Source organism: Phragmites australis, chromosome 12 (genome assembly GCF_958298935.1).
Source record: "Phragmites australis chromosome 12, lpPhrAust1.1, whole genome shotgun sequence".
In the NCBI taxonomy this organism is placed as follows: Eukaryota; Viridiplantae; Streptophyta; class Magnoliopsida; order Poales; family Poaceae; genus Phragmites; species Phragmites australis.
Window position 1 is genome coordinate 9,066,472 of NC_084932.1, and position 72,089 is coordinate 9,138,560.

Here is a 72,089-nt window from a genome sequence, read left to right on the forward strand (position 1 = left end):
AGATTATACACTCTACAATGGATAGTGTGGGGTGAAGAAAAATCTCTGAGTTCTCTTTTGAGGGGCTAGTACCAGATTGTTTTTCTTTGGGTCTGTATCATCAGTGCCTGTTTGGTTTCATAAAATTTGTGTCGATTATATGTACTTATATGTCTGGAGATGGTGTGGTAGATTAAACTGACATGCTTTGCCATCGACCTTTGTTGATCCATGGATGTGCCTGATATCAATTGCTATACGTTTTTTAGGTTACAGCATTGACATGCTTTGCCATAGATTTTTGTCGATCCAGTGCTGTGCTTGATATGAATTGCTATTTTTCATATATTACAAAATTAATGTTTGGCCATAGATTTACTTCTGTCAATTCAGTGATGTGGCTGGTATGAATTGCTAAACGTTTCCACGCTCACAAGGAAGACATGCGCTACCACGCAACGATGATACCAAGAAAAACTCGTCTTGCAGAATGTAGTGGCCAGTGGATAAAAATGTTGCTCCGGTGGTTACATGTTAACATACATAGAAAGGACGCACCAAAAAATTATTATGTTTGTTGTGTGCTTCATGGTGGAATGAAGATGTTAAGTTTTTTTTTTCTGAATTTCCTCGATTTTTTGAGATAATTATTGTTCCTTAGGACTTTTATTCCTTCGGTTCCCAAACAGTAGCAGAGAATAAAAAACTCAGGAGAGAATATCCCTAGGGAAGGAATGTCTTTGAGATTCCTTCCTTTTGCTTCTAAACATAGTAAGACTTCAGAGAATACAATCCACAGGAGACACGGCCCACCCAATCCACTTCCACCTTAAGATTAATTACTTTGTTGTTTGGAGTACGGATGGCTTGGTTGGTTGGGATCACTTTGAATTAAAATTCGGAATTTGAAAAGAAGTCCGAAAATTAGAAAAAGGTATCACAAGAATTTTGGAAATAGCAAATGAAAATATCAGAAATATCAGAAAATTCAAGTGAAAATAAGAAATATTTGGGAATAGTAAAAAATTCAGAAAAATTAGAAAAATAACTAGATAATTCATCTGTTAGGGTTGTTTCTTAATAAACGTATCGCAAACTGACAACGATAGCATCGGAATAAGTCAAGATGCATCTGCTACAAAATCATAAGAGTTTCTGCAGATCCCAACAAGCGACCTCATCAAATGCTCTCCTACTACTAAAAATTACCTGTACTACCTAGTCAAACATAAGCAACGCCATCAGAGCAGACTGACACCATTGCTCTTTTCAGCTTTTCTTGCAGCTAAATTAGAAACATATAGGAAACAACGTGACAATAACTTGCATACACCATTTGCATAGAAGACTATGCAACTTAAATCATACTTCTATCACAAGACCACATCAAGAAAGAATAGTCTGAAGCCTGTTAACTGTCCAGCTCTCTGAAGAAATTTCTGAGAACTGGCGTCATCTTAAAGGAATAGCTTGTTTTATCCTGATATGCACCCTTGTAGTACCTAAACAAAACAAACATCAAATCAATCATTTAATATTTTTCACAACAGATGTAATGAAGAATACGTTCGACTGACTTTGTAGAAGACTGAAAGTGCTACTTAAATGGTCTCACGATCCTCGATCAGCCATGACACAATGCTTTATCATCCAGAAATAGTTACTTGTACCAACTTATATGCACATATATACTTATGTTTGTCAGATATTCTTGAACTCATATTGGAAATCCTCATAGCTTGCATTATGAGTTAGCATGAACATGACCTCACAAAACTCCCATAGATGAAAGCACTCGGATGAGTTCTAGCTATTGACGATTCTACAGCTTAAGCTTTAGGAAAGAGGAAACAAGAGATGGCTAAACAAAACATCAAAACAATTTAAAGGTGGCAGAATAGTAACCATTGGTTCAATTCAAGTTGGATTCTACTAGTTGTTTGCGGAAGAAAATGTATTCTACGAACAAGTACGGCGAGAGCACACTCGTATGAATGGCTTAAGCTTGGAGAAGAAGTGGAGAGGAAGGAAAACCATATGTATTGATCGTTTAAGGATTCGTCAAGGGTTGGTATTTATAGTGTCATCTACGGTGAAAATATATAAGTATATCTCTACAGAGATAGTGATACAAACTATCGCTATCTCATATGAACCTAGGACCGATCGAATCACAAGGCATGAATCTAGGTAGGATGTATTTACTCCTAATCAGAAGATACTATCTGCTATGACAAATACAAATGTGCAAGTGGCCCGAAAGGCGTGATGCTCGACCGGTCGTCTATTGCGGCGCCACACTGCCAAAGTGTCAGGTCGGTTCCTACTTGCCCTGGGATGTCAGGATGGCTCCTACTTACACTGGCATTAAATACCGGTCACTTCCTTACAGGCAGATGATGGCTAACGGCCCTCCTCTGGCTGATTTTTTCCAATATTGATGACTCACTCCTCGAGTCTCGCAAAGCCTACCGAGGCTCCGGGAGGCTGGATCTTCGGAAGACTGGGGCTCCTTTGAAACCCCGCCATCCGAAAGGCATTCGGGGACCTGAGGTCCCTAGGCACCAGCTGGCTGGGCCAAGGGGCGTCGGGGTCCTTAATGACGACCCCTAACACTAGTGTTCTCAAATAAATGTTGCAACTTGCAACTAACAATATGGAATATTAAGTAAAGTTATTTCTCACTTATACTCCCCCGACTTTACCAAATAGATGTATGACTAAAATTTGCTTACCGACTAAAATTTGATTGCAGGAAAACAATAACTTGCATACAACAATGTTGAAATAGAGCCATTGCTACAACAATGTGACCTCATCACGGATTTCATAAAAAATCAAATTGAACCAAAGGAAAAATTGAACTGAACAACCAAACCCTAATCCATTTTGAATCCGTTGCAACTAAACCTAAGCGTCTCAATCATATGTACCGTCCTCATGTGCTAGATCTGTGAGACAAAGGCCAAATCGCCACCACTAACTATGCCATATCCTAGTGGGAAGGGGGTGGAGGAGGAAGAAGAAGGATGCAGGAAGGAAAGGAATAGCTATGAGTATTGTCCGCTAGGGGAAGAACACTGGAGTTGAGCAGTACCGCCACCGGAGTCGCCCAGAAGTCCTTGAGCTATGCCTGCAGCTCCTCGTCACGCAAAACCATAGCAAGAAGGGGAGGAGGAGGGGGAGGACGCGAGGGGACGGGGAGTACCATCTACCAGGGAGGAGAAGGCTGGAGTTGAGCCACTACCAGGGAGGAGTGCTGCCGCAGTCATCGAGGAGGCGAGCATCTCACACTGTCATGCGAGAGGCAAACACGTGAGCCACTTTCTCCCATGGATCGGTGGGGATTTGGTTGGATCTTCCCCGATCCACGCCGCAGCCAAATGCACTTATGACCCGTGCCGGGATTAATTCTCACCCATGTATTCTCTCCCTAGGATGGCCAGGATCAGGCCCCAATACCGGCCATTCCCTGCCTTGCCAAACGAGGCCGGGGGGGGGGGGGGGATTCAAACCAAGCCAGGAAAACCTGCTCTATTTGGGTTGATTTGGATCTGTTTGGATTGCTAATATATAGATTATTCAAGTTTTTAAGTATAGGAAAGGAAAGAGGTCATAAAAATTCAGAAAAAAATGAGAAAAAAGTTAAATATTCTGAAAAAATTGTAGAATCTGAAAATTCTAGAAAAACAAGCTGTAACCCTAAAAAATTACAGAAAACTCTGTTGGTAATATATTAACGAAGAAATTTTGTGATTCTCTAAGCATGATAGTGCCACAAATGATAATTACAATATACAAAAACATAACACCAATTTTCATTAACCAAAAGCTGCTACTTCAAGTTCTCATCACACTCAGATCTTGCACAAGTGGACCTCACCGCCACCTGGCTGCTTGTACAGCTACAAAAATCATCAACCAATAGCAACCTTCAAGCCATGCTGCGTGAATCACACTTTCAGATCCTCCTAAAAAAACAGAGAGAAATAAAGAAGCATGTCTTTAAGCTCTGATGAAAAGGACTGACAAATTCAACATCTGTTTAACGGGATACAACAATGTATGCCTTTAAGTTCTGTCAGTTGTACTTCTATACTCCGAAACTACTTTTACCTCTAAAGAATTTAGTTATTAGCAGCTGCATAGCCGATTTCACTTGTAAGTGAATTGATTTCTTGCAGACATGATTGTTACTGCTGGCTCTCTTTTCTTTCACTTGTCTTTTGTGCAAGCTGTCTGCATTTAAGTTTCTTCATCGCAATAGCAAAGCCTAGTTCAGCAGGCCTAGTGCACACACAGATTAAAACATTATGATACATAATGCAAAGATAGTAGTAGGAAAAGTCATAGAACATAAAGTAGTAAATCTTTTCAATTATTAGCTCCAAAAGGGATAGTCATATATAACATATTTGTCATATGCACCAATTTTTTTTATCTTAACCGAATTATCAAATGCAAACAAAAGAGTCTAGCTGCATAGAGCTAATTACGATGAATGAAGTGGTCAATCTCCATAGGTCTTAATGGTAACAAAAACACTTGTACGTATGAGCTACGGACTGACATTCATAATCATGATTAAGGATCCTTCTTGCCACTAAAATATTTTAAGAGAAAAAAAAGGTGTAATGGCAGGTTCTTCAGAGGAAAGCAATATCAAGTGTAGGTAGAAGACTCCCAAGGCACTTAATAGCAGAAAACATCATCAGTTTGCCCATAGAAAGTTCGTTCCAAAATCCACTCTACTCGTTTGGCTACTAAGGGATAATTACGGTGAATTGTACTGCCCACAGAAACGAATAATTTATGCAGGGCTCCTTCACAAGCCTATCATTGTCATCACACTATCCTATCAATCCTTTGTTTACATAAATCAGCGCAGCAAAAAATGAGGCTTTCTCAGATCAAAGTATCAAATCAACCCAATCAAAAGCGGGATTCCTCAGATCTGCAAATCGGGTGCTATTAGTGACAGGAGAGATCGCGGGCATATGTCATAGATGCGAGGAATAGGTCCTAAGCCGGCGAGCTCGCGTAAGAGGACGAATTAGGGTTAGTGCTAACCTTTGAGGCGAGGACGCTGTGCGCTCGTTGGACGGGCAGGGGTGGTTGGAGGACTCTCCCGGGGAGGGGGTGCTCGTCAAGGAGATCAACGGGAGGGAGGACAGGTTGCTTGCTGGGTGGTCGCCCCTTGGAGTCGCCTGCATCTCCCGTTGGCACGAGCAAGATGGACGTGAGCGAGACAAGAGGTGGAGAGTTCGATCCTGACCTGGGTTAGGATGCTAGAAACCCCCATGGTTTGGTGTGGTTTGGGCGGGAAAATACCCACCCCGGCATCATCCAAATGCAATTTTACAGCAGACATGTATATCAACCCCTGCGTGGACATTTTCCACGTGGTGTTGTCGCTGACACGAGAGGCACATTGAGAGTTGGCCTACTTGTCAATGGCTGCGTCATGGTGTAGCAACATCAGAGGATCTCCTTCTGCACATGTTGCTGCTCTGTCCACTTCGAGGGACAGACGGTATTTTTGGCGGTTTTCTGTCTTATGATCATTGTCATCACCAGAGTGAGACCATGTTGTCATACACAGGGTATTAAGTTTAGGAAAACTAGAGTAAAAAAAAAAACTTATATCTCCGATGTAATAGCTCCAGATCATAGAAGTAGAGGATTGATTAGATGTATTGTTTTTTTAAGCCAATTAGATGCAGTGTTAGATCTTGTTCAAGTTGCATTGTGTGTCTCATATTAAAGTCAGGAATGGCGTGTAACACTAATGGGATGTTTGGTTCGAGGGGTAAACCTATCCTTCATGATATGCTCCGTCATGGGTTCATTCCATGACTTTTGATGGGATGATATCATCCCTCACGTTTATACTAGTTATGAGGAATAAGATGGTGATGAATCAACTCATTCTATTCCTCAAACCTGACATGTGGGTTATGAATCACCTATAAGTGGAAAATAAATTAGCAAACTAACAGCACATCTACAAATTGGTCGTATAGGCTATAGCTTCTTTGAGTGTTAGAACCAAACAACCCTAGTTCTCTAAAATTATCTCGCGATGATTCGTCCCTTAAGGTTGTTTTGGAGCATGCACATCACCTTGAGACGACACATGAGGTAATATTTACTTTTGCATTATCTCTAAGTTGCCTATTAACACCAATCTTTACACATACCACACCATATATTTTCTCTCTAATTCTTTAACGTATTTCATTCTGTCGGAGAGTGAACTCCTGTCGCAGGGATCCCGAGAGACCCCTTTTTAGAGATTCGGCCGGGGGGATGATCCTAGAAAAGCTTGCACGGGAAATGAGCGGAAAAGGAAATAAAATGTGATGGCTTGCGGGGACACCGGGTTTTTGGACAGGTTCGGGCCGCGCGGAGGCGTAACACCCTACTCCTGTATGAGTGTTATATCTATCCTTGAAGGAGATCCTTCAAGGGTATATCTGGTTCTCGAGGGAGAGCTGTTTACAAAGAGCAGGAGGCTCTTATGTTCTAGCTAGCTGGTTTCTTGATTGTCTTGTGATCGGGGGTGGTGATTTCTTGTTCTTCGACTGACCTCTTGTTTTTCTCTTGTCCTCCTCTTTTTCGTTGTTCGTCTCTCCGTCCTCTCTAGCGTCCTCCTTCCTTTCCTTTTATAGATGCGCCGACCTCGACATATCCTGAATGGGAAAGAGGGGATGCCAATGCCCAGGTGCCACGGAGAAAGGCCTAATCATCTCATTTTGGCGAAGTGACAGGGGCGGTGGAGGAAGGCGGCGCGCATTCGACCACTAGCCGCTGCGGAAGCTTCGGGGTGCCACAAAAAAAAGGCCCACCGGACAGCCTCAGAGGTGCCCGGTGCGCCCACTCTGTCTTGTTCTCCTGCCAGGGCAGGGTGGCAGGCCGAGTGCTTCGATTCTGGTAACGTTATCCCGAGGTGCGCAAGTGGAAACGGGACGGGACCCGTGCATTTAATGAACCCACGCCCCCCAGCCAGGGCATGGCCGGGTCTGACACTGGGGCGTGGGCAGCCGAGAATGTCAGGATGTCAGAATGCCAGGCCACGCGCGCCTATTAAATGCGGCATCGGGCCCTTGACTGGATGACACTCTGGCGACGGGGCCCTTTGAGTCTTTGAACGATCTTGCGCGAACCTTCTGGGGACCGAGTCCCCGGGGGCTGCCACGTGCAGCCCCGAGCACCCTCTCCCGAGTACTTGAGTGAGACCTTCGGGGCACCGAGTCCTCGCGGGCTGCCACGTGCAGCCCCGAGCACCCTCTCCCGAGCACTTTAGAGGGACCTTCGGGGCACCGAGTCCTCGGGGGCTGCCACGTGCAGCCCCGAGCACCCTCTCCCGAGTACTTGAGTGAGACCTTCGGGGCACCGAGTCCTCGCGGGCTGCCACGTGCAGCCCCGAGCACCCTCTCCCGAGTACTTGAGTGAGACCTTCGGGGCACCGAGTCCTCGGGGGCTGCCACGCGCAGCCCCGAGCACCCTCTCCCGAGTCTCTGCTTTTACCTTGCAGGGTGGTGATATGTGGTGGGCGGCCGGTTTGGCCTCGGGACTTAGGGACCCCTGGTTCTAAATACACCGACAGTAGCCCCCGGGCCCGTTTGGCAGCCGATGGGACAGAGACTGCGAATGGGCCCTTCGTCGCGACCGAGGTCAAGGCGGGCCGAATGCCACGCGGCAAGCTTTTCGGAGGTGGCCCCTGCGGTTTCTAGACATCAAGCAGACCCCAACGGGCAAATGAGTGGACGCGTGTCCATACAACTTCCGAGGGGTGTGATAATCATACGGGCGGCCCGTGCGGTTGCCGCGCAGATCGAGGAAAATACGCCTGGCAAAATGCTGACATCGCGCGATCGGCGGGAGATTCGCCTGTCAGTTGCGTCGATCGAGGCGACACTTCGCCGAGCGAACCGTCGGGGCGGCAGTTTTTGAATTTTGAGATATAAAAGGGGGGAAGGATCGGTCCGTTCCCTTTTTTCACGCTCCCTCGCACTCGCGCTTCTGCTTCCTTCGTGCTTCTACTTTTCTCTCTCCTTCCACCGAAAACCACCCTCTTCTCCGACGAGATGTCGAAGGTCGGAGGGGGACGCCGGGATCGGGCTCCGATCAGCGTTTTGCCGGAGTCTCGCCTGAGGAATGAGGAGGCGGCGGACAAAATTAGGAAGCTGCTGGTGCCGGAGGGTCAGGAAGGCGCTGTGGCGGTGAAGCCGGCAACTCTGACGCCGGCGACGACCGTTCCCGGACGAACGGTCCTCTTCACCTCCTTCGTGGCGGCGGGGCTGGTGCCGCCGTTCTCCGCATTCTTCATGCAAGTGCTGGAGACTTACGGCATCCAGATGGCGCACCTGAGCCCCAACTCCGTCGTGGCGCTGGCGGTCTTCGCCCATCTCTGCGAAATGTTCGTGGGGGTGGTGCCGTCGGCGACGCTGCTTCGCCATTTCTTCGTCCTTCGACCGGTGGGGAAGAAGAGGGGGCACTCCACGGCGGATGTTGCGGGGTGCTGCAACCTTCGGCTTCGGGAAGGCCTGGGGGACCAATATATCCCCCAGGTGGTGCGCAGCAAGTGGGAGGAGTGGCGACGGGACTGGTTCTTCGTCGACACCGACCCCCACGAGCGGCTCGAACTGCCAGAGAAGGCGGCGGAACCTCGGCGATCGACGTGGGAGGCGCCGCCGCCAGAAGATGCGAGGCTAAAGCCGGTGCTGGAGCGCATCCTGGAGCTGCGCGAGTCCGGGCTAACCTCCGTTATGGTGGTCGCGGACTTCCTGCGACGTCGACTGGCGCCCTTGCGGGAGCGGGCCCGGCCAAGCTGGTTCTACACCGGGCCGGAGGACATCACCAGGACCCAGATCGGCGCGAGCTGGGATCTGGGGCAGGCGGAGCTGCGAGGGATGATCCGAGTGATCACCGGGTCGGAGGACATGAGCCGGGCGGAGCTTCCGTGGCCGGAGATGGCGCTCTGCGCCAATCCCGACCGGGTGGCTATCCTGAAGCGGCTGCCGGAGTTCGACGCCCAAGGGCCCGTGGACCGGCCAAGAAGCCGGAGTCCCGAGGCCTCCGAACTCCCCGGGCTGGAAGATCTCCTGGGCGAGGAGGGCGTTGGCAGCGCGGCGCAGGCCGGCGACGGGGCTGCCGCAACCAGCAGCCGCCGCGCCGGAGAAGAGGCTGCCCCCGAAGCTGCCGCGGAGTCGACGCCGGGAGACCGGGGAAAAAGACCCCGGAATTTGATCCTGCCGCCGGAGTCTCCGCCGTCGCCGACGGCAGCGGCGGCGTTCCCGGTGCTGGAGCCGCGCCTGGTGCGGATGGGGCCCGCGCCGACGCCTGCGACCACGCCGGCGACCTGCACGGCGGAGTCCGAGACTCGGGCGGCGGCACCCGAGGCCCGTGCTGTGGCCCAGCCGAGCCCCCAGCGGAAGAGGCGGCGGGAGGGGTCCGGACCGACGTCACCGGACCCGGACGTCCGGCTCCCAGCGGCCAAGTGGCGATATCGGTGAGTTATTTCTCTTGCTTTCCCATGGGTATTTTCGGCCCGAACTAAGTTTTGACTCTTTTACTTGTCTCCCGTAGGCCGGCCGCAGCCGTTGCGGCGTCGGAGAAGGAGCAGGCGCCAAGGGCGGAGCCGAACCTGCCCGCTGCGCCAGCGCAGGCAAGTGTAGGAACGGCGGAGGCGCCGATTGACGTGGAGGCGTCAATCGACGGGGCGGCTGTGGGGAGAGAGGTAGTGGCGGCGACTACGGAAACGGCGCCGGCGGAGCCTACCCCGGGCGCGGAGAGCCCGGGGCGGAGAACAGTGGAGGCGGATGCCTCGTCGGGACCGGTGGCCAAGGCGGCTGATGCAGGAGCGCAGCCGCCGTCCGAGGCCTTGGTTCCGGAGGAGCCTACCCCGGTCAGTCAGAGCCCGGGGCGGATGGCGGCGCAGGGCCCGGCGGAGAGCTTGGCCCCCCTGGAGGGATCCGGCGGAGAAGCCCGGGAGCCCTCGGCGCTCGCGGTGCCCGGCCGGCCTACCGATCCCTTCTCGGCCGCCATTGAAGGCGTCCGAGCTGCCGTCGAGCAGTTGGGCGCGGCGGTGGATGCCAAGGAGGGGGAGCTCGAAGCCGAGCGCGCCCGCCTGGCACTGGAGAGGGCGCAGCTGGCCGGCGCCCGAGAGGAGGCCCGTGCGGCAACCGTGCGGGAGCAAAAACTCCTTGATGACATCCGCGCGGGAGCCGCGCGGGAACTTGAAGACGCCGCCCGCCTGGCCGAGGCGTCGAGGCGGCAGGCTGCCGATGCCCTTGCCAGGATGGGGCAGGCGCAGGTGAGGGAGGCGGCGGTCACGTCCCGGGAGCGGCTTGCAGAGGAGCGGCAGGCCGAGCTGGCCCGCCGAGAGGGCGCGGTCGAGAAGACGCGCGCCGACCTCCAGCGCTGGGAAGACGACCTCCAGAGGATCAGAGGAGAAATCAAGCGCTGGGAAGAAGACGTCTCCATCCGGGAAGTGGACAACGCGCTGTCTGCGTCTGACCTCGGAGCCCGGGAGGACTCGGTGGTCCAGCAGGAGGAGGCGCTGGCCCGGCGGGAGAGTGAGCTGAGTCGCCGGGAAGGCGAGCTGAGTCGCCGGGAAGGCGAGGCAGCTGCCGCGGCGGCCGCCGCGGCTACCAGGGCGGAAGAGAATGCGAAACACGAGGCGGAACTGACCGCCCGTGAACAAGCCCTGTCCGAGGTGGTGGCCAAGGCGAAGCAGGATGCTGCCCCTGCCGCAGCTGGCGGTTCTTCTGGTCCGGCCGGGGACCAGGGACTTGAGGCACAGCTGCGGGTCGCCAAGGAGAAGCTCGAGGCGGCCTTCGTCTCGCGGGTTAACCTGGTGCAGATGCTGGAGGATATACTCCGGCGGATGCGACGGGCCATGGAGAAAGGCGGCCTTGGGCGGCTCGTCGGCGATACGAAGGGCGACGGCCCCGCGCGGCAAGTGCTGGAGCTGCAGCAAGTCTGCGAGCGCCTTGAGACCCTGCCCTGGGCAGTCCAGGAGCTCGCTGCCCGGGAGGGACGTGGCCTGGCTCATGCCGTGGCTGAGCATGTCCTGGCCTGCTACCGAAGCAGGGACCCGAACTTCCCGCTGGAGCCGGCGCGGGAGGGAGTGGTCGAGGCTGAGGAGGAGGCCGCCCGGGCAGCGGTTAGCAGTACCGCCTCTGCGGTGGCGGCCGGCTTCAGGCGGGAGGTGCCACCATCGCCAGCCCCCGGGGACGACTCAGAAGACTCAGCCGACGCCTCTGCCGCAGACTAGGCCGTCGGCGCCCTTATCTTTTTTGTTGCAGATGTAGGAGTGAACCTTTAGAAAAAGCTTTGTCCAGGTCTTGCGAATATAATGGCAGCTTTTCCTTGGGCTCGAAACTCCAATTTCTTTGTACGCTTAATGTTTCCTCCGGCGCTCTGCCTGGAAGTCCCGAGGAGTACTCAGTCGGGCCGCTCCCGACCTTCCCATCCCCGAGAAACGAAATAGTTGTGGTCGCTGGTGTTGGCGCAGCCAGCCTTCGAGCTCTCGCGAGTCCGTACTGCCTAGCTTAAGAAACAAAGACACAGACTCCCTGCTCGGGAGATAGAACGGCCCTGCCCGGAACACGCCGTGCCCAGTGAACACCTTTTCACTTTGCGACCACTCAGCCGGTAGAAGGGAGACGCGTGCGAGCGAGAATGTGACCAAGAGTCCTCGCGGTTCGGTGGTGCCCGGGCTCAAAAAAGGGCCGGACCGAGTACTGACAGCCTGCCCCCAAGGCCTGAGCTCCGGACTACTCGAGCAGCTCGAGTGATAGGATTACCCAGGGCACCTGAGGACTCGGTAGTGCTCGGGGTCCTTAAGAGCGGACCGACCACCACGACCACCACGAAGGGCTTCGGTCGAACGTTATCGCACGCACGGTACTCCTTTCTACGAACCGCTCTGTCGTTCTAGAAAAAGGCCGACACGCGGCAGGGTTTGTTCACGGGCCAGGAGACCACCTCACCGAGCAGATTAAAGCGCAAGAGCCCCCGAGAATGACTCGGGAACATAAATTTACTTAAAGCAGACTTGTCTGAACATAACCACTCACCGGGCAGCCGTCGGCCTTCCGGCCAGCCGACCCAGAAGGGGTTGATTCCGAGCTCGGGGGCCCGGGGACTTGATCCTTTCAACGGGGCGCCCGAGCGCCCAGAGTCATACGAGGCTCCTAGGGTCGGGTGATCTCGACCACCCAAGCCTAGGCGGTAGGACCACCCGAAGACCCTTGGGGCCGACCAGAGGCCGGGGCATTGAAGCCCTCGCGGCCGAACTGCTTGTGATTGCCGACCTGTGACTTAAGAGAGATAATATAGAATTTCTTTGTCTGGTGCGCTCTGTTAGTGCGGTACTTGCCTTAGACTGCTCTTGTTTTTTCGACCCGAGACCTCTCGAATACCCGAACCGGAAGACAAGGGCGGTCAGAGGCATAACCTAGAGGTCCTATGGTTCGGTGGCGCCCGGGTATGACAGGCCAGACCGAGCACCGACAGCCCGCTCCGAGGGCCTGAGCTCCGGCCTACTCGAGCAGCTCGAGTGATGGGATTACTCAGAGCGCCCCGAAACTCGGTTAGTGCCCGGGAGCCCGTCACGACACCGAACTCCACAGCCTACCACGTCGGACGTAAGTCAGCGGCGACTGCTCGCATGTATACCGATTGGGATTCTTTTGTCAATGGGAAAAAACGAGAGAGCGAACTTTTTCTCGCACAACCGAGCACCTCACCAGACAGGTTAAACATAGGGAATCCAGAGAAATAATTTGCCATAGTGATTGCTTTATTAAAATACTGAATGTACGATATTTACAAGGTTGGGCGACAGCGATTTACCATACGGGGCGAAGCCTCCAGATTGCTCGGGCGAGGAGAAGCCCCCGGCCTTATCAACCTGAACCGCGAGCTTGACCATCTACGGGTAGAAGCGTCGGAGATGCTCGATGTTCCACGGATTCGGGAGTGGCAGCCCCCGAGGACTCTCGACCTGTACCTGGCGGCGAGCGGTGCCGACCAAAGCGGCGATGTCTTGCATCCACCGGCCTTCCGGAGTGTTTGGCGTGGCCTGAATGGGAGGGTGCCTGAGGAGGGCTTGCGCTGCAAGCAAGGCGCTCCCTGGGCTGGCCTCACTAAAAGCGAGCCTGCGCCGGGGCGGCGCCCGACGTGATCCAGAGGCGGGCCTAGCGGCCGGGGCCCTGACCATCTGCTGGGGGTCAGAGAGCACGCCGGCAGCGGCGGCGCTGATGGGCCCAGCGCCCTGATCCCCTTGGGCGGGAAAAACCTCTTGGCCGTGGGGCGGCGTTCCGTTACTGGAAGTGGAGCCGGAACACTGGAGACGATGCCCACCGGCCATCTTTTCCTGTGGAGAAAAAAGGGAAACAAACAATCTAGGGATATTCCCCCCTACCTGGCGCGCCAGCTGTCGGAGAGTGAACTCCTGTCGCAGGGATCCCGAGAGACCCCTTTTTAGAGATTCGGCCGGGGGGATGATCCTAGAAAAGCTTGCACGGGAAATGAGCGGAAAAGGAAATAAAATGTGATGGCTTGCGGGGACACCGGGTTTTTGGACAGGTTCGGGCCGCGCGGAGGCGTAACACCCTACTCCTGTATGAGTGTTATATCTATCCTTGAAGGAGATCCTTCAAGGGTATATCTGGTTCTCGAGGGAGAGCTGTTTACAAAGAGCAGGAGGCTCTTATGTTCTAGCTAGCTGGTTTCTTGATTGTCTTGTGATCGGGGGTGGTGATTTCTTGTTCTTCGACTGACCTCTTGTTTTTCTCTTGTCCTCCTCTTTTTCGTTGTTCGTCTCTCCGTCCTCTCTAGCGTCCTCCTTCCTTTCCTTTTATAGATGCGCCGACCTCGACATATCCTGAATGGGAAAGAGGGGATGCCAATGCCCAGGTGCCACGGAGAAAGGCCTAATCATCTCATTTTGGCGAAGTGACAGGGGCGGTGGAGGAAGGCGGCGCGCATTCGACCACTAGCCGCTGCGGAAGCTTCGGGGTGCCACAAAAAAAAGGCCCACCGGACAGCCTCAGAGGTGCCCGGTGCGCCCACTCTGTCTTGTTCTCCTGCCAGGGCAGGGTGGCAGGCCGAGTGCTTCGATTCTGGTAACGTTATCCCGAGGTGCGCAAGTGGAAACGGGACGGGACCCGTGCATTTAATGAACCCACGCCCCCCAGCCAGGGCATGGCCGGGTCTGACACTGGGGTGTGGGCAGCCGAGAATGTCAGGATGTCAGAATGCCAGGCCACGCGCGCCTATTAAATGCGGCATCGGGCCCTTGACTGGATGACACTCTGGCGACGGGGCCCTTTGAGTCTTTGAACGATCTTGCGCGAACCTTCTGGGGACCGAGTCCCCGGGGGCTGCCACGTGCAGCCCCGAGCACTATTTCCCGAGCATCTTGGGGGGACCTTCGGGGCACCGAGTCCTCGGGGGCTGCCACGTGCAGCCCCGAGCACCCTCTCCCGAGTACTTCAGTGAGACCTTCGGGGCACCGAGTCCTCGCGGGCTGCCACGTGCAGCCCCGAGCACCCTCTCCCGAGTACTTGAGTGAGACCTTCGGGGCACCGAGTCCTCGCGGGCTGCCACGTGCAGCCCCGAGCACCCTCTCCCGAGCACTTTAGAGGGACCTTCGGGGCACCGAGTCCTCGGGGGCTGCCACGTGCAGCCCCGAGCACCCTCTCCCGAGTACTTGAGTGAGACCTTCGGGGCACCGAGTCCTCGCGGGCTGCCACGTGCAGCCCCGAGCACCCTCTCCCGAGTACTTGAGTGAGACCTTCGGGGCACCGAGTCCTCGGGGGCTGCCACGCGCAGCCCCGAGCACCCTCTCCCGAGTCTCTGCTTTTACCTTGCAGGGTGGTGATATGTGGTGGGCGGCCGGTTTGGCCTCGGGACTTAGGGACCCCTGGTTCTAAATACACCGACACATTCGCACTCAGTCTCATCGAAATATGTGCCAGGGACAGCCTTCAGCCGCAACTATGTTTTTTTTTCCGAAGCCGCAACTATGCTTTTTTGACCCTTTGATTTTATTTGTTAGCTACCATTTGAGTTGTTGAACAAGTCGATCCCCTGTGTTGTATGTATAGCAATGCTCTTTTCAACCTCTCTGATCTCCTAATTTTTTTAGAAAATCTTCTAATTCTAACCGAATGTGTAAAGGCATATTTGATTCGTGTATAAATTTGTCACATCTAAAATTAGCTAAGTGTGAGTTATAAAAAAGTGTGGCTAATAGATTCATAGTCACAAGTATAATAAAATTAGTAAAAAAAACTAAGTGTATGACGTGTGAATAAAAACTAATAAAATATGATTTATCATAGTTATAGCAGTCAACTAAATAATTATCTTAAATATAGTAAACTTAGACGTAAACCAAATTTACTGTAAATTTGTTAAATGTTCCCATAGCTGGCTCGGTCTATTGGGCCTCTTCAGTTTTTATCTCGATAAAACCCCATCACCAATTTGTCCATCAAACATGAACTGCAAAAGAAAGGGGACAAAATAGAATAGGAACAGTGAACTCGAGCTTGGGCTGCTTTCAAGCTACGCCGCTGCCGACTCCCACCTCCCGACCACCAGCCGCCGCCATATCCAATCTCACTAACCACCTGCCCGCCTCTCTCGCCAGAGCCCCCTCACCCTCCGCCACCGTCAGGGCGTGGCTTGGTTTCTTCTCTTCCTGGTGAGTAACCTTAGCCTAGCTTGGATGGATTCCCTTGTTCTTGCAGTCGGTTCCCTTCTCAACCAAAAACAAATCTTCCTTTCTCTCTCTCAATTCATGTAGTCGAGGATTCTTGTGCTGCGTGGTACCCTATGCAATCCATCAAGCCATGGTTCGATTAGGTTCTTCTTGGGCGCGCAAGATCGACATTTAGTTGGCAGCACAGGGTTTCTTGCTCAAAAGAGGTGCGGGTGCAGCTAATTTTCCAGAATTTTTGAGGGTTGAATTGAACCGCAACGCTCTGCGCTAAGTCCGCTCCTGCCATGGCGTGCCCTGCTTACAGTATCAGGGGCCCTCTCAAGCTTGTTGCAAGGCACGGCTCGGATGTGTTGGCCAATAGTCACTCGTGCAATGGCTGGAAACCTTTGGTGTCTCACCCTGTTTCTCAGGGTTGGAGCAGCAATTGCTCTTTTGTTGCGACGCGACACATGTCACGTCACATTGTCACTTAATTGTTCGGGCTTCAGAAAGGTGGCGCTCAAACTCGAAAGCTTCAGCAACCGATGCCGGCATTGTTTCTGGTAACATACTGTCATACTCATGGACCTTTCGAATTCACTCTCTTATTTTGCTAGTGTATGTTCGAGAGAAAAAATCCAGCAATCTGAGGTTAAATGTATTAATGTAAATGCAACTTCAAGAGTGAGCTAGTTTCATTTTTATTTATTGTCTTGTTTCAGATGAGCGGATCACCATATTGGTCGTTGGTGGTGGAGGCAGGGAGCACGCTCTTTGTTATGTCTTGAATCGTTCCCCATCATGCTGTTGCATGACCATTAATCCCGAGGTAGTTTTTTCTTTTTTAATTAGCCGTTTATGCATGTTGTAGTTAGCCTATGTATATCAGTTTTAATCGGTCATTAGCGCGGACATTAGTAGCTGCATGTTAGTTACTTTTGGTCAGTTTTTAATCAGATTTAATCGGTCATTAGTGCGGACATTAGTAGCTGCATGGATGTACATTTCAGTATAAATAAGCAATGAAAAAACTAGAAAAGCTACCCAGTTCAGCGCAGCACAAAAAATATTCTACTCGTGTTCTCGTGTGTGTTCGGCTCGGGATTTTCAACAATTGGTACCAGAGCCTGTTTTGTCGATCCAAGTGCAGCTATGTCGTCGTGGGCTCTTATGGGCACGCAGTCGAGGACTCCTCCGTGCCGAGGCCGCCGTAGTTCACCGACACCTCCTCCGCGCCAGCCACAACACCGTGACGACAGTGGCCGTGAGATGGTCGTGCAGCGCGTCATCAAGAAGGCATTGGGCTCAGTGCTCTACCACACGCTCACACGGATGAATTACATCAACTGGGCGCTCGTGATGCGAGTGAACCTGCATGCGCAAGGCCTTTGGGAGGCAATCGAACTCGACGGCGGTGACTACCGCGATGATAGGCTGGCGCGGTCCGCCATTCTCCGCGTTGTGCCGTTGGAGATGCTATCCACTCTCGCCGTCAAGGACATCGCCAAGGACGCCTGGGACGCGATCAAGACGATGTGTGTCGGCGTCGAGCGTGTTAGAGAGGCGAACACACAGAAGCTGCGACGCGAGCTCGGCGAGATCGAGTTCAAAGATGGTGAGTCTGTCGATGACTTCACCATGAGGATCACGAGCCTTGCCAACAACCTTTGAGTACTGGGGGACGAAGTCACTGATGTTGAGGTGGTGCGAAAATTTCTGCAGGTCGTTCCAGAACGTCTCTAGCAGGTCGCCATCTCCATCGAGACCCTCCTTGATCTGAGTATGATCTCGATCGAGGAGGTGACCGGTCGCTTGCGCGCTGTGGAGTAGAGGTACAAACTCGACTCTTCTAGCGGCAATGGCGGGTAGAAACTACTCCTCGCTGAGGAGGAGTGGCTAGCTCACATGAAGAAGCACGATGGCGAGTGAGGATGCAGTAGCGGCAGCAGCGACTCCTATCTTCGTCATGGCAAGAACCGTGGGCATGGCCGCAGCAATGGGTCGTGCGACGGCAACGCCATCACGTCCAATCCAGGAGGTGGTCGGGACAAATGTCAAAACTGTGGCAAATTTGGCCATTGGGCCAAGGATTACCGCAGCAAGCTGAAGCGGGCTGAGGCCACTTGACATTGGGCGACGACGACGAGCTCACGCTTTTGATGGCCAAGGCTTCTGTCGCATCACCTGCCACGTCCACTCCGCAGCTAGTCGAGGCGAAGGTATTAGCACAGCTGGATCGAGAGGAGGACCGCGACGATCGGATGTGGTACCTCGACACCAGTGCCACAAACCACATGGCCGGGTGGCACGCTGCTTTCTCCAAGATTGACTCCGGAATCCGAGGCACCGTCAAGTTCGGTGACAGCTCCATCATTGACATCGAGGGACGCGGCACGATCTTGTTCGTCTGCAAGACCGACAAGCACCGCGCGCTCACGAGGGTGTACTTCATTCCCCGGCTCACCACCACCATCATCTGCATCGACCAACTTGACAAGAACGGCTGCCAGGTGCTGGTTGACGGCGGCATCCTGCAGATCTGGGACACAGATCGATGACTGTTGGTGAGGGTGAGGCGCTCCCCTAGCAGGCTGTACATGCTCAGCCTCAACATTGCGTGACCGGTGTGTCTGTCGGCAAGAGGCTCAGAGGAGGCATGGCGCTGGCACGCGAGGTACGGGCATCTCAAGTTCCAGTCCCTGCACAAACTCTCCAAGCAGGCCATGGTGCGAGGGCTACCTCACTGGGAAGCAAAGGTGAGCATCCTTCCCCAAGCTGGCGAAGTATCGCACGGAGCACGTCCTCAACCTTATGCACGATGACCTCTGCGGGCCGATCACGCCAACGACGCCAAGCGGCAATCACTACTTCTTGTTGCTGGTGAATGACTTGAGCCGCTACATGTGGCTCAGTCTCCTCGCGAGCAAGGACCAAGCTCCAGTGGCAATCAAGCGGTTCTAGGCCATGGCAGAAGTGGAGTCAGGAAGGATGCTAAAGGTACTCCGCACCGACCACGACGGCGAGTTCACTTCGGTGGAATTCGGCGAATACTGTGCCGAGCACAGCGTGCAACGATAGCTCACGGCTCCCTATTCTCCGCAACAAAACAGAGTCGTTGAGCGCCGCAATCAGACGGTGGTCGCCATGGCCCGAAGCATGATAAAGGCAAAGAGCCTCCTCGGAACATTCTGGGGTGGGACCGTCTCCACCGCCGCCTTCATCCTCAACCGTGCACCAACTTGGAGCATCGATGGCAAGAATCCGTACGAGGCATGGCATGATGTGCGGCCAGCAGTGCATTTCCTTCGCACTTTTGGTTGCATCACGCATGTCAAGAACATGAAGCCCCACCTAAAGAAATTGGATGACCAGAGCAGCCCGATGATCTTCGTCGGCTACGAGAGCGGCTCCAAGGTGTACCGAGTGTACGATCCTATCAGCAAGCGCGTGCACGTGACATGCGACGTCATCTTCGATGAGACGGCACAGTGGGACTGGAGCGGCCATGGTGAGGTTGATCCGGTGAGCACAGGGGAGCCGTTCAATGTGGAGTACACTACGGTGTATGCACATGGGGCAGTGGAGATCGAAGACATGGGCAACCACAAAGGAGTCACCATAATCGCCAAGCGTGGTGGACACGGCAACCCCTGCAGCACCGAGCATAGTGGAGTTCGTATCGCCACCGACAAACCCAAAGGATTACCTCGACATCGATCACAATGATGCTCCACTGCTGTTTTGCACCATCGACAATGTCCTCGGGACAGTCTCTCCACGCGGGCTTATGTCGCGCGTTCTAGACTCCGAGCTATTCTTCACTACGGCTGATGAACCATCCTCCTTCAGCGAGGCAGAGCAGCATCAATGCTGGCATCGCGCGATGTTGGAGGAGATGAAGTCGATCGACGACAATGACACATGGGAGCTCGCTAACCTCCCTGCCGGCCACCGACCCATCGGGGTCAAGTGGGTCTTCAAGGTGAAGCGCGACGAGCACAAGGCCATCGTCAAGTACATGGCGTGATTGGTGTCAAAGGGGTATGCACAACACCCTAGGATCGACTTCGAGGAAGTGTTTACCCTCGTGGCACGCATGGAGTTCGTGCGGGTTCTTCTGGCCATGGCGGCACATGAAAGATGGCAAGTCCACCACATGGACGTGAAGAGTGCATTCCTCAATGGCGTGCTCACGGAGGAGGTGTACGTGGTCCAACCACCAGGCTTTGTACATGACGACGTTGAGCACAAGGTGCTCAAACTGAAGAAGGCCTTGTACGACTACGCCAAGCACCAAGGGCATGGAACTCCAAGCTCGACGATAGCCTGATCAAGCTTGGCTTCCAGCGGAGCACCTCGGAGCATGCCGTGTATGGACGCGGCGAAGGTGCATACCATCTCCTCGTCGGCGTGTACGTCGATGACCTGATCGTCACTGGGACTGGTGAACTTGTGATTTGCAGATTCAAGGAAGAGATGCAAAGGTTGTTCAAGATGAGAGACCTTGGACTTCTAAGCTACTACCTCAACATTGAGGTCCGGCAACACGCGGGTGGCATCACCATCAGCCAAACAGCCTACGCGCGCAAGATCTTGGAGAGCAGTGGCATGAATAACTGCAATCCATGTCAAGTGCCCATGGAGACGCGACTGAAGCTGAGCAAGAAGAGTACAAGTCGGCCTATGGATGCAACCAAGTACCGCAGCATCGTCGGCAGCCTCCGCTACTTGGTTCATACCTGGCTCGACATCGCCTTTGCCGTGGGGTACGTGAGTCATTTCATGGAGGAGCCACGGGAAGATCATCTCGTCGCGGTGAACCGTGTCCTGCGCTACATCGCTGGGACTCTGAACATGGGCTGCCACTAGGCAAGGAAGCTCGATGAGCGGCCACAACTGTCAGGATACAGCGACAGCGACTTGACCGGCGATGTCGATGACCGTAAGAGTACCACGGGCGTGCTCTTCTTCCTTGGCTGGAGCCCAGTCAGCTGGCAGTCGTAGAAGCAGAGAGTGGTGGCTCTCTCTTCCTGCGAGGCCGAGTACATCGCCGCCTCCACCGCGGCATGCCAGGTTGTTTGGCTTGCCCATCTGCTAAGCGACATTAACAGTGGCAAGCCCGAAGCAGCACTGTTGAATGTGGACAACAAAGCAGCCATCTCTATGTGCAAGAACCTGGTGTTTTATGACAGGAGCAAACACATTGATACTCGGTATCATTTCATCCGGGAATGCAACGAGGAAAGCAGAATCAACATCAAGTCCAACTGGCAGACATTCTCACAAAGCCTCTCGGGCGCGTCAAGTTCATGGAGCTCTGCGCGAAGATTGGCATTGCCAACACCGAAAAACTGCATCAAGATTAGGGGGAGTTTGTTGCATGACTATTAATCTCAAGGTAGTCTTTTCTTCTTTAATTAGTCGTTTCTGCATGTTGTAGTTAGCCTATGCATGTCAGTTTTAATCGGTCATTAGTGCGGGCATTAGTAGCTGCATGTACACTAATCGGTCATTAGTGTACATTTTAGTATAAATAAGCAATGAAAAAACCAGAAAAGCTGCCCATTTCAGCGCAGCACAAAAAAACATTCTACTCGTGTTCTCATGTGTGTTCGGCTCGGGATTTCCAACACATGCAGTGCAGTTCTATGCGCCCCTAAAATGCTGGTATTGCTCAGGCCGGGGATGCAACCTGTATTTCAGACTTGAACATCTCCAATAGTGATGCAGTTATCTCGTTCTGCCAAAAGAGGGGGGTGGGAATGGTTGTAGTGGGTCCTGAAGCCCCTCTTGTTGCGGGTCTAGCGAATGACCTTGTCAAAGCTGGGATACCTACATTTGGTCCTTCAGACGCTGCAGCATTAGAAGGATCAAAGGACTTCATGAAGAAGTTGTGTGATAAGTACATCCGGACAGCTAAGCTACCTTGTTTTATATTTTATATTGAGTGTTAAGCCCTATACCTTTCCTAGGACTATGAAGTTTTGTTTAGGGAAGATGCCTGGATATGGTGGACGATATTCAATATTTGTAGCATACAAAAAGATAAACCATTTTAGTCATAAGCATACACATATTTCCGTTGTGTCGAGATAATTTTGCTGCACATTCTCATTTTTTTTCCTGAATTGATATTAATAGTTACAGACTATAAGTAATTATCTGTGAGTTTTGGTGGGCATATGTTCAGCTTTCTCACTTTCGGGCTGAACTATATTTTAGTATTATTCATATTTCTGAAAGTCATTCTTGTTGCTAAAAGCAGAGAAAGAAAACACAGCACTTCATTTATAAATATTAATAATTTCAGATGTTAAGCCATACTTATGATGTTAATATATGTAATTATGTTCTTCCTTGTAGTATTGCACATTCACAGAGGCTGTGGAAGCTAAACAATATGCTAAAAATCAAGGAGCCCCTATTGTTACTAAAGCTGATGGCCTTGCTGCTGGAAAGGGCGCTGTCGTTGCAATGACTATGGATGAGGCGTTTGAAGACATAGATTCTATGTTGGTTGAAGGCTCATTTCGTTCTGCTGGTTCACGCGTTATCGTTGAAGAGTTTCTAGAGGGTGAAGAAGCCTCTTTCTTTGCATTGGTAGATGGTGAAAATGCTTTGCCTCTTGAATCAGCACAGGATCACAAAAGAGTTGGTGATGGTGATGTTGGCCCAATTACCGGCGGTATGGGTGCATACTCCCCTGCACCAGTAGTGACAGATGAGCTCAAGCACATAGTCATGGAAAGTATAATTATCCCCACTGTTAAAGGAATGGCAGCCGAACGGTGCAAGTTTGTTGGTGTATTATATGCTGGACTTATGATAGAGAAGAAATATGCCTAAGCTTACCAACGGCCTCTCAGGGCCTCTGATACTGTAGCAGTGGGCCCTTATGTATGTATATATGTATATACGTATATATATATATATATGTATATATGTAAACATATGTACGTATATATGTATAGGTATACATGCATATGTATACATATGTATGTAATTTTCTTTTTCGAGAAATTCTAGAAAAATGTCGAAATGAATATTAGTTACATTCATAAATCGGCTGAAAAAATCTAAAATACAAAGAAAAATATCTAAAACTCAAAATAAAATACTATATCCTAACGGTGGCGGAACCAGCGCCTCTCAGGGCCTTGCTACTGTAGCAGTGGGGCCCTATGTATGTATGTATGTATATACGTATATACATATATGTATACATATAGTTATAATATATGTACATATATATGTATAGGTCTACATGTATATGTATATATACATATACATATATATGTAATTTTCTTTTTCGAGAAATTCTAGAAAAATGTCGAAATGAATATTAGTTACATTAATAAATCGGCTGAAAAAATCTAAAATGCAAAGAAAAATATCTAAAACTCAAAATAATATGAAACAATTTTTTTTAGGTTAGTATTACTTTCATCTACATGTTAAAACTATGTGCATGCATAAAAGTATTATTGTTTTCTCTATAATTAATTTAATGTGTTTAACATTAATAATTTCATAAAAATATTGAAATGTACAAAATTTGTGAACTTAATTTTTTAGTCTTCTTTTGTCGTGCTCTATACAGCAAAATAGAAACGGGTGCGCCACTATATCCTAACGGTGGCGGAATCAGCGCCCTCTCTGGGCCCTGCTACTGTAGCAGTGAGCCCTGTATATATATATATATATATATATGTATATATATATATAGATATGTATATATATATAGATATGTATATATATATATATATGTATAGGTATACATATATACGTATAAGTGTATACATATATACGTATACATATATATGTAATTTTTTTTCGATAAATTCTAAAAAATGTCGAAATGAATATTAGTTACATTAATAAATCGGCTGAAAAAATCTAAAAAGCAAAGAAAAATATCTGAAACTCAAAAAAATATGAAACAATTTTTTTTAGGTTAGTATTACTTTCACCTACATGTTAAAACTATGTGCATGCATAAAAGTACTATTTTTTTTCTCTATAATTAATTTAATGTGTTTAACATTAATAATTTCATAAATAAATATTCAAATGTACAAAATTTGTGAACTTAATTTTTTAGTCTTCTTTTGTCGTGCTCTATACAGCAAAATAAAAACGGGCACGGCGTAGGCGCACCAATCAGACTAGTTGAATACAATGTAAGATTTGGTGACCCTGAATGCCAGGTTAGTTGTCCACCTGCAATTTCTAGTTCATTTCTGTAGACTAACAGGGCAAGAAGCTCCACAATCCCAAATGTTAAAAACAAGACCAGAACAAAATGTTCACAGTCCAGTACAGGGGAATTGTTGGGATGCCTACAGCAAGAATCCACCAATGCCTTAAAATTGTGAAGGTATCTGGCTAGCAACAATAGTTAATACAATAATAGTGTATCGAATGAAACATCTGCAGCCGCAAAACAAGCAAGTGAAAAGTGCTCTGGATGACTCAAAGAAAGAAAACACCCATCTGCCGCCATCTTCTCTTCTGGAATAGAATCCTCCAATTCCTTAGTAGACTTCCAGTTTTGAACAGAAGGATGTATCATAATCTATATAAATGCCTAAACTCAATCATTGCAATTTAGGGTTTTGGTTTGTATGATCACACTATGATCATGGTGTTTTTGTTGGACAACAGAATAAAATGGATTTGCATATCTTTCCAACAGAGTCTGTCCTCGCGCTGCAATTTTGCCCTGAGATTTGCCCTCTAGGTCTGCCTCTAAAAGTTCACTTCACCCTATTAGGAGTCTAGTACATTATTGTCTTCTAGTGGAGAAGCTGAGTAGACTCCATTTCTCTAGTGCAATGGGAATGGTCATTTATGTGTTATGCAATAGCATAGCGGAATTAGACTAGGTGATCAGAGATATGATGTACAGTCTAAAAAAAGAAGATATGATGCACAGAGAAACAACGACGCAAAGCCCACTGAGAAATAGCAATGCCTGCCTACATAGGATTAATCCGTTAGCCATTATACTGTTCCGCTACATTGTTATTTAATCGTTCAATTTTGGCCTCCATAAAGTTACCTCTCATCCATGTAATTTTGGAAGCTCTCACATTTGTTGACCACTGTGGAATCTCCAATCTTTTACTTTGTCTGCCGCAAAAAGTTTGTCACCTTTATTTAATATCAATGCCAGTCAAACATTTCTAACTTGGACCACTTAAATTTTTAATGATATCTATATTGGCTGCAAGAACATTATTCATGGATTCAGATACATTTGTAATGAAATTACTTTTGCTGTGTATAAGCTCATAAATCTTACTAAACTAAATCTGGAAAACTATCAGTAGAACAAATATAATTGTTTTGTGACCAGAAGGATTAGCTGTTTACCTAAGCGCGTATGGAATCTGAACTCCAGTCCAACATCAGCCAAATCGGTCTTCTTGTAACTGATAAACTAATGCATTACTACGTTTTAATATACAGTTGATAAGCTTATGGAAACTTTTCTTTGTTGAATCTTTATTGTTCTTGTCAAGTACATCTCAGAGCTACATTGTACAAGTTTTCAGATGAGATACATAATATATAGTTTTAGCTGCTTCAATTATTTACTTGACCTGTCAATTCATTGCCATCATATTCTGATTATATGTTTCTCTACTCATATTTTCCTGCTCTTACACAACCGGAGACAGCTTCTTTGCCGAGTGCCTCAGGCACTCGGCAAAGGACGATATACACTCGGCAAAGGCTTTGCCGAGTGCTACACTCGGCAAAGGGCGCTCAGTAAACAGTTTGTCGGCAAATATCTCTTTGCCGAGTGCACTTTATCGGGCACTCGGCAAAGGCTTTACCGAGTGCTAATCTGACACTCGGCAAAGGTCTCCGCTTTGCCGAGCGGCAGTGAATCAAACACTCGGCAAACAGGCCATCTTTGCCGAGTGCCTGGACCGTGGCTCTCGGCAAATCTGTGATGTTTGCCGACTGCAATGGCCTTTGCACTCGGCAAAGCATGTTGTCACTTTGCCGAGTGTCAGGGCCATTGCACTCGGCAAAGTGACTGAAAATAGCCTTTTTTTATTTGTTTTTTACATCCCATCCAAACAAACAGAAGATATATATATATATATAACAAACATCACCAACATCACATATATATCATCAACAGCACATATATATCACCAACACCACATATATATCACAAACGTCACATGTCTCACAATATATCACAAATAAGTTCACAAGTAATCCAAGTGCTCCATCATCTACAACCATAATTGCAAATAGAAGTACCATTAACAACCACAAGTATCATCACCAAGATGGTCAATGAGACTGATTTGGTGAAGGATTCGCTGAAGCATGAGGATCGTTCGATGCCTCCGATTGATTCTGCACAAAGGAGAAGAGATTGCATGTGTGAGACAAGATAAATATATACCATACATGAATAAAACTTTCATACTCCACTAGGTTTGACCGTAAGCATGAACATACAAACTAAAACATTTATACTCACAGGAGTAGAATAGTGAGGAGGTGGAGGTGGAGGTGGAGCGAATAGCGAAGGTGGCGGAGCTACACCCGTAGCGGCGCCAAGACTTTGCATGTACTGAAGAATCTCCACCATCCTCCGCTGCTCGGCCTCCACCCTCTCCATCGTCGCCTGCATTTGCTCCCGTATCCTCCTCTCTTGTTCCAGCTGGGCCTACAATATATTCACCCCAATGTTACAATAATGCAAAGGAAAGGTATGAAAAAACCAATGAACGACGAATAAATCAGGAATAACCTCGAGTGCCTCCACCCGGTGGTGTGAAGTGTCCTTCCGAGGTCGTATGGCCGGGCTCGTGCTCGTGCTGCTTGCTCGAATCTAGGAGAGACTGGGAGTAGCGGCCGAGTCGATTGCGCCGTCGCCAATCCAGTATCGCCCATGCTTCTTGCCTCCTCCCACCCTCATGACGACTTCTCCATCAAGGTCCTCGGTGCTCGGATCGTACTCTGGCCCATGGACCTCCCTTGCCATCGATGTGTACTCACTAAGGCGGTTGTGGACGGTCGCATTGCTGTACGCCTCGGGCCCGTCCTCCGGGTTGTAGTCGACGTCGGACGTCGCCTTGCCCTTGTGGGCCATAGCAAATGCCTTGAAGATGGAGCAAGGCTGGCCACCATGTGACGCCGACTGCGAGAAAAACAGCAAGATGATTAGAAATCATGCAGGATTGAGCGTTAGAATAAATAAATGAATTCGCGTACCCATGTTTCTGCGTATCCGCTGAGGTTGCGGCTGCCTTGATGGTGTGCTACACCTGGCATCATCAAACGCCGCTCCCGGCACAAGTTGTGCGTCTCCTCCCACTCGCATGAGCACCACTTGTCCACCATCTGTTCCCAGCACTGGGGATGCGCGGCGCACCAATAAGGAATCATCTACAGGCCATCAAGTACATGACATATCAGAAGATGAAATTAAGCCTACTTAATCTCAAAAGGAATCAGTATTAATGTTCTGTATTTACCTGCAGGTACTGGTCCCGGGTCAGCGTCATGGTTCTTGCGTCCCTTTTGGTGACCTTCGTTCCAAGGACGGTCCCGTGGTAAGTTACGACGGCCTGGATGCGCGCCTCGTAATGCATGTCCACGACGAGTTTTTTGCAGCATTTGGTAGCCACCGCATCCGCCCTGGCCTCATGTCCTTCCTGGCATCTAAAGAAATCCTGCATACAAACACGATGTATCCATTCATTATTTCAAGAATGTCCAATGAATACGATGTATTGAGCAATGTAGTGCGAGGAAGACTTACCCACAGCTCTTGCTTCACCCGCTCCGCCTTGTTGTTGAATACCCTGCGGGCCCGATCTGCAGCATCGGGGGCGGCGGCGTAGTGGTCAAACGAGTAGGCCGGCCCCGTCACTCCGGCGTACTCAACCAGGTTTCGTGGTCATGTTTCGTGAACAAGATGTTCGAAATTGGTGGTCTGTTCCTGGATACGGCCTCACATTATACTAAATAACATGAATATCATTTTTCCATTCATTTTTTTTCATTATTCGAATGACTAGCAGTTATAATTTGAATTATCCAAGAAAATTCAATTAATTGAAATAAATTAAAGAAATATAGAAAAAGTCCGAGAAATGTGCCACATTGGAACATGGAGTACCAGGTATTGTATGAGGACTGCAGAAAAAGTTTGGAGGTCAAAAGTGAAAAAAAAAATAGGATTTGCCGAGTGTCAAAAAATGATACTCGGGAAAGGAGCCTCTTTGCCGAGTGCCAGATGTTTGCCGAGTTCTTTCTCTCTGGCACTCGGCAAATAGCCTCCATGAACTTGGAGCACCAGGTATTGTATGAGGACTGCAGAAAAAGTTTGACCACCAGGTATTGTATGAGGACTGTAGAAAAAGTTTGGAGGTCAAAAGTGAAAAAAAAAAATAGGGTTTGCCGAGTGTCAAAAAATGACACTCGGGAAAGGAGCCTCTTTGCCGAGTGCCAGATGTTTGCCGAGTTCTTTCTCTCTTGCACTCGGCAAATAGCCTCTTTGCCGAGTGCCAGATGTTTGCCGAGTTCTTTCTCTATAGCACTCGGCAAATAGCCTCTTTGCCGAGTGCCCGATAAAAAGCACACGGCAAAGTCTGGGACACTCGGCAAAGAAGCGGTCTCCGGTAGTGTTAATACGTTCTGATGATGCGATTAGAACCCGATTTGGCACAGGTTCTGCTATCTGCATGCAGAGGAGAATTAGACAAGGTTTCACTAGCCTGATCGCCGGAAATGGCAATGGTGGTTGTGATGGCAAGCCTAGGATACCCTGGCTCTTATAAGAAGGGAACTGCAATAAAAAATGTCGACAAGGCTGAGCAGGTTTCCCCAGCTGTTAAGATATTCCATGCTGGGACAGCTCTGGATGGAAACAACAATCTTGTAGCTGTGGAAGGCCGGGTTCTTGGTGTCACTGCCAAGGGCAAGGACATTGAAGAAGCAAGGGAAAGAGCATATGGTGCAGTAGATGCTGTTGATTGGCCAGAAGGGTTTTTCACGCGTGACATTGGTTGGAGAGCACTGAGACACAAGCAGATGGCTAGCTACCCATGATCATGAGATTTTCGTAGAGAACCACAACTACTGTGAGCTTGTATTTTTAGGAGTAATAAAAAGGGAAAAAGTGTAACCACCACCGTTGTGGCTGTGGAAAGACAAGGTGTTGCTAGTGAAACAGTAGCATCTTCAAATTTGAACATTTGCTGATTTCAGCATGATTCTGTTGATGTTTGAACTGATCTTGTGTTCAGACAAACTTTTGGGTGACACTGCCATCTGAACTCTGAGCTACTTTGTCGTCTTCAATCTTCGGATTAGTGGATCTGCCCCTAAATAAGTGTGACATGTCTTAACTTTTTAATGTCGAGTTATTATTCACTAAAAGGCTAATGACATTTATGATCTTCATTTTGTTTACTACACTCATTGGATCAGCTCTGTCATCTCAAATTACAGAACAGAGATGCACACAGCAGGAATGGTAACAAGGGACAACTTACAGTGGCCACATAGCTACAGAAGAGGTGACACAAACAAGTGATACGAAATCCAGTGTGCGGCTGCTCTATTGGAGAAAGAATATTCTCTCTTTGTTTACATAGCTACATGTGCTGTCGCTATGTCAAGTCACAGTGAATTTAAAATTGTTGCCAGGTTCTGTTCGGTGAAATGACAAATAAAATATCAAAGCATTCGAGTAAGCATCTTTACCCCCTGTTTAACTTTTCTTCCATGAAACTTGCAGCTTCTATCTATATCCTTTCATGATCAAAGCTAAGCGCGATCGTGAAACGGTTTTCTTATGTGAATTCTGAAGCTGCTGACACTGTACGTATGTCTTGAAACCATGCTGTCCAAGCATCATCTGTTCATGAATCGAGTTTTCTCTTCCAGTTCTTTAGCCTAGCTCCTTCGCCTCCATAAAAGTTGTGCAATTCAGTCTCTAGTGCTTTAAGCTTCGGGAATTGAGATGTTTTCAAAGACTGTCAAGTACTTCTCTCTTTTTTTCTTTTCTTTTTCCTACTTTCCCTGAAACCAAAGCTCCAGTCAAGAATCTTCCAGCAGACGATGACCACACCCCCAGATGACAAAAATGGCCCAAATAATACAAAAAGCTATGAACAAGTACCGGTAGTACAGAATGGACATAAACAAGAATTGGTGTGAAGGAGAGGAATTGAGGACAATGAATGGTGGCTAAAGATTACCAGGAGATCACAAAGGGCCAAAGCTGTGATGGAAGGGAGACTATTACATTGGACAGCACGAAACCGTGGGTGCTAGCATATGATCAAACCCTATACACCTTTGATATGATGAACCCAAAAAAAGAGAAAATAATTTGAAAAAAGAACATGAAAGAAAATAAAGTTACATGTTCTTGATCCCCAGCACTTGTCACCACACCCCCTCTGCCGGCCTAGGAAACTGTAGAATGCTAGCTCCGATTAGCAGTACATGCTGTTAACGACTTCAGTCCTCCATGATGACTTCAGTGCTCCACTCCAAACAGCTGGCTGCACTTCAGGCCAGCAGGTCCGGGAATAGCTTGTAGCAGTTGGCCGGCTCCTTCCCGGCGGGACTGCTCTCCCTCTTCACCTCCCCCTCCGCCGTTGCCACCGCCGGGGACAACGACGACGAAGATGGAGACGTTTGGGTGGACGCATGGCGGGGGAACTCGGACAGCATCTGCACCACCTCCCTCATCGTCGGCCGCTCAACGCTGTTCTCCTGGACGCAGAGCATGGACACGAAGAAGAGGTGCGCCACCTCGTCCACGGGCGCCGTGCCGAGCCGGCGGTCCACGATCCCCGGCACGCCCTCCCGCCGCCCATCCGTGGTCCGCTTCGCCCATTGCACGATGTCCACCCCTTCCCCGAAGTCCCCCACAGGTCGTCGGCCCGTGATGAGCTCGAGGAGGACCACGCCGTAGCTGTACACATCGCTCTTCTCGTCCACCCGTAAAGTGTACGCGTACTCTGCAAACCAATAATAAAAATACGTGCACAATTAGCTACTCCCTCGTATGCAAAATATAAGTTCATTTAGACTTGTGCACACGAATTAAGTTATGCAATGCAAAGACCCTATTGCCTTTCAATTGTTGTTACTATTAAGGTAGCTGGTTTGTTTGCTCAAATGATTCGCTGTATTATACAGGGGTAAAACAAGAAATTATTCGCTGTATTTATACAGGGGTAAAACAAGAAATTAGGGATAAAAATTGGTTTGAAGTTGTTGATGGACTTATATTTGATGTATTGTAAAAGAAGAGCTAGATGAACATATATTACGGATCGGAGGGTGCAAGCAAGTTAAATAATGCAAGGCAACGAAACATAATCATGTAAAAGGTAACGAATCAAATCCAAGTGTATCTATGTTTCCTATATTTGAACGACAGAGTGAATCGCATGCTATTGCTAGGGCGATTTGAATAGTGCACGAACTGGCTACTGCTGCCCCTATGCATAGCACTGCAACGAATCCCAAGAGGAATGCCTACCATACCCTTATCAAATCCATTGGAATGTTTCCCAAAACATTGCCCAAGCCTTTGCAAAATCCAAGGAAATTCCTTCATCCGGATCAAAGAGATCATCGTCACCTTCGGTGCCTAATCTTTGTCTATTACGTACGCCCATGCCTGCCTAAGATCCTGGCGCCAAGCCAAATCTCGTGCATGCATGAAACGAAGAAAATAAACAATAAAAGCGAAGCCGCCCGTGCCGTGCACACTATTATAACAAGAACAGAAGAAAAAAAAACAGGTTGTGACTACAACAGTACTGTAGGGCTGTAGGAGCCTGTGCCGTTGAAAAGCAACGTGACAGCGTTGCATTTGCATTTGCATTTGCATGCGGCACGCTTTGGCGACGCCCCAGGAGGATGGATCACGAGGCCTTTTTTTGGCTGGGTTAAGCGTACCACCCATGCTGATCAAAGATACAGGATCCGGATCGAGTCGGGACCTGGACCAGCCGGGTCTCGAGAGCCGGCAAGATCAAGTCTTTGTCGCAGCTATGGATGCTTGTGAGTCAATTTAGAAGTAGTTTTTTCTAGAAATTCGATATAAAATTTAGAGATTAATAAAACCATCATATATGAACAAGATCAGATCTAAAATTTTATTCAAATGGATAGATGTACAACCATCTCTACTAACCACCTCTCCTAAACCAATGCTTGGTTCTCAATATAGAAGTAGTTTCATCACTTAACTAGAGTGTATATATATATATATAGGAAATGCGTTTCAGGCTTTCGGCATTCATTGCGGCAAGTCCGATGCTGCTACTCTGCGCCTCTGATCTCATCTCATCCGATCTTGGGCGGCTCCGGTTTGATGGGCCGGGCCGCAGGAGCCCCGACCCCCCGGGCGGGACCGTGCATGCATGCCCGTTCAATGCGCGGCTTTCGAGGCGCGCCGTGTCCTGTGGGCCCCACATGCCTGTTTACTGTCAATCCGGGCCCACCGCCGCGTCGTCCAGTCACCATCGTCGCGCGTCCCACGGGAATTATTGGGCGCTCGAGTGCATAGCACCACCGAGCCGAGCTTGCCCAGAGGACCCCTTTTTGGCCGCTTTCGTTGCCGGGCCCACACCTCAGTGCCGACGTGGTAAAGCCGGATGGATGCATGGCCCGCCCAATGTCACTCTGCTCTCTGCTACTGCCTACGTGTGTGTACGTACGTAGCATCGGTCTCTACAGTGTGACTCTGTATGCATCGGTCTCTACAGTGTGAAGGCATCATGCGTGTTCTTCTCTCTTCTTTGAGCATCGGTTTTTCTAACAGCCATACCCCAAAATCTTGCCATTTCAAAACCACACCTATAACACAATCATTGCCATTTTTCTCCTATTTTGTAAAGAAAAAAGGGTTAGGTCCTGTATATTGCAAATACGTTTAAACTGTGCTTACGAGATAAATTGTTTACTTGTATATATTTTTGTGCACTTGATGTACAGTACAGTACATGTGATCTACGGTCTACGGACGTGCTGGGCTGACACAACACCAGTGAAGCACGGCTATTGCGTGCGTGGTGTCGAGGACATTGACCCGAGATCAAATCCCGTGACACATACTTCACATGCTGACACCATTGACTTCCCTCTGTGCAGTGGGTCAGTCCCATGCCCAGTCCCAGGGACTAGCCGTCGTACACATGGTACCGTGGAACGCGACACAACCAGAAAACGAACCCGATCGATCGATCCTAACTGGCCGTCTGATTGACACCTCATATGCAAAATAGGAAAATAGGAAGGGGATACTAACAACAAGTAAAAGAAGCGATCAAGAGTCCAAGGACGTACCAGGGGCGATGTAGCCGTAGGAGCCGGCGACGGCGGACATGCACTCGGAGGTGGCGCCGGTACCGGAGCGGAGGAACTTGGCGAGGCCGAAGTCGGCGACGTGGGCCTCGAAGTTGTCGCCGAGGAGGATGTTGTTGGACTTGACGTCGCGGTGCACGATCATCGGGGTGCAGTCGTGGTGGAGGTAGCAGAGCCCGCGCGCCGCCTCCAGCGCGATCCGGTACCGCCGGTCCCAGGCCAGGAACCCGCCGCCCTTGCCGTGGAGCAACTCCCCGAGGCTGCCGTTGCCCATGTACTCGTACACCAGCACGTTCGCCTCCTGGTTCGTGCAGAACGCCAGGAGCCGCACGATGTTCCGGTGCCGGATGCTGCCCAGCGTCCGGATCTCCGCGCGGAACCCGTGGTCGTGCCGCCCGCCGCCGGGGGCCCACGCCGCCGCGGCTCCCGAACCCTGGAGGCGCTTCACGGCGATGGCGCCGCCGGAGCGGGCCCGCCCAGCGTACACCACGCCGGCGCCGCCGCGCCCGACCACGTTCCCGTCCTTCATGCACTCGATCACCTCCGCGATGCCGAAGTCCACCTTGTGGAACGCCGTGAACCGCCACGCGCCGCCGCCGTCGGGCCCGCCGCGGTACGACCGCGCGCGCAGCACGGCCGCCGCCGCGAACACCACCGAGCACGCGAGCAGCCCCAGCGCGAGCACCAGCTTCAGGTCCCCTGTCCCGTTCCGTCGCGGCGCCGCCGTCGCAGCACCGGCGCTGTAGTTGCACGGCCGGTTCAGCACCGGCCCGCACAGCCTCGGGTTGCCAGCGAACGCCGTCGCGTTCAGGTACCCCAGCTGGCCCGTGTCGGGCAGCTGGCCGGCCAGGTCGTTGTAGGAGAAATCCGCAGCCGTGAGGCTTCTCATCGCCCCGATAGCCGCCGGGATCTTGTTCTCGAGCGTGTTCCTCGACAGGTTGAGGTAATTCAGCACCCTTATGCCGGCGATCGCCTCTGGGATCGGCCCGGACAGGTTGTTCCTGCTGAGGTCGAGGTACGTGAGCTCCGCGCACCGCCCGACGGCCTCCGGTATCGGTCCAGACAACGCGTTGCCGCTGAGGTCGAGCTTCACGAGCCTCCGGAGCTCCCCAATCTCCGGCGGCACGGCGCCGCCGAGCCGGTTGTTGCTTATGAGCAGAGTCTCCAGAGCGGTGAGGTTGGCCAGCGTGCTAGGCAGCGGCCCGGACAACAGGTTGTTGGACAGGTTGAGCTGAGCCAGCTGCGAACCGGCCGGGCTCAGGCTCGGGTTCGAGGAGACCGGGCCGGAGAGCAGGTTGTTCTGGAGCTCGAGCAGGTTGAGCCGCGGCAGGTAGAGCAGGCCGGCCGGGATGGTGCCGTTGAGGTAGTTCTGGCCGAGCCGGACCCGGGTCAGGCTCGTGCACGAGCCGAACGAGCCGGGGATGGGCCCGAACAGGAAATTGTTCATGAGGATGGCCGTGCTAAGCTCGCCGGACGCGCACAGCGTCTCCGGGATCACCCCGGTGAGCCGGTTTGACGACAGGTCGACCAGCCGGAGCGCGGAGTTGGCGCCAAGCCCAGCGGGGACGCGACCGGTGAGGTTGTTCATGAAGAGCTGCACCGTCTCCAGCCGCGGCAGCGCGGCCACGAAGTCGGGGACTGGGCCGTGGAGGCGGTTCAGGAACAGGTTCAGCAGCCGGAGCGAGGCGAGCGACGCCAGGGAGCGCGGGACCTCGCTGGTGAGCGCGTTGTTGGAGAGGTCCAGCGCGGTGAGAGACGTGAGGTTGCCGAGCTCCGGCGGGATGGCGCCGGAGAGCTGGTTGGTGTGGAGGAAGAGCGTGTCGAGGGATGAAAGCGCGCCGAGCTCCGCCGGGATGCGGCCGGTTAGGCCGCAGTTGGAGATGTCCATCACCGTGAGGTTGCGAAGTCGGCCGAGCGCCGGGGGGACGCCGCCGTCGAACACGTTGTAGTACCCGAGGTACAGCTCCCTGAGGGTCGTGAGGTTGCCAAGCGCCGCCGGGATGGCGCCCTGCAGGTTGTTACCGCTGAGGGACAGGTACTGCAGCGCCGGCATCCCGCCGTACGCCGGCGGTATGGCGCCGGTGAAGTAGTTGCCGCCGAGGTCCAGGTACCCGAGCCGCGGCAGCGCCGCGACGCCGAGCGGGAGAGAGGACGAGAAGTTGTTGTCGTAGGCATCGAACACCTCGAGGCCAGGGAGCGACGCGAAGTCCCAGACGTCGAGCCCGCCGCCGAGCTGGTTCCCGGAGACGTTGACGTGCCGGAGCGCCGGGAGCGAGGACGCGGCCACCACGCCCACGATGCCGTTCCCGGCGAGGGAGATGTTCTCGAGCGCGTCGAGCCCTGTCACCACGGCCGACACGGGCGCGCCCGTGGACACGTTCATGTTGGCGATGTCGACGGCGACCACCCGGCCCCCGGCGCACCGCACGCCCGTCCACGCGCACACCGACACGGCATTGCCCGCCGACCACGACCGCAGAGCGTGCGGGCGGCAGTTGAGGGCGGCCTTGAGGGAGAGCAACGCCATCGCATCGCCACGCAGGGCATCGCCATTTCCACTTGCGACGCCATTGGTGGACGAGAGAGCGAAATGCAAGAGCAAGACCAAGATCAGAGGTGGTGAGGGCCTCATCTGGCTTGATTTCTTTGTGGCTTGTGAATTGCGGTGTGAGACTAGCTAGAGCGCAGATGTTGCCGTAGGCATTGGAGCTGATTTAGTAAGCTCTAGAGGGAGAGAGATGGAATGGTAAAGGTATGCGAGAATCTTGAGAAACTTCACAAGAAGATGGAGGAGAGGCTTCACATTGAAGCAGGGGAGATGAAGGTGAGGGGAATATGTTCTCTTTGTGGCAAGAAGGGCTTTGTCTTTTGAGATATATATGGCTTGTGGGAGAAGGGTTTCTTGTGCCTAGTACTCTGCTCAAGCTAGTGCATTGCTCTGGTCTCTCTCTGCTTCAGTGTGTGATTGTGCTGTGTCTTCTCTCTGCTGTAGCTTTGGTCCATGGCTCTTCTCTCTCTCATCTCCTTTTGCTTTTCTTTGGGAGCAGAGAAGCGAACTGTTGAAGGCTTTTTGTGGGCAAGGAAGCAGCCATGAGAGAGAGAGAGAGAGAGAGAGAGAGAGAGAGAGGTGGCACTGCGGTAGGGAGTTTCTAGCTTTCAATTTTTCAAGGACAATCTCTCTTTGTTTATCTTTTGTTTCAAATTGGTCCATTGGTTGCGAGAGTATTTGCAAAGGTTTGTTGAATTATGACATGGCGCCCGACAGGAAAAGAGGAATGCACTCCGGTCTCAATCAAAGTACAGGGCTGGGCCTATGAGTTTATGTCAATGATTAAAGAGCAAACAAAACAACGGATTGGATACGTGCACACTTGCATTGTTGCACATTGTTCTATCAAATAACAGCCAGCTAGGTACTACAACCTACCCTTTAGGTAGGATGAAACTTTGCAGATTGAAAATATTGGAGCCTAGCCTACCGGATCACTTCAAATGATGTTTATTGTGGGAGACATACTTACTCGGTAGTATATCGTGATTTTTTCTTAAGGTTTAAATACATTCAAATACATTCTTCAAATGTCCTCAACATAGTTAAGTCATCCGGTGAAGCAAGGAATAACTCTGAAAACCATTACTATTGTTAACAAGGAGAGGGTAAAAGGCAAGTGGGCAGGAAGCCAAGCAAGGAAGGGACAAGTTGGAGAACCCAAGACAAGACTTGGGTGGTGAGTGAAGTTATTTGTATCTTTTACCTATAAGGATTAAACCTTAGGTTAAAGATGGATTTTTTTAGTGGTAAGTGACAATTTGTTCATAATGAGACGGCTACAGTGAATTCGTTGATCTCTAAATTACGTATCTCCTATCTTCAATAAATGCTATGTAAATATATGTGTGCCTACTGGGTTTTAAGAAAAAGAAGGGCATGATCAATAACATACTGCCGTGCATGAGGTGGGAGCAGATGCAATTGCAGGCGAGGTGAGGTGTCTGGCTAAAGTGTTCAAAGCCAGCGTCCGCTGGGGCAAGGCAAACTAAAGAAAAGGAAAGGGGAGGAGAGGAGCTAAAGCGGCTGCCGGGCGCCGGTTGCGAAACGAAAAGAAAGGTCGGGCTTGACCGCTTTGGTCCGGCCGGCTCGGATTCGGCGAGCAAAGCGACGCCGACGGCCGGGCACGCCTAGCCTGCCTGCCAGTATATGTTGAATTTTTTCTAGTTTTCGCAACAATTCAAGGGACATGTGTGGTGTGTGGGTATCCGACTCGTACGTAATATTGTGTCATGTAATTGATTCTTTCTCTCATTTCTTTCCCGAGCAAATATGCACAGTATAGTGTTCCTTCATCGTGCACCTTTTCCTCATCTACTTCTGATCTTGTGGATAAACCCAACCCCGGTAAAGAAACCCTGCTGTGCATGATAGATCACAAGCTATGCAACAAGCCGGGACACGGCGGTCAGAGGGTCACTGCAGGCGATCTCAAGCACACGGAAAGAGCCATGCATGTCTCTCCAAACTCCAATGGCTGGACCTGACCGGCCGGTCGGCTGCTGCCTGCGGCCACTGCCGCACTACGTATCACTCCTCTGCCTGTAACCAAACTCGAATGGCCAGAGGTCGCTGCAGCCACAGAGCCACTACGCTCTCACAGCAAGCTCTGTGCGCGACATGCATGCAAGTGTTGGCACCCAGCTAGCTCTCGATCTGTGCGTGTGATCATGGGCGAATCATTGTGTCCGGCCGGCGCAGACGCGGCTGTCCGGGAAGGCGGGAACGGATGCTGCCGGCCAGCCGCGGTAGGGGCGCACGGTGATGATGAGGGTGCGCCTGTGCCTGCGCGCGCGATTGGTGGCCGCCGCCGAGGCCGGCACAGGTCGTTATTCTAGTACTGGTACTGGGTTTTGCTGGTACCGTACGTGTATCTGTATCACTGTATGTAGCCTTCATGCATGCTCCATTCCTTCCAATTGATGATGGCTCCTGCCTCCTGCCATGCGCCCATGCCTGGTCCTCGAGAACCAGAGGCGCCGCCTCCGCCCATTCCGCCTTTCAGAGAGAGAGAGAGAGATACTGTAAGAGTACGCCCATGATCTCCACCTATGGATATAGGGCGTGCGCATGGCAGTGGCCTTGTTTCTGGGAAGAAAATTATGGGAGAAGAATTATTAATTTGTTCTCCATTTTGGAACACTGTGAAATCTATCTTAAAATAGTTTTGCAAGAAAAAAAAGATCGGTCGTCTGCCATTACTATCACTCGTGAAGCTTACACAAATCAGGTGAAAGAAAAAAATCAGAATAAAAACGTCTAAAAATTGGAAGACTTGTAAAAAATGGATGCACGCGAAGTAGTATTTCTGAGAAAAAGTTTATGCGCTAGTACTCGACCATTTTTTAGTCTTGATTTATCCAGGTCTTAACTAAGTTGATTTCAGACAAGCTGGTAAGTCACCTCGTGCACCTTTTCACTCTTTTCCTCGCATGGGAAGTTTCCGACAGCTTCAGCGTGACTGCATGAGCAGTTCACCGACTTGTCTCTTGTGCATGCAAGCATGCATGCCGAAGAATAGCCAATTCTGTAGCCGAACCCAATACGACCGATCGATCACATCCTGATCCAGCCCAACCACCTAACAGACTCGCTACCGTTTTAACAGCTGTTGGCCGTTTTACATCACTACATATTTATTCCGTGTTGCAGTTATGGCAAATCTTTTACCATCATAGATAGTAATCGACCACAATTTCTTCCAGCATCTCATAGCAGTGTAAACTATTTTGAATTTAAAACTGTCGTAATTAATGCACTCTGTTGTAATAATTGATTCAACATCTAACAGTTAAAATATGTTATTGAGAGCATTAATTGAACGGAGTGCGTGTATTTGAATTACTACTTGTTGTCGTAATTGCTCGACCATAAATATAGTAAACACTACATGGCGTTCTCGTAAATATATTCCCTTCAGCTTCACTCTTCATCCAAAACACTACAATATTTTATTGTCAATCAACATGCCAATTGTAGTAACTCAATTTCCAATTCATTTCCACTATATCCTATACATCTAAAACGAATATAGTCACTACAAAAAATGTAGTAACAAAAAATGTAGTAACTACCACACTCCATTGTCGTAATTGATGTTAGCTTTTATTATTATCATGGCTGTATTTAAATATCGTAATTCACTTCACTTTGTATGGTAAATTGATGTACATTTTGTGGTAAGCAAAATATCAGATGACTTTCAGCTGGTCTATATTGGTGGTGTGCGGCAATTAGACTAGCAGATGTCGAGTTGGTCACGGTTTGAGTCGGGCAAAAATAGAAGTCCGAGTTAATTTTCATGTTCATGGTTTATGGATGATGCTTAATGATTTATGTATGTTACGTATATTGTGCTTACGCTATTTTGATTCAAACCACACTATTACATTTAGTAAATAGAGCAACATTTTGTAGTAGAAAAAGAAATATCTCATTGTCAGCACATGGTAATAGGTGCGGCAATTTTACGGTAACAAAATAAATACATCTCTTTGTTTCATAGATGGGGCTAGCTACGGCGGTCACCAGGATAATAAATGCCACCAGATAGTTACAATCCAAATATAGTCGACATTAGTTTCGTTGCTGCAACGGAAACAATCAAATATAGTCTGTAATTTTAGAGGCCTGATTTGATTCCCATAGACCCAGAAATCAAGCATTAACTGATCCTCACGATCAAAACAGCAGTCACGATCAGAACAGCAGTTATGATTGGACCACCAGTTTCCATCGGCTCGTTTTAGCTCGGCACACGAATAGAAGGAAAGAAAAAACATCCGGCTGTTGAACCACCTGATCAGATCCAATTTCTTGGGTGCTTGTCAGTTACGATGACCAGTCTTGGCAAATCATAATTAGCTCGGCTCGACTACGACGCAACCAGGACTAGCTTGACACGGAATCGGTTTCCATGAACTATGAGAGCATTGATAGGAAACTTGGCTATAGGATAGCCTATTTTATAGCTGGCTACAAATTATATGTATGAAAACACATGAACTCCGATCGGAATTTGATTTGTGCCGACCTGCATTGGCTATGTCTGAGGAAGGGAGAAGAGTAACTGCAAAGTGGCCTATTATATTTAGTACTTTCACTGGTTATATATAAGCTAAATTTGATCTCCACTATCTGATGACACGCTCCTAGTTGAAATACAGCCCTGTCCCCTTGTTCAACTAAAGTATGCTCGCATAAAAAAGGCTTAACCTAAAGTGTGCGGCAACGGCTGTACAGGTCGCGGTCTGTACGTGTGCGGCTTGGCCGCGGTCCCTCCTGCGTGACTGGAGGGGTGTGGAGACTCCAGGCGAAACCTTTGCCTAGCTCTCTACCAATGCTGGCAATGACGATGCATTTAGACGCTACTTCTCTTTTTTGGAGGCGTTATCGTGGTACCCAAGCTTTTTCTCACCTTTGGAGGTTCTCCAGGTGAAAACCTAGATCTGGCCTTTCAGACAGGTGACATCGGTGTCTTTGATGTCTTGCTCTTCTTGAAGGCGTCGTCTTGGAGTTCTTACCCTATGTCTAGGTGGTTGCTGGCCTTGGTTTGGCGTTGGTCAATTCGGTGGCGACTTTGCCTACATCAGGCTTATGACGAAGAGTAGTATAAAACTATCATATCTAGATACCTCAATTTTTTTCATTATTCTTGGGGCATAACTCTATCATCGTGAAGGGAATCTCTGGACATATAAAATCTATCTGTAGATAACAAGAATATCTCGTAAACAGTGAAGTTTATCTCTAAGAATAGGAAAAAAGAACTTCAGAGACCGTACGACAACCCCTTATATATACGGAGTGAGTGGACTCTGTATAGGACATGCGCTTACAATTCAACACAAGCCATCACACACCATCGAAGCATGCAGAAGCTCTGACTCTCTAAGTCTTCTGCAGTTTAGATTTGTATTAGCATCTCCCCCTGATTACTCACAAGGGAGCCACCCGACTAGGTTTAGATCTATTTAGGCTAGACACCCCCTTATAACAGTTTTGGAGAATAATACAAGATAAACATGATACATGACTATTATTTTAAGAGAGGCTTGAACATGTATAAAAACTCTTTATATGTTCTATGATTCATCTACTCAAAACATCATTTACTATTTCTGTAAATTCTTAAGATTGGTAGTTCACAAATTGTCGAAAGCTTAGTTTATCTAGGTAGCGGGTTAGGGGTTAGGTGCTGAGGTTTGGGTCATTACGTGGTGCTTTGGACTTAGTTTAGCTTAGGTTGTTTGCTCGTAATATTTATAGGTTTATCTTTTTTACCTAATTAACGAAGCATGTACAGTTTAGTCTCGTTTGGCTTAATATGAGACAACTTCTCATTAATGAAACGGCAGTGTGCTTCTGAAAAAAAGCACTACTGTATAAAGATGTGGTTTGGAAGTTTGGGATCGAGATCTCTGATGTCGAAATCACCGTAACGTTGTTACTGACGTATGAGTTTAGCCTCATACGTCTACGACAACGCAGGCGTGATGTCAGATGATCACTCCACCGCTTGATCAAAAGAAAAGCAAAAATGTAAAGACATGTTCTTGCGTTGGGGCCGGGAACATCACATTGGAAAGCGTGCATTTGTATCATATGGGTTCGTAATCGTATCCATCGGTCCTCCTCTCTCTTCTCACTCTTCGTCTTTCTCGGTCTTCAGTTTTGCTGCTACCCTTGTGTTTTTGCAAAGCAGCTTCCTCTCTCTCTCCCTACCATCTCACTCTCTCCTCTCTCTCTCCCTACATCTCACTCTCTCTACAGTTCTCTCCAGAAATTATATGTGTATTTCTTAAAAAAAATTTATGTACATCGATTAACATTTAATTAAATTATAAAAATCTAGTATATAAAAATTATATAACTATATTTACAATTCAAAATGATTTCACACTATATATGTTGTAGCTATAAATGATATATTTTATAAGAAAACCTTAATTAAAATTTAATTTCAAAAATCAAACCTAAAAAGATACATCTACTATTTTATACGGAGTGAATAGCTAATAGTGTGGTGCTACCTCTTTTTTGCTCTTTTCCAGGGGCCATGTCTCCACCAGGCCAAGGGACGAAGCTCGCTTTCAACTACATGGCCCCTTCGTGGGTTAACCTTTTGTATGCACTGCATGGCTCAGAACACCACATGGATTTTTACGCGTCCTGGTCTACTTTTTTTTTTGTCAGGTTCACGTGATCCTATCTGTTCATCTCTGATTGCTACATCCATTATGGGTGAACGTGGATCGGATGCTAGCCGGATAAATCCTAAGCGAGACGACTAGAACTTTTCAGACTCTGAAAACCATTATTCTAGCTGGATCACATTATCTTATACATACATTTAGTAGGACAAAATATGACAAAATAAAATGGTTCAAGTTTTTGTTTCTAAATCTAAAATGAAACAAGATAACTCATTTAAATATCTACAGTCTACCTCTAACCTTAAAAATTCTTGGAGATAGATAGATATCTTCCCGCTTGCATACAATCATGCACACCAACACACGCATGATCGATCTGTGCAAGCATAGGTCCAAATACTAGTCGTTTTGTCGAAGCCAGACGTGCACAGATCGATCGTGCCGGCCTTAATCACTAATGTAATCTTAAACCTTTGCGAAAGCCATGTAAGCTTGCATGTACGACTGGGTGCATGCACAACGTGTTACGGCATCAGATTAATCGGGACCTTTCATCTTTGATCTCTGCCACATGCGTTCGTTACGGTCCCTACCATCTTTCGATTTTTCCCTTTGGAGCCGAGAGTGCTCTCTCTCTCTCTCTCGTCGATCTAGTGGGCATGTGATGCCAACTCGCAAAGTGTTCACCTCAATTTTTACTGATATTTCTATCGTTCCTTTTTGTACCAGGGGCCTACAAACTACGGACGTGCAACTAAGCATATGCCTTTATCTGATTAGAATATTAAGAACATGTACAGATCAATTTGTGCAATTATTCAAAACAATAAGTAGTTTTGAATCATTTGTTGTTGAATAAACTTAAGGTAAGAAGGTATAATTTGGGCCATGCTGAAGTAATTGCCCACTATTCTCAACATCTACTACCACATAACAGGTCATCAGTGTTAGTTCAAAATCGTCATCAGTAGCGGTTCTTGAACTGGCACTGATAGTCGTTCCAAAAATCGATGTTCTGAAGCAATTTTTTTTTTTGCAACCAACTAGTGACCGAGGCCCGAGCTATCCCACACGCATCATCGTCGTGTTTTTTCGTGCATGTGCGTTCCGTTGGATTCAAAGCCGCGACCTCCTCACTCACTCGTACATTCCTTATCATCTTACTTATCTCTCATTGCTGATAGCACCACGAGATATTTTTCTTTTGACCCATCTTGCTGAAAGTTTGTCATGATTATTTCAACATCTAAATTACTTCAAATAAAAAGTTATCAACTACAAAGTTATAGATCTCATCGAAAGCTATAATTTTCATATAAAGTTTACCTCCATCCAACACCGTATGAAAAAGTTATGAATTTCAGACAATCGGTTGTCATCAACTATCAGTGCCGGTTCATGACACGAACTGACACTAATAGTCCCTTCATTATCAGTGCCGGTTGTAGCGTGAACCGACACTGATAGTGACTTTTCAGTGCACTTTAGCCATTGTTTGTGCGCGGGAGTTTAACAACTGGCAATGATATATCTTCAGTGTCGATTTTTGCACAACTGACACTGATAGGATGCTACTTATGACATGTTCTGTAGTAGTGATCTCAAGCTTTTGGGCAAGAATGCATGAAACTCATTTAAGTATAAAGGCAAAGTTGTTTTCGACCCCACCTCCCCCCTCTAAAAAAGAAAAAAAAAAGAAACACGCACGTAAGCACCCAAAAGAAAAAAAAGTAATTACCGGAAGCTTTAAATCCCCAAATAAGATATCTAACTTAAGCACCCAAAGCGACACGACAAACTTAGTCATTCAGTTATGGGAACATTTATACTGTTTTAGCAATTTTTTGCTATTGTCACTAAAATATATACCTGAAACTAATTAAAATATTGAAAAAGAGAATTTCAATGCTCTGAAACTCTGCCATGTTTTGTCATTTTCAAATATTAATTGCATTCTCTCATTGTCGGTCAAGTTATACCCATCTTAGCGGTGCAAGCTAGGGTTCAAAATTACGTCTACACTTCAAGAATCGAAAGTCTTGTGCTGTAGGTGCCTAGGTATTTGTTATTACCATGATTTGATACCATGGTTAATTAGCTCAGTAAACAGAGCTCACAGTCGACAGGTCAGAGGTTTTAAAATTAATCTCCAAAAATCATAGTGGAGAATAAACAAAAATAAACCCACCCCGGCCTATGCATGGTTATTGGCGAGTCAAACTCTGGTCTTCAGCTAGAAAGACCAGCTACCACCCCGTTGGGATACTGATTGTTGTTATAGCAAATTGTTTCATCACAAAAAAAGAGAATCATGCGTGTTTTTCTTAAACTTTTGTGCTTGCAAAAGAATTTAGATCCATTATCCCTTCTCATGTGTGTTTCCGGGATGATCTTGTCATCTCATGATGATCGATGCGTACGTAAACCATTTCGATCGTTTCAAGCTTCATTTGATCGTGATATATAACTACACGGCCAAGTACTCGACAGTTAATTCGCCGATTTCAGGATCAAATCCCGCGCCTTCTCCTGCAGTTTCTTTGTACATATATAGACATGATAATTGTTGCTGCACTAGTATCTCGTATTTTTCTCCTGCTTTTTATATCCATATTCGACATCTTATTTATCAAAAATTAACTTTCGATACATCGTATGTCGAAAAAACGCGGATCGGGCTATAATCGGTATTCGGCACATGAGGTGCCAATATGGCCTACAATGCCATATTCGGCACCTCGTGTGCCAAATATGGCCGGACCCCGGTTGTCGCGTCTGCTTTTGTCACGTCGCCGTCGCTTCGATGTTTACTTTTTTGCAAATGGTCGGCATGCATGCATGTTGCTTTACTTTTTGTGTGTGGGTACGTTGTTTTGCTGCTTTTGGTGTGTCGCGTTGCCTACAACCTGCTACAAAATGAGGAGTGAGGAGGAGCAGCAGAGGCAAGCAACGGAGCGCAAGGTGAGGAGTAGTAGCGCAGCGTGAGGCGAGGAGTAGCAAAGACGAGCAGCGGAGCGTGAGATGAGGAGCAGCAGCGCAACGCGAGGCGAGGAGCAACATCGCAAGGAGAGGAGGAGCAGTAGCACCGCAAAGAGAGGAGGAGCAGTTGCGTGACGAGAGGAGGAGCAGCAGCATAAGATCAGTTATAGTAAGTACTTACATTATATAGGTAATTAATATAGATTAATAATAATAATAAGAGTAAGTAGATTGTTTAAGCCGATCAATTAGATTTGATAAATTATATTAAGTTGTTAAATTAGAGTACTTAGATTATGCATCTAATTACTATTTAGATTAGTAATAGTAATTAGAGTAAGTAGGTTGATTAATCTGTTAAATTATGTTAAGTTGGTAAATTAGAGTATTTAAATAGTTTGATTATATGAATTTAATTAATCAATGCAATTATGTTATTGACTTAGTTTAATCAGTGTAATTAGATTATTCCTTTAATATAATTGTATATATGTCATTAATTAGTATAATTAGAGTATTTACGTAATTTAATCATAGTTATTAGAATTATATAATTAATCATAGTAATTAGTTTAACAAAACTAATTTGATTAATTAGCTTAATCACTTAGGTTAATATATTTATTATTTATCGAGTGACGTAATTAGTTGTGTATCATATATACATCTAAATAGTTATTTTATTACATGTGCGTTTGTTTAGCAGATACGATATGACTATCCATATTTATTATGAAGAACATCCTGCTATTTTGTACGGGAGGCTCGTATCCATTCAGAACTACCAGCATATAGAAAATACGCTTGATGTACCTATTGATCTAGATGGTCTGAAATCATATGTTATGAGCCTTTTACATGTGAACCAACAGTCCTATAATATTATCCTAAGGGTGTGTGGTCACGGCTTATTCCAAATAGTTCGGTCGTTGTCCATATGTTATTCGAGATGAGAAGGAACAACGCATAGACTTTGTACTCATGCAAGGCATTGAAGGAGAATTTTGAAATGGGGGTGTACATAAACATAGTATCACGACTGGTGCAAGTTGGTGCAGTGACTAGCATGGAAGGTTCAGGCCAGCATGTGATGCATGAAGAGGAGGGAGGGCATGTCGGGGAGGGCAGTTTCGGTATAGAGGGAGCTGGAGTGGACCCTTCTCAGGTAGATGCAGGATGCATGGATGATGAAGTCGGTGGTAGCAGGGATAAAGAAGCTGTTGACAACGATGACTCGGTGCCGACGATCTAGTACTTTCGTGGTGCTGGGCTGCTGGATTGTACCGTCATTGAGTATAACACCCTATCCAACTGGGGATACCATAATAGCGACATCCAGGTCGAACAACGGTTTCATAACAGGGAGGAAGTCATTTACTTTATTAGCAACTATACTGTAATCACAAGAAGGGACCACAAATATGGTTGGTCTAACCCTACGGAGTATAAGGTCAGGTGCATCAAGCACCCGAATTGTCCGATGATGACGAGGACAACGATTTAATACCACAATGACCCCTACTTCCGAGGCCTCTATCTCTGGAGGACACTGAAGACCCTGAAGATTATAGTGGATTTGCTTCTACCCATCCTCACAACTTCTAATCACCACCTCGACGACGATAACCATCTTACCCTGATAGTATAGACTGGCACAACTGGCATTCTTTCACTAGTTTAAGTCGCCACTTTTCACTGTCATCTTGAGATGATCTAGATAATCAATAGCTATGCACTATGCATCTTGAGATCAATGATACAAGGGGGAATATTGCACTACTATATTTTAAGGCTGCTCATAGCCTTTGAGACTATATGGTGAATTAAGAATTTTGAAATATACATTTAAATTAGCAAATAATTTCTAATTTTATCAATACTTGGCAATTTCTAGCATTAATGTGCTTAGGCCCAAACCATGACATATGTTCATACCTATGTTTTGACTCAGTCTTTAGACAAGAAGTGACCAGAGCTTTAAGCATAAAGTGACAACACCTCTATCCTGACTCTATATCTTTATAGACGAAGTGACCACATAACAGAGCTTCAAACAACAAATAGCAACACGCCTCTTTCTGTCTCTGTCGGTGGACGTTACGTGATGCAGCCGATCGCAGTATAAAATAACAAACACTAATTGTTATGTGATGCAGCACTTTCCGGCATAAAATGACAGCATCAAAGGGGAGGCAACAGGGGCTCGGCCATATTTGACACACGAGGTGTCGAATATGGCACTGTAGCCCATATTCGACACCTCATGTGCCGAATACAACTGTGCCGAATATGGTCAGGTCTGTGTTTTTTGGGCGTACGGTGTACTGAAAGTCAATTTTCGGTAAATGAGGTGCCGAATATGGATTCTAAAATTATAAATACGATGATATATTATCTATTTTGACAAATACGATCGCGTGTCATCTAATTTTAGTTTTTTCCCCATAAAACCCATGTGAAGCCTCTTTACTAGAAAAGAGAAGATGCCAAACAGCCAAACATGGAGGGACGTACGATAAATCTGCCATGCATTCAGTGCATCTTTTCTACTTGGAGCACCAGAGCACATTCACATGGATTGCTTTGAAGGGAAGCAATGCATGCACTCCATTATCGGTTTCTGCAGATTGAGTGAAACAGAATCAAATTATTTACAGAAAAGATGGAGCAGTAATGCCTGCTGCTTTCTTTCACTCGCGGCCACACTTTTTAGGGTTCGTGATATCTTTGCTCAGTGTACTTCATGAGCTCATTACACCCGAAATTATTAGTTGTGATCAGAGAAAGATTGGAGCTCTGGAAGAGAGAGTGATGCAAAGGAAAAGATAAAAGGGGGGAAAGGAGATCTAAGAAGCAGTAGGCTAAAGAAAAAAAGACCATGCATGCCCATTTTCCCTGTTCATATGCGTACAGAGACACAAACATCTTTAACCCTTTAGACCAAGTGAGAATCACTTTAGAAGAGAGATTTCTAGCATGCTTCTAGGACAAGCCGAAGCATCGTCTTGTCCTAAAATAACCGTTGATATGATCTTGCAACTTAGAAAGTAAATGAATGGTCCTTTTGCAGACTAGAAAAATCTAGCAAAAATAAACAAATGGTCCTTTTGCTTAAATATGTTGCAAAATAGGAGAAACCAGTGCATATATTAAGGGTTTCCGGCCAAGGGCTACAGTTTGATTCCACCGAACTATTTATTGATTTTCAGGGTTTCTGTTGTATTATTCCACTCTAAACTAACTTTACATCAAGTGATCAGTACAAACTACAATAACCATTCAAGGGATAAACAACGCAGCACAGTCACACCGACCTTGTTTACATTTTTGTTGTCACTTGACAGAGAAGAACTTGATGCATTATTTGGCATTGTAGGGTTTATATGCTGTTTATTGCTCTCATATACTCAACTAGCAATGTTAGCTAGCCGCCATCCTCTTTTCTTGGGATGAGTCTCACACCCCTCAATCAGTGAGCAGTGTTAGACATTGGTGTCAACTTGCACGATTTTTGGCAAACAATTACAAATATGCCCTGCTATGGCCTATGATACGGTATGATCAATTGATCACTTCCACCCAATCAAGTTCAATCTGATTTTGTTCTTGCAGTAAAATTAAACTAAACTACATAGAAGTGGTATGATATAGGATGGCTAACACTGTGAACTTACATTACAAATTAGGGTTCATCGATAGAAAAGGCCGGTAAATTTTACTTCATTTAGATAAAGGAATAGTTCTTATTCCAATCTCTGCATAATGCTATGCACGCAATCGTCCATTATTACAAAGTTCAACACAAAACCCAGCGTTCCAAGTAATACATTAGAACTCAACTCATGCATCGACATGAGTATCCCATGGACAGACTTAAAAGCCATATCAAGTACAAAGTCGATAACTAAATAACCACCCATGCCTGACGTAGACTTTCATCACTGTGGTCTCTAATCGTCGACATACCTCTTTTATGCAAGGCCGCTCCTTCACCTTTTGTAACAAGGGCCAAAAGCGAATTCAGTGTGTACCCCTAAAAAGAACTTGAATAGAAGTTTGAGCCTTTGCTTTGTCAAAGACCATATTATTATGACTCAACCATAATGCCCAACAAAGAGCACTCGCTCCAACCAAAACGTGGTGCTTAAGTTTTCGACTTAACCCATTAAGCCAACTACCAAACATATTGGAGACACTAGATGGAGTATTAATGCTGAAAGAAACTTGTACCATCCACCAAATAAACTTAGCCAAATGATAGCAAAAAAGATGTTGTATTCATTACTACTACAGTAACAACATCAGGTACTACCTTCCCACCATAGTTTTGCTAAGTTGTCTTTGGTTACAATCTTCCCCTTAAAACCATAAGAACAATTTAATTTTAAGAGGAAGTTTTAACTTCCAAATGTGCCCATTTATGTCACACTCGGTTCCAAACAAACCAGATGCATTCCTCATGTATGCTAGAATCATACATGCGGTGACTTCATAAGTGATACATAACAGTAACATTACATAACAATAAGATTCATTACAAAAGGACTCGTAGGTCTTAAAGAAAAGTAAGATAACTTCCAACGGTAGTGGGTCCTCCATCCATCCACATGCGTTGTCCGGGGGAGCGCCAGCCTAGAAAATAGTCTTCAAGTCGAAATCTTCCTTTGCCTAAAACTCGGCTCCATCGGCCAGGATGTCCTCAAAGTCCACACCTTCTAAGCAGCATCAAGAGGTTGGGAGAAGTTAAGCGTGAGTACATGGAGTACTCAATAAGTGTGGAAAAATATGACATGAATGCTTAAGACAAGAAGGCTTAACTTAGGTTTATTGCATCTATGTCATCCTAATCTAGGACTCAAAAAGGACTTAGCAATTCTATTTACTATGTGTGACGACTCCAATATTAAAGGAATAGCTCATCGGATTTCATCTGACTACCAGACGCACTAGATATCTCATATCCAGCTACCAACTCATCGGGGTACCACGACCCGACTACCCAAAACCAACCATCCAATATCCCCACTAATCGTGAAGAAGTTCAAGCCCGCTCTTGACCGTGAGCACGGCTGATCGATCAATTTTATACTCTGCAGATGTTGCACACTTTACCCACGAGTTATGATTCCCATTTTGCTTCACACTTCTGGGGTGTAGAGCCGAGATCTCACTACAAGGCCTTTACAAAGTACCTCCAAATCCATATGCACCCACTAAGATTTCACCGCTAATAGGGATTCCATTCACTGCAGAGGCCCCCTCTTATACCACTCAATCGTCCACTGGTACGTACAGAATAAGGAGGAGATCTAATTAATTGGCTAGGCCATACCCATATAAGCCTCATGGTTGCGTTTTTCAGCTGGGTTACATGCTCCACAACACGGTCCTTAGGATCTAAAGCAGGTGCTTGCACATCACCCATTACGCACACAGCAACCATACCAACCAAACCAACCTGCTTAGATCCCTATGGTCCATGTTTCTATAAAAGATTACGCAAACCTATTCATATTGCATAGACCATTAATCAATTTAACATTTATACCACCCGACTTGACAGCACAACTAAGCATTTCTACTCTTGACACCCAACTACAACACATGCAACAAGGATAATCATGAAAAGTATTAATAAACCATAAATATGGGATTCATATTGACAAAGCCTGCAATAGGATCAAAGAAACACTTTTCTACAATAGGATCAAAGTGATAAGGACAGTTGCCTTTAGCAGCGGGCTACTCAAACTCTTCAAAAGTCCAGTCCTGTAGATTCATGAACTGCTCGTCTCCTATTGCAATCGCGCACACCGGAAACAAATAGGTACAAATATCTAAGAACAGTGCACTAAACAGAAACAAAGCGTTATGAAAAGCCTAATAACGGATAGTACTCGCCGCTATGATTGCTGAGCGCAAGAATTGTCTAAAACGGAGCTCGCATGAAAAAGTTATGAGGGTTTTAAGATATAGGGGCTTTTCCGAAAAAGAACAAGGGATAATTTGTAAAAAAAGTTCTAGGGACTTATTTTGTAATTATATAAAAGTTCAAGGGCTAAAAATAAAATAACAGTACTAATAGGGGCATTTTTGTGAAAATAGAAAAGTTTAGGACTAAAATGTAAGATTACCTAATTTTAGAGAATAAAAGGGTTTATTTTTATATTGAAAAACCTATTTATTACGTAATCATGATGTCATCGTTGAATAGGCCTGCTGACCAGGCTCAGATGGGTGACGTGGTCGACACGTGGATGATGCGTGGCGCTGATATGGATCACATAATTTGATGGGACTTAGGTGCCACGCGGCGGCTTCCTAGTGGCTCACGAAGGGGTATGGCTGGATCTAATCATGGTCGTTCATCAACAATCGGATGTGCGAGGGAAATTGGGGAGGGTTGGTGGCCGACGACAATAGATAAGCGGTGGCGCCGCCTCGATTCTTGCCAGAGTATCACCGGTGACACACTGGATCACACTATAGGCTACCAAACTCGACGGGAAGCGGCGCAAACGAAAGACGGTGACAGGGATTCTCACCAAGGGCTTCACGGCAGCTGGAGATGCCTCGACAGTGGTTGGCGACGGCGAGAAGGTGACAGCAGGGTTGGAGCTCAACGAGGGCTCGACTACGGTGTTAGAAAAGCAAAGCTGTGGGTCGGGAGAGCGCACTACAGGTCCTGCGAAGCCGAAGAGAGGGTTGGCGGGCCTCGGAGCACAATGGAGGGGGATAGCGATTGTGAGACGATGATGATGCTTACCGGAGCTCGACGGGGAGGTCGTGCAGCAGCGGATCGGTCGAGGGGCGGCAGAGAATACTCCTCGTGCTTCTGAGAAGCCGACGACAGGTTCGGAGTTGCTGAGGAGAGCTCGAACGAGTCGCATGATGCGGGATGGAGATTCAAGGCGGCAATGGCGGTGGTGTGATTTGGGGCGACAGGGTGCTGCGGAAGCCATTTATAGCACGGAGAGGGAGCGGCCCGTTGCGAAGACGTGGGGTGTGGGCGACGAAATCGGGCAGTGCGGTTGTAGCACGAGCGTGGGTGCAGGCGCGGGAGGAGCGGAGGGAGAGGGATGATGGGCGGGTCCGGCTTGTCAGAGAGAGAGGGAGGTGGGCTGGGCTGCGCGCGGGGGAAATGGGCTGCAACAAAAGAGGGCGTCACAATTTACTAGAATAACATGTTTGCTAATCAATACTCTATACAAATAACAAATGGAAAATCTTCCATGCTGATGTAGGGACCATTGAAACGTATCATGATTATCATTAAGGTTAATGAAAGTAAGCTTAAAGATCAAATCATATCAGGCTAATAAGTTATCTCCTATTAGTGTTCTTGGGAAAGCAATGTTTAAAGGTATGGTTCTAAAAACCTCTTCTATAGTAACATTCTTCTTATAAGCAATATAATAAAAGATAGGGTATTGTTGCTTTAAAGAAGTTTGGCCTAACCAAATGTCCTCTCAAAACCTTATCTGAGATCCATTTTTCAATTTAAAGGAACCTAGCCTCAAGAAATCTTGTTTGACTGACATTAGGCCAGTCCAGAACTAAGAGTCCCCCGGCTTATGCTCCACTTCCCAATCGTTTTATTGCCTATATACTTATTTTTCAGAAGGGTTTGCCACATTCCTTTTTCATTTAGTAATTTGAATAGCCACTTGCTAAGAAGATATTTATTTTGCACTTCTAAGTTGAGGATTCCCATACCCCCTTGATCCTTAGGTGTGCAAAGAACTCTCCACTTCTTACTTCTTGTGCCCATTACATTGCCAAAACAAACGAGAGCGATAATAATCTAATTTCTTTATAATTCCTCTAGTCACTTAAAAAAAATAGCATAAACATTGCCAGACTGCTCGGAACTGAAGTAATAAGCACTAGGCGCCCCCATAAGATAAATACTTTCCTTTCCAACAACTAAATTTCCTTTGGAATCTTTCCTCGATTTCCTTCCAATCTCTATTCAACAACTTTTTGTGATGCATAGGAATTCCTAAGTATTTAAAACGGCATAGACTAGAATCACATCCAAAAATTTGTGAATAAATATCTTCACAATCTTTATTTACCATAACAAAACAACTTACTTTTATAGAAATTTATTTTCAGGCTAGATAATTATTCGAAAGCACATAATAACAACTTCATGTTTTTGGCTTGATCTAAATTATAATCCATAAAGAGAATTATATCATCAATATATTGAAGGATTGACATACCATTTTTGACTAAGTTGGGAATAACTCCTGTGATGTGCCCCTCCTCCTTAGCTCGTTCAATGAAAATGATTAGTATATCCACAACCACATTGAACAAGATAGGAGATAGAGGATCGCCCTGTCGAATACATTTTTGAGTTTGAAAGTAATACCCTAGATCATCATTTACTTTTATCCCTACAATACCTTCCATAACCACCTTATCAATTCAGGCACACCATTTAGTGAAAAACTCTTCATGCGTAAGGTTTGTTGTAAAAAGATTTATTTTACTCTATCGTAAGCTTTCTCAAAATCTAGTTTAAAAATAATTGCATCCAATTTCTTCCTATGCAACTCATGTACACTTTTGCTGGCTCCCATGCTTTTGGAACTGTTCAGCAGAGGATGCACAGGCTCCGACTGTGATGGCTCAGCTGCGAGCTGGGGACGCTTCCCAGTTTTGAATGGCACCAGAAACGCTTTTGCAAGGCCACTGGCTCGCTCTCTCTCTCTCTCTCTCTCTCTCTCTCTCTCTCTCTCTCTCTCTCTCTCTCTCTCTCTCTCTCTCTCTCCCTCTCTCTCTCTCTCAGTTTATTTTTTAATATTGAATTTTGCATGTGTAACTTTTTTCACAACGCATTTGAGTTTTTAGCAATGCTGAATTTATTTCTGGCTCAGCAATTTGAAATATGTCCAAACAGGGCGATTGGCAAATGCTAAATAAATAGGGAAATGTAGACGTGGGATTACATTCATATGCACTCGGTGTTTGTTATTTTTCATATTTGAGAAAACCATGATGTTGGCATGTCAGAATATGTGTGTCACAAATTTGTTTTTGGCATGATCATATATGCACTGTACAATAAGCTGACAAGTTTGTGCCCATTCTAATACCAGTTTGTATTGCTTCTCTCTCTTTTCCTTCCAAAATATTCACATGATTATATTTTATTATTTCTTTTGTAAAAACATATTCTAACATATATTTTTAATGACTTTTTTTTATGTGCATGAACCCAAAACAGACACAGATGATGCAAAAGGGAAAAAAAAACCCCAAGTCTGAGCTGCAAATGCTGTATTTACATCTTTGGGTTTTAATTTGTTGAAAAGGGACAGGACAATAGCTTAAATGCAGTCAGCCCAACATATTGTTGTTGTAATAATATTTTGACAAGTACAATGAACTAAAATCCATACATTCGGTACTGTTTTTTTGAATTAAGATCCAACTAAAACACAGATGAGTGGCATCATTATTGAGCAGTGACACAGCTTCACAAAATTTCAGGGGGGCTAAAAAACAAAGCAAATTCAAAAAATATCACTACTATAGAAAATATCATCAATACCGGTTCAAAATTAACATCACTACCGATTTTTGAACCGACACTGAATTAACGACAGTGATAATTCATGATTTATCACTACCGGCTTATAAACCGGTAGTGATAGTAAGTATCATACCGGTGTAAGCCTTAAACCGGCAATGAGAATCCTACTATCACTACCAGTTGATAACATAAACTGGCAGTGATAATTGTTTTAGATGTGCAAAAATACTCTACCTCGAACTCTTCAGTATGAAGATCTGTCTTAAGTTTGATGTCAAATTTAAGATAGACACCCCATATCGAAATGTTCGAGGTAGAGTATTTTATACCTAAATCTAAAAATAGAAACAGATGTTACGAAGCTATTGTACCAAGAGCTCTTCAAACGTTCTACATCAAAGAATTCCTAATATAATAGCTCTGCGCTATCCGTTATACATCTTGCACGCTCTTTAGATGTTTCAACTGAATTTACTATTCGAGAGAGTGATAATAATAAGCGTAAACGAACGGTAAAAGTACAATCTTTTAACACTCAAACTTAGCTTGAAGCGACTGTGCTTTTTTCCATTCCTTTAGATCTATCTATTGCTACAACCATCTTCACACAACATTCGCGCAGTGGAGACATGGAGAGAGGAGATGGAGAAGGCACACGACCGCGTGTTGGCTTTGGAGATGCCAGGCTTAGTGAACATACGCGAGGACGGTGAGAGGAGACAGTGAGAGGAGACCGCGGGGAGAGGAATGAGGAGACGGGGAAGGCACTCGTTGGCTCGGGAGATGGCGGGAACGACGGACGTCGACCTCGGCGAACGGTGGCTACGGTGAGGAGCTTGTGTGAGTGGTGTTGAAGCTGGGCACAAGGGGGTAGAGGTGGATGTAGTGGAGACGGCCGATGACCACCGCTCCATTTCTCCGTCATTACTCCTCGAGAGTGGCTTTTGGGAGAGCGAGAAATGAGAGCACTAGTACAAAAAATTTCATCACTGCTAGTTCAAAAATGGCATCACTGCTAGTTTTTGAACCTGTAGTGAATATGCTGCAGTGATACTCAGTAGTATCACTACCGGTTTTGAAACCGATAGTAATAGAGTTATCATTACTGGTTGTGTTATAAACCAGCAGTGATAATCAGTCCCAAATCCAACATTTTTGGGATCGAAATTTTTTTGAACTCGACGAATGAACCCTCACGGCTTCCCGTGGGCTTTTTTGACTTGTGACGATCCTCCGCAGCTCATGTGGTCGCTCTCACTCGAATATAGCAAATTACGCGCCCGTGCATTTTGTTGGATTTGAACCGACGACCTCCACCCTCACGTGAAAGCTTTCTTACCATCTCACCTTATAATCTTGCCTAATGATTAGGTTGAAATTTATTCTTTTGACCTTTTCTGCTCAAATCTTTGGACGAATATATGGACATTTAAATTTCTTTAAATGAATAAGTTATCAACTATAAAGTTGTACATCTTATCGAGATCTACAATATTCATATAATGTTTGTCTCCATCTGACTTCGTATGAAAAAGTTTATCTCTAATCTGTGCATCGTTTAGTAAAACAGCCATAACTTTTGCATATGGAGTCCGATTTCGACATTCGACCTCTACTTTCGAAGCTAACGAAGAGGCACATCCGAAAAAAATTATAGGTACATGCCCCTACCTTTCTTGAACCCCAAAAAGGCTCAGAAGACTCTCAATAGGACCTCTGAAGTTTTGGGTTAAAAATTGACCTTCTCTAATTTGTTTGAAATTTTTGAGACATAGTGTTACATCCAAAACAATGCTGCATATATGTTTCATCAATTTGAGTTTCCAAACTCGTGATAATTTTTTTAAATTTTCAGCTTTCAACTTTGTGGTCCAAAAATCTCTGAAGTTAAAGTTTTCAACTTTGCAGCCCTATATGTGGCTTTTTCAATCATTTCTACTAGTTTTACACCAGGTACAATAATTTACTTTGTGATCAAGTGTGTGATTTCTTTCGACAATCTTTAGATACTTATTTGGCTATTTATATGCTTCAAATAAAAAAGTTATCAATTATAAAGTTATAGATCTTGTTGAGGGATATAATTTTCATATAAAGTATGCCTTTATTCGACCCCATATGAAAACGTTATGAATTTCCGAAATGAGCTGCATTTAATAATGCACTGACCGTTCTAATGCCTCAATTATCAATGCCGGTTCATGAATAGAACTGGCAGTGATAAGTATCACTGTCGGTTTTTAATTGGACCAGTAGTGATACTTGATTATCACTACCGGTTTTTGCTAGATAGGCTATTACTATAGGTTTTTATGTAAGAACCAATAGTGATACTTTATCATTGTCGGGTATCTTTAAACTGGCAGTGAAAAGGGGGCACACATGACCTTTGCTGTGGTAGTGGAGATGGGTGCGGCTGGGGAGATAGGTTCAATTTATAGAAAAAAAATTACCAATGTCAGTTGGGAATACGAACCAACAGTTATAATAATTAACACCATCGGTTCATCGTCCTCAATTATTACTCCATCGGTGCAACTTACGAATCGACAATGATAAACACTATCACTACCGGGTATCGAAGGCATATCTTTTTTTATGTCCATTTTTTTAAGAACTGACAGTGATAAATATTTATCACTACTGGTTATTAAAAATATGTCTTTTTAAAAACCATCAATGATAATTTGAATATCACTGTCGGTTCATGTTATGAATCATCAGTGATGTATCACTACCGGTTCTTACTGGCATATTTTTTTTTCATGTTTGGAGCTTAAGAACTAGTAGTGAAGAAGAGGCGTGTGATAGTGTGTTCAAGTGCATAATTTATAGCCATCATTTCTCATACTTAGTTCAAAATACATATTCGAGTGAGATTAATAGATTATAATACATAGAAATAACTCTAAAAAGCAGTAATATATATATATATACTAAAAATGATAAAAGAGTATAAAGTATTTGTTTAGGTGGTATATTGCATGTGGGAGTACATACTCCTAGGAGTATAGAATAGGTGTCATATATATATATATATATATATATATATATATATATATATATAACTCTTTTATCATTTTTAGTATACTCTAATACTAATTCTAAGATACTCTAATATGAGTTGTATGAAACAAAAAATCAATGTTAGCCTTTCATTTTTGCTATATACTCTTTTTTATACATAAAAGAAGTATATACGCAAATTATGATAAAAATTCATGGAATTTCATAAATTTTTTTGTGGGATTTGTATTGTAGTATCTTATAATTACTAATGAAGTATATGTAAAGTGATAAAGAAGTATAACACACGTGTAAAAGTGGTATATGAGAGGTGGGAGTACATACTAGTTTTCCTATATATATATATACACACACACACCAAAATTACAACTAGCCATGGTCCTAGATAGATAGCCACTACAGATTAGCTCTTTGACACTTTTCATCCTTGAAGTCCTTTATTATATCTTCGTAGCTATACTTATATACAATTTGACCCTCAATCTGTAGCGAGCTATGTACAAGAAAGTCATTTTTCATCTTGTTTCGTAGGTAGCAGCGCTTATTCATAGGCAGCTGAAGTAAGTGAGCTTTAACCTAAATAAAATTAAGCCACATGGGCTACATACTCGATGTTAAAAAAATGGGTGAAAAAGCAGGGGGGGGGGGGGGGGGGGGCACGGTCCCTGTTGACCTGGCATTGAGCCTCAAGAATGTCCAGAGAAACCTAGCTATAGCAGGTCCAGTGACCTCCATGCTTCTCCAAATCAAAGATTTTATTAGGAAAAATGAAAGCTCTCTTTTGTAATGTTCCACTTCCAACTTATCAAGCTTAACTGGGCCTATCAGTTCTTGAACAACTTTTTAAAGTGAATCGAGGAAGGAATCATATTAGAAATAGAAATCTGTGTTGCTTGCTGAAGGAACTAATACTTGTATAAGGTATGGTCATCATTTGACAATATATGATGGATAGAAGTAGAACGCTGTAAAGCCATAGTTTAGGGTTTAGGGACAAGATAAATTGAACGCACTCCACCGATTGGCATAATGATTCTTCTTCGAAAAGGAAAAGCGAGAAACTAATTCAAGTTTTTGCAGGAACAAATTCTATTAACTCAATAGACTAAAGCACCCATTTGTCTGAATGTATTTTATTTCCCAAATTAGTGGAAGTGCGTCACGTACTAAAATCTGATTTAGGAACTGCATTTTAACAAAGTTCTATAGGAAGCCCAACTTGATTCTTTTTTCTTTCTTTCTAATACTAGTGTTCTAGGAAGTGTCGAGGGTAGAAATATTCGAGGTATTTCGTAGGAAGGGCATAACTCATTCAATTTCTTTGTCCTGTATGAGGCATAAAAATCTTTTTTTATGGGAAAAATATATCTATGGATTGCGTGAATGACTAAATCACCATCAACACATTCCAAAATAAAACATGACCATCTCCAGCCAGAAATAGTCAGTCTCAAGTTCTCAACTCAACATCGATCTAAGGCTAGATTTTGTTGCTAGATTTGGTTGAAGCGGTTAATTAGTTACAAGCTTATTTTTAAGAGCCAGTGACATCTTAATAGAATTAGTAAAGATTCAACAAATCTGAACTCTTTGCAAGCTGACTTGCAACTGTATACAAGCTAGAATATGAGGGTGCACTTCGTGGCGCCCAATCATACGCACAATAATCTTAAGAGGGCTGTAGTCCAACACATTGTACGGTATTGAAGCCAATTACGTGCCACTATCAGTTATCACACAAAGAAGGCAATTGAATGGCAAATATCAACCATGAAATAACTTGCAACACAGAGATCGCTAGAAGTAAATGTACAAAAACTACATCCATCAATAATGGTAATCTTCCCTTGTGATGCCTATAAAATGGCCTATAAAAAGAATTATCCAGACGTTCCATCATATATATAGAGTGTAATTTATATCATATATGTATATAGATGGTCACAGTTGTGCCAGAAGAGATGGACCACAAATCCAAAATGTACAGTTGAACATCGACTTAGAAACTGATTCAGTTAAAAATAAGGCCCAAAAAGAATATTGTGAAGGAGAACTATACTATTAGCAAACCATGATTGAATATCAGGTCATCAGCTTCATCAAACCTCATAAAACTCTTCTATTATTTCCAAAGAACTCACCTTGAATCAGGCAGTTAATACCAACACCCAATTTTCAGTACATCTGTTTTAACCATATCTAGAGCCACGTATTAATGAGAACCTTTCACATAAATCACTCAGAAGCATTCCTACATCACAATCTCTCTTCAGGATCCATCAACGTGAACAAAAGGCATGGGCAAATCCTAAATGAATTGTTAGCAAATATCAAAATCGGCCTTACTAAAGGGATCAACCCTTTTGTGATGACGAAATTCATCACTATAAGTCCGTTCTTACTATTAACACCTTGTGACAAAATTCTTGGTGCATTATCTGAGAAATCCACATTAGTGACGGGCGATAACTCTTATTAGTGACCGGTATTTTACTCATCACTCTTAACATGTCACTAATGTGGACTTATCAGTGACAGGTTTGGACCTGTCACTAATGATACACATCAGTGATGGGTCTGGATCCGATCCGTCACTAATTACTACACGTTAGTGACGGGTTTAGACCCGACCCGTCACTAATGACAAACATTAGTGACGGGTCTGGTCTTGACCCGTCACTAATATGTATTTAAAAAAACAAAAAAAGGAAAATAATTTTTGGTCTGAAAACAATTTGACACTCGATCAGGCACCCGACAAGTCACTGCTCACTCGACCACACCCGACCATTCACACATCACACGATTCCAGGACTCGAACTCATAACCTCAGAAGTGAGCTCCGTGCGTGTGACCCCTCTAACCATCTCACCTCTCATTCGTTGTTGAGTATAATAGCAAAATCAATCCTTTTGACATCTTCTGATTGAACGTTTGAATGGCTATTTGAATATCTAAATGATCTTATATGAAAATTTTGTCAACTACAAAATTGTAGATCTCGCCAATTTCTACAATGCTTATATAAATTTTATCTCCATCCGACTCCGTATGAAAAAGTTTATGTCAAACCCATGCAGTGTTCAGTAAAACAACCATAACTTTTGCATACAGAGTCCGATTTCGACGTTTGACTTCTACTTTCGAAGCTAACAAGGAGGTGCATAAAAAAAAATACAGTCAATAGACCTGTACCTTTCTTGACAAAAAAAAAGGCTCGGAAGACCCTCGACAGGACCTTTGAAGTTTTTCATCAAAAATTGACCTTCTCCGATTTGCCTGGAAATTTTTGGAGACATAGTGCTATATCCGAAAGTTAGTGCTGCATAGACGTTTCATCAATCCAAGTTAACAAACTCACGATAAAAATCTTTGAATTTATAATTTTCAACTTTGTGACCCTATCTTTGACTTTTTCAATGATTCCTACTAGTTTGTGACCAACTAAAGTGCTGGATCTAGTGTGGTTGTTTCTTATGTAGTGGTGGTCATAATGTCATTACTAATATTAATGTCACAAAAACATAGTGATCAGTTTTGTTTCCGCACATATCCTATTTATTTTGTGACAATAAAATCATTACTATTAACCACTACTTTTAGTGAGGACTTGATATTGTCACAACCACTATGTTAGAACAACACATTAGTGACGGATCATATACCCACCACTCCGAATGCATCACTAATGATAACACATTAGTGACGAGTCATAGATGAGATCCGTCACTAATGTGCATCTCCTATGGTCTATGGGGGCCTGTGGCCCGTCACTAATGACCGTCATTAGTAACAAGTAACAGTTGAGACCCGTCACTAATGACGGTCACTTTAGTGATATGTAGCCACAACACATGTCACTATTGTATAATCATTAGTGATGATTATGTACATACGCCCATCACTAGAGACAATCATTATTGACAGGGTTCAGTAAGGCACCTATCACTAATGACTAGCATTAGTGATGCGGGACAATTTCACCTGTCACTAATGTGCTAAACCCCCTCCCCAGTTTTTCCTGTTTTTTGACTGCATCCTGAAGCAAAGTTAGGATTGGCAGCCATCTTCTTCTGCAAGCATATCCACTAGCAAACATATATATGCACTAGCAATCATATCCACCATCAAACATATCCACAATCAACCATCCACCATATCGACATCAGGTAAAACATCGAGGTCACTCAAGTTTATATAATAACATACATAAGTTGAACGGGGAACCACAAGTTGAATGGATGGATGATTGTGTACATCGGGATAGCTACAAATTACATAAGTCAAAAGTGCAACCATAAATTACATAAGTCAATATGCTGTCTCCCTATAATAGAACTCACCTTTTGTAATGCCCTTTGTTCTATGTAACCAACGGCACCGAAGTAGGGGTACCTTCACTACTACAGAACTGGGCTTATATGCCAGCCCATCACTGCCGGTTCCTAATGGGCCGGTAGTGATGGGGGCATCACTACCGGTTCATAAGCCGCGTAGGAAGAATCAGTCATCGTGACTTATGAACTGGTAGTGATAAGGGTCATCACTGCGGTCGATGATTGAGCCGGCAGTGATGCCCTGGTCCCTCACCCCTGCCAGCTTAATCCACTAACCGGAAGTGATAGCATAACATCACGAACAAAAGGCATGCCGAACTGATACAATGCCACACCGATGAGTGCAAGGATGATGGAATGCTGAGATACCTCGCTGATTCTACGCAGTGGAGAAACATTGATAGAAAATATAAGAAACCTTTTGCAGAAGATGTGAGGAATATAAGATTTGGGTTAAGTACGGATGGGGTGAATCCATTCGGCAACATGAGCAGTAGTCATAGCACTTGGCCTGTGACTCTATGTAACTACAACCTTTCTCCTTGGTCACGGAAGTACATTATGATGCCGTTGTTGATACAAGGGTTGAGGCAACCTGGCAACGATATCGATGTCTACCTGAAACTATTAATGGAAGATCTTGTAATACTGTGGAATGATGGTGTGTAGATATGAGATGCATACAAACGAGAGAACTTCACCCTATGCGCAATGCTGTTCATAACAATCTAAGATCGGCCAGCCCTTGCCAACCTATCGGGCCAGACCGTTGAAGGCTACTGTGCATGTGTACATTGATTGGATGAAACAAAGAGCTTATGGTTGAAGAATAGCTGAAAAATGGTGTACCTAGGTCATCGTAAATTTCTTTGCAAGGATCACCCATACCGCAGCAACAGGAGAGCTTTTGATGGGAAAGTTGAGACTCGATCACCTCCTAAGCATCGCACTGGGAGACAGGTATATGAGATGGTAAAGGGACTTAGGGTTATCCTTGGAAAGGGACGCGGGAGTACACTGGTTCCGAAATATAATCTTAGAGCTCCTATGTTCAAAAAGAAATCTGTCTTTTATGACTTAGCATATTGGCCGGATTTGGTGGTTCGACATGCAATCGATGTCATGCACATTGAAAAGAACGTGTGTGATAGCTTGATTAGTACGTTACTAGACATAACTGGCAAAATAAAGGATACATTCCAAGCACGGAAGGACCTAAAATGTTTGAAACTCAGACATGATCTACATCCTGAAGAGATGGAAGAAGGCAACAATATCTTGGCCCCACGAGCTACAATCTGAGCAAGGCAGAGAAAATTGTAATGTGCAAGTGTTTGCATGGAATCAAAGTTCCACCCGGTTACTCCGCCAACATAAAGAGACTAGTAAATATGAAAGGCTTGAAATTAACTGGCATGAAGTCTCATGATGGTCATGTGATGATGACACAGATGCTTCCAATTGCAATTAGAGGTATTTTGCCGCCGAAGGTCCGAAACCCAATCATAAAGTTGTGTTCATTCTTCAACGCGATATCACAGAAGACCATCAATCTGACCAAGCTAGATAAGTTGTAGGAAGACGTGGTCGAGACTCTATCCCAGCTTGAGGTGTTGTTCCCTCCATTGTTTTTTATATCATGGTTCATCTCATTGTTCACATTGTGAAAGAGATATGGATTCTTAGCCCCATGTTTCTGCATCAGATGTACCCTTTCGAGAGGTTTATGTGAGTTCTTAAGAAATATGTTCATAACCGAAATCGGCTAGAAGGTTGCATGGCTGAGGACTGGGGAACCGAGGAGGTCATTGATTTCTGTGTCAACTACATGAATCTCAAATCGATTGGTGTGCCTGTATCTCGCCATCAGGGGAGGCTGCAGGGGAAATGCATTCCGCACTAACGACCCCGTTTCATTCACATAAGCACATTTTGTAGTTCTTTAACAATCAGTTGTAGTAGACCTGTATGTTGAAGAACACCAGAAGATGCTACACACCAGAAACCCAGGGAAGTCTGATGTTTGGATCATGTGAGAGCACAGAGACCATTTTAGCGCTTGGTTACGCAGATAGATGATGGATAAGTAGATAGAGTGTGCTTAGTTCAATGTGTTGGCTCATAGATCGTGTACTACAATCCTCACATTCCAAGGATATGACACGAATGAGTATACATTTTATACGAGAGCTCAAGATAATAAGAGCTCCAACCAAAATAGCGGTGTCCGTATAGATGCCTACGACTGCAATGGAAATAGGGAGACCTATTACGGATTCACAGAGGAGATCTGGGAGCTCGACTATGGAGTGTTAAAGGTTCCTCTTTTTCGGTGCCAATGAGTCAGATTCCCAGGGGGTGTGAAGATTGACAAGTACGGTATGACTACAGTGGAACAAAAACTTATCGGATATAGAGAAGAATCATTTGTACTTGTGAATGATGTTATGCAAATCTTCTATGTTAAGGACCCGGACCTGGCTAACAAGGAGGAGTGCCACGTGGTTCTTCAAGGAAAAAGAAGGATTATCGGAGTGGAGAATATTGTTGACGAGGAAAACTACAATCAATTCGACGTGCTACCTTCTTTCGGAGAGGACATCGACCTAGGTCCCATGGAAGACACCGACGAACCTCCTATGTACGTTGTGATCATAATGAAGGGCGAATCATTAAGACAAAGTAGCTAAATTGTTTTAGTTACTATGTATACATTTGTTTTAGATGCAATTATACTTCACTTTTGTTATGGAAGCTTCAATTTGTAGTGTATGGTGGAAGATATATTTATTATTGACCATATTGATTTTTGATTTTAGGTATATACAAAAATTAATTTTGGTATATAGCAAGTTCAAATTTAAATAAATATGTATTAGGTCTGCTAGGTCAACTTAATGTTAATAAATATAGATAGTACAAACTCAATCGAAATCACTTGAGTAGCGCAGCGGTTTGTTTGGTCTACTTGGTGTAGGACGTTGGTTCGAGTCTCTGCTAGCCCGCGCGAAGCTAAAACAAATTTTTTTGCACCCTGTGGCACCAGCAGTGAAAGGAGTTTCAGTGGTGGTGGACATATTGGGCCGGTAGTAAAACTACTTTCACTGCTGAAGGACTTATTGGGCCGGCAGTGAAAGTAGTTTCACTGCCGGTAGCTTTATTGAGAAGGTAGTGAAGCTCCAAGTATATTTTTTAATTAATTAGCAAGACCCAATATAGAAACTTAGGTATGAACATAATTATTTTAATTTTTGTTATATAGCAAGTTCAAATTTAAATAAATATGTATTAAAATTTTAGGTCAACATAATGTTAATATCTATAGATAGTATAAACTCTATCAAAATTACCTGAGTAGCACAGCGGTTAGTTCAGTCTTACTTGGTGTAGGACTTGGGTTCGAGTCTCTGCGCGTGCGCGAAGCCAAAATAAACTTTTTGCACCCCGTGGTACCAGCAGTGAAAGGGATTTCACTGTCGGTGGACATACTGGGCTGGCAGTGAAACTACTTTCACTGCCGGTGCACTTATTGAGCCGACAGTGTAAGTAGTTTCACTCCTGGTTGTTCTAGTGAGTGGACAGTGAAGATACCATTTCACTGCCATAGTCATATTGAGCCGATAGTGAACGTCCTCCCCTATGAAATAGCTCGACACCCTGCGCCCTTTGACACTTAGAAAATTTTCCCCTTCCCTGTGCCGTCCGCCGAAACATCTCCCAACGTCGAGGAGACCACGCCGTCGGAGGTCCACGAGCCCGTGCCCACTGTCCATGTTGTCCTCGACACCGTCGTCCTCCTCCCCACCGCCATCGCTGTCCTCCTGCCCGGTGCTATCCCTGTCCTCCTCGACATCCAACCCACGCACCTCGCTACGCAAACCTTTCCGTATTGCAGGTAACGATTAGAGAAATGTTGGATTGCAGGTTGGATTAGAGGAATGTTGGATTGCAAGTTGGATTAGAGGAATATTGTATTAGAGGATTGTTAGGGAAACTGGTCGATCATAAGGATCAAATTAGCTTGGAGTGTTGGATTAAAGGAGGAGAGGAGAGGGGGTTCCAGTGGTGATTGCTGGGGTAACTGAATCATCTTTCTTATTTTCAAGTTTATTGATGTGCTATGAAATGGTATGTTGTTGATGTTGTGATATTGCCAGTTGGACAGAGAGATTGGTTTATTTAGTTGTAAAGAGAGTTCATGTGTTTAATAGAATCAATCATATGACAATGTAAATCGATATTGATAACTGAGAACATTGGGCCATGTATAAGGGCGATTATGATCCTACTGTTAGAGGGCAATGTAAATCGATATTGTTAGATGAGCAAATGATGAAGGAGATAATTATCTCCATAATCTGATGCAAATGCTGCTAGGTATATGAGGTTGAACTAAACAGTTTTCTTTTACATGTTCAGAGAGAAAACATTCTTCGCAAGTCAGCATTTATGTGCCAGTCCTACTAGTTTAGAGAGCAGCTTCTCTCAAGACGAGTTGGTCTTGAGAGAAGCTGTTTAGGCCAACATCAGATAGGGTGTCCAACTCGTCTTGAGAGAAGCTGCTGTCTAAACTAGTAGGACTGGCACATAAATGCTGACTTGTGAAGAATGCTTTTTCTCTGAACATGTAATCAATAGTGAAGTTCTAATAAGGCCATTTGCTAGAGCCATTGAGCCTAATAGTTTTTTGCAAGAACATTCATTGGTGTTAGAGTGATTTGTAGTATATCATTTTTTAATATTCTCTAAAATTTTGGACTGCTATGACATGGTATGTTGTTCACCGTAGTAAGCAAAGTGGAGTGTTCTCCAGTTGGGAGGAATGCCATGCACAAGTTAATGGATTCATAATCCTAGTTATGGTTGTAATCATCATTATTTTGCTATGTAAGATAATGTAACTTGTAAGATCAATGTGTCAATTGTCAGTACCCTTATGCCTATTTTGCTTTGTTAGATGTGACCTTTTTTTTGGTTAAATATGGTTCTAACGTGCTCAATTATAATATTGTATATGTATGCATTCTATCTATCGACTCCTTCATGGTTATCTCACTCTTTCGACAGCCTCTCTCCCTCCCTCGTCGGCTTTATCTCTACCTCCCTCCTTTCTCAGCTCTCTATATGTATACTACTCAACTGCTTGTCGTCATGCACAATGGCACCACGAACCACCAATCCAGCCTAGGTGCCAGAAGTAGATGTAGTGCCGCTGTCAAACATTGAAGAGGTAGCCCGAGTCACTACCTCAACCTGGAACAAATAGATGCATGTGGAATCGATGAGGTAATTCATAAGTAGATGAATGCATCTCTTCTACATATTATCGTATAGGTTCCCAATAGTTTCTTCATATATGCGTAGATGCTTGATGCTCCAGAGGGTCACGACAATGAGCAATCCCAAGCGCGGCATCGTGTCCGAGGTCTCTCGAAGATGCCTACTGGGTGATTTGTGATCATGGAGGTCTCTCCAGCAGGGGAGCCAACTGCACCTGAGAGAGTTCTAGGGCCATACAAGTAAGTCTGTGGGATTGCTGTTAAGGATCATGTGCCCATCAGCTACAGATTGTGGACTGGCGAACGAGGTGATCCGCACGTGGTTCCTGATCCAATTAAGAATGACATCTTGTGGCCCAAGATATTAGAGAAGTTTAACTTCCCTAAAGGGACAGATATGGAAGTATTTAAGCGTAAGATGCTAATGACCATTGGCCTTTCATTTAAGAACTAGAAGGGCACACTGAACATAACATATGTGCAGAAAGGTACAACGCCAGATCTCCCCAAGTGGCTGCAACTGGAAGATCATTAGCAAGCCTTTGCATAGTACAAGTTGTCAGAAGAAGCATAGAGATTGAGTGTGGTGAACAAAGCGAACTCAAAGAAGAACCTCTACCCCCACAAAGTCGGCAGCTGTGGGTACGTGAAGAAAGAACGATAGTGGCACCAATAGCTAGATCAACTGCGAGAGAGAGGTGTCATGCCTGAGATGGAGGGCTGAGCGATCGATCGATGTGCATTCTTAGGAGGGGTGCTTCTTACTCGTCTGATGGAAGCTTATTCTTTACGACCTCCAAAGACCAGGAAGTGACACAAACTCTTGCAAAAAAGTTTACGGAAGACCACGAGTAGTCTGCACAAGGCTCTTTCAAGCCAAACAAGGATAGGGACGAGCTCACTTTGGTCTTGAGAAACAAGGAGCATTGTGGTCGCACACGAGGCGTTGGGGTGATGGGTTGGAAATATGGATTCCCAGGCGAAGTCGACAGTTACAAGAGCCGAAAGAGATCCCAAACAGAGCGAGATGCAGAATGAGAGGCAGGACAAGCTAAGATGATGGAAATGCTTCAACAAGCGCTAAGAAAGGAGAGGGAACATACAAAAGAAAAAAATAGCACAAGCAGTAGCAGAAGCTCTCATGCGTGAATGAGGCACCATTGTGAGCGAACAGGAACGACCGGCAACATCTCCTAAGTTTGCGTGCTCCAGCCCCGATGGTCGTCAGAGTAGCTGTGCATTCACGGGAGTTCTGGGAGCTGACCCTATCACTTATCCCGTGGACCTCATCACAGCACGGACACCATGTGAACTACACATTAGTTCTAGGAACATTACCATCAAGGTGGCTTCCGGCGTGGCTTATCCCCGCGGCTCCAATGAACATTTGCATGTACGTCCGATACCTGAGTGCTATGCCGCAGTCGAAGTAGATGAGGCAGTTGACCAGTACCACCATGTTGAGGTGGACTACCCTGCAGAAGAGGGGGCAAACACTATAGGAGAAAACGAGCACACATTCATCGCCTGGGAGAAGGTCTACATAGTGTTTCCACCAGGGACAGCTCCCGAGACTCTCTACTCTCCGCTACACCTCGGGCCACTGTCGCCTCGAAGATCTCCCTCTCCTCAGCCATCTCCCAAAAGAAGTCCACCTCCTCAGACATCGCCTGGAAGAAGTCAATCGCTCAGAAAGCCAGCACCATCAAGAAACCAGCCATCAGCTCGGAAAATAAGATCAGGTTCTGCAACATCTAAGTAGACAACATCATCTAAGAAGTCGGTGGAATCTAAGAAGTTGGGGGAACCCAAGGATGTCTATTCACTCATTGTTGAGGAAACAAAAAAAGTTGTGGATGCTAGTGTCATGTCTCATTTCCTTCCTCCACCACCTCCAGCAAAGCCTGTTGTGCCTGAAGATGCCATGATCTTTTCATGAAAATGGCCAAAGCTAAACAGACGGAGTCGGCTTCAAGTAAGCCACTGACTGACTATGAACGCATTAGCAAGGTGTAGGCCAAGAGCAAACCAGGCCCAATCATTAAGGATGCTCCAAGCATTGCGGACTTTCTGGCTTCTTCTTGATTAACAGCAGAAGAACTACCACGACTTACTGTGGGAGTGGATATATCAAAGTCAGATGTTATATGGCCGTTTGAGTAGGGAAAACCTTTGGTCAAACCAGATATAGAAAGAAACCTTACAACTCAAATACGTCGATTACATCAATGGTACCTGGAGCAGTCCAGGCAGGGTTTTTAGGTGTTCCCCGTGAGATACAAAGATGAATATTTCCTCAATAGGGATGACTTCTTCTGGTTGGAATTCTTGCACTTGTATGAACTGTACAAGGAAGATACCCTCGATGTGGATATAGTCCGAGCATGGACTCTGTAAGTGACTTATGCATATAATTCATATTATATGATCTTGCACCTTGAAATTACATAGCTAACTTCTCTCTTTCGTAGAATGGAGATCCAAGCATATGAACAAGACTTAGATTAGAAAGTATGATTCATCGATCCTGACCTTGTGAACCAGAAACTTGTAACCAAGAATCCAGACTTCACCGAGGCCTACTTATTGAAGTGTCTGCTTCACCACCAATACAAGAAATTCATGCTCTTACCCTACAGCTATGAGTACGTGTTTGCACGGAAGGGTGTCCTCATTTTATGGGCAACTCGATTCTAGTACTAATTTACTATTTTGACATATTATGCAGTTTTCATTGGATCCTCTTTGTCATCCACCCTGACTTGAGCAAAATCATTGTGTTGGACTCACAAAAGAGAGATCAGATGACTTACCAACACCTCATCGACATGCTAAATAGGTTAACTCGATCATTTAATCTTCTCGACGATTGCATCTAAGTTTAATTGGTATTCATATTCACGTACAAAGTGTACACAACATACCGCAAGAAGAGTGTTATCCACTTTCCATTCAGGAAGGAGTACACTGTAAAAACTGACTTTTCAGTACACAATACATATTCATGTCTTGCAATTCCTACTGAATAAAAAGGGTCAATTCATTCCACTGATGAATTCTTTCCTCTTGAAGTGTATGAGGCAGCCACCCGGCAACAATCTTTGTGTGTTTTATGTTCTTACTTTCATGAACGCATTCAGCCCAGACGGAGACGCTGTTAGGTTCAATGACCTTGAGGTATGAAATAACATATCGATGCCTTCTTTTTAATTTCTACACGTGTTCAAGGACTAATTCTTTCGATTCTTCAAATGCAGCACTCCAAACTATGCAAAAGTGTGTTACAACCTACTGAAATATATGACCTTCAAGAACAGATGACCAGGTTCTTATTGGAACATGTTATCAACCCAAACGGTGAGTTTATGAACCAATCTTGCCATCCACGTGTGCGAGACCTTCAGATGACTCCTTACCATCTAGCAGAGAGTATGCGACAAGGAGGAAGGCTACCAAGGGGCTTGACAACGTATTTTATTTCTGCAATTGACACAATATTAATGAATGACATTACCTGTTCTACGATATACCACAGGTGTGTCAATAACATGTGGGACTAGGTCCCACTTGTCATCCTCACAATGGATGTCATATCATAGAACCAGCACTTATTTAGTTGTAAATTGTAGAATTTTCCATTTATTAATGAATGATATGAATTACTATGTATGATACAAAGTTGGTATCGTCAGAACGACTCTTGGACACAATGGTCTTCCAACGATGATGCGAAGGAGGAGCAAGAAGCAGCGTCTCGTAAATGTGCCCAAGAGGTGGAGGATGAGAGGCTAGCCCGTGAGCTGTGCTCTGCGGAGGAGCAAGAAGTAGTATCCCGTAAACGCGCCTAGGAGGAGGAGGACGAGAGGGTGGCCCGTCATTGTGCTGCGGAGGAGGCCGAAGGCTCAAAACCTAGAGGCATTCAGGCGTCAGACTTCGATGTCGATGACACGCCGGTGAGCCTGGAGTATAGGCAACACTGCGGTCGATCAGGCGTTGCTGGGTCCTCCGCTCCACCACCATCGGCCCCCTGGCATCCCCGGACATACTCACACCATCAATCGTCAATGGGGGGACGCAGTCCTCATCGCTGGAGAGGTAGAGAGATACTGTACTGGCTCAACTAAACTGACTTTTCAAGGGGTGACTTGGAATATTTGTGTGTTTGTCGATGCCTGACTTGTAATATATGTTCATTAAATATATGTATCATTGTATGCATGTATTGAGAGAGATGGAGAGATTGAGGAGAGAGAGGGACTACAGAGAGGACAGAGAGGAGGACCGCGGAGGGGGGAGAGGGAAAATATTGCCGGCTCAAACCTTCGACCGGCAGTGATTCCAGCAAATCACTGCTGACCAAAGGATACAGCCGACAATGATGCCAGTGAATCACTGCCAGCCAAAGGATTCAGCCGGCAGTGGTAACCCCCTTCACTGCCGATCCACCGAGCCGGCAGTGATAGTCCTCGACTATCACTGCATGTTGCTCACTGCTGACTCCAAAACCAGCAGTGAAGGGGGTTTTGGAACCGGCAGTGAAGGGGTTTTCTGTAGTAGTGCTTGAATCCCAAGTAATCAAGCTCCCATATGTCCTCTATCTGACCGTAGTATATGCTCATGTGCCTATTGTTATCATAAGCATCTAT

At 45.8% G+C, this 72,089-nt stretch overlaps 1 protein-coding gene and 1 pseudogene across 1 annotated transcript; one reads left to right on the top strand and one right to left on the bottom strand.

Moving 5' to 3' along the window:
- The first annotated feature begins 15,499 nt into the window (after positions 1–15,499).
- LOC133886999 (phosphoribosylamine--glycine ligase-like) lies at positions 15,500–29,070 on the top strand (annotated as a pseudogene).
- A 582-nt stretch (positions 29,071–29,652) lies between these two features.
- Positions 29,653–36,171, bottom strand: LOC133887439 (leucine-rich repeat receptor-like serine/threonine-protein kinase BAM1). The gene is made up of 2 exons (XM_062327395.1): positions 33,053–36,171; positions 29,653–30,711 (listed from the first exon to the last, which is right to left on the bottom strand). Exons 1-2 carry the CDS (start codon positions 35,700–35,702, stop codon positions 30,257–30,259), a joined length of 3,105 nt encoding a protein of 1,034 aa, XP_062183379.1. The 5' UTR covers positions 35,703–36,171; the 3' UTR covers positions 29,653–30,256.
- Positions 36,172–72,089: the final 35,918 nt, after the last annotated feature.

Excerpts from the sequence above, each read along its gene's own strand:
- LOC133887439 (XM_062327395.1), bottom strand. The coding sequence starts at position 35,702 with ATGAGGCCCTCACCACCTCTGATCTTGGTCTTGCTCTTGCATTTCGCT. Across the intron at positions 30,712-33,052 it reads CTACGGCTACATCGCCCCTG|AGTACGCGTACACTTTACGG; the intron begins GTACGTCCTTGG and ends ATTGGTTTGCAG.